This window comes from Mytilus edulis, chromosome 14 (genome assembly GCF_963676685.1).
Source record: "Mytilus edulis chromosome 14, xbMytEdul2.2, whole genome shotgun sequence".
NCBI classification, from domain to species: Eukaryota; Metazoa; Mollusca; class Bivalvia; order Mytilida; family Mytilidae; genus Mytilus; species Mytilus edulis.
Genome location: NC_092357.1, coordinates 113,499 through 185,587, shown reverse-complemented (window position 1 = coordinate 185,587; position 72,089 = coordinate 113,499). Strand labels below are relative to the sequence as shown.

Below are 72,089 nucleotides of genomic sequence, written 5' to 3'. Positions count from 1 at the left end.
ATTTTGATTAACCTAGCTTGATTATAGAGAGTGTAGAGTATAGTATAGTTGTGAGGTTATACACACAGTTTAACATTACTTGCATTAACACTTAGCTTTATCACATCAGATTAGACTTTACTTGATTTGACATTGCATACCGGAAGTGTAGTTGATTCTTGGTATTTCTGATTAGGACTTGTGTCTGAGGTATATTTGACTTAGTTGGAGTTATTGCCCTTAGTTCTTTGATTGTTTACTTGATATTTACTGTGGTTGAAGTCAGTCTTGACTTGTTGCATTAGTCATTTGTTAGTCATTCTTCTTGACAGCAGTTTAGGTATTTGCATTTAGTGATTGATAGTTATTACTTGACTTTGAATACTGTACAGTTACATTTGTAATTGATACAGAAGGGGAGATAATTTGAACTTAATTTTTTTTTGGAAATATTTTATTTGACTTGAATATTATTAGTGACTCTTAGTCATTAATATTTTTGAAAGTTTTTGGCATATACAGCGTGTACTTTGTATCATATCGGAATTTTTATCGTGTATTATTTCTACTATGGAGCCCACTGAGTACCAACCTGATACCCAGCAACAGTATGGTTCATCACGTAGACGACGTCGACGACGCCGGAACCGCAGACAAAAACCCTACTGGGACAACGACTACTACCAACCAGTACAACCTGCATATCCACCTACTCCGACTTCAACATTTCAACCTAGAGAACCTATCATCTGTTACCGATGTGGTCAAGCCGGTCATTTTGCCTTTGCATGCTGCGTCAGATTAGACCATTCCAGACAAGCATACAGCTACCAGCAGATCAACATGGAAGACAGAGCCTTTGCTTACCAACAGCAACCACGCAAAGATACAACAGGTCTTATAGGCAGCACCAGCGAAGTAACTGTCAAGATTAATGGTATGAACGTAACAGCTTTACTGGATACTGGTTCAACAGTCAGCACAGTTAGTGAAGCCTTCTACAGAAAGTATCTTGCTGAACAACCCATAGAGACATTGAACAGAATCCTGAACATTGAGTGTGCTGATGGTCAGAGTATGCCGTATCTTGGATACATTACAGCAGACTTAGAGTTGCCAGGTACATCATCAGATAGACAACAGCCATGCATACTTCTAGTAGTACCAGACAGCACTTACAACAACATTGTACCACTACTCCTTGGAACGAATGTCCTCAACACAGCTATGGATGATGTTAAAGCCCGTTTTGGAAACAGATTTCTCCAAGATGCAGATTTGTTTACACCATGGTACATCACTTTCCGCTGCTTATCATTACGAGAGAAAGAATTGCAGAAGAGAAGTAACAGACTGGCAATCATCAAATGTGCAGAAGGCAAGACAGTACACATTCAACCCAACAAAGATGTAGTACTTCAAGGTTACATGGACCATGAGATACCATACCATCCTGTCTGTTGTTTGCTACAACCCACAGAAAGAGCTGCCATACCAACCGATTTAGACATTGCTCCATCATTAGTCTCCTACAGCTACAAAGATAATCGACTAGTTCCAGTACACATCAGCAACGTCACTACTAGAACTATCACTGTTTCACCAAACGCCATCTTGTGTGAAGTACAGCCAGTTGCAGTTACTGACATTGAAACACCTGATGCCAACAACCATGATGTACTGTATGATGTGAGTCTACCAACAGATCTACTAGACGATGAACAACTAGAACAAGGAAAGCAACTACTTCGTCAGTTTATAGATGTCTTTAGTACTTCAGACACAGATATTGGTCACACAGATAGAGTTCACCACAGAATAGACTTGAAGGATGAAAGGCCATTTAAACAACGACATCGACGCATCCCACCTGCAATGTTTGAAGAAGTTCGCACCCACCTTCAACAACTTCTGGCAGCTGGTATCATCCGTCGATCACATTCTCCATGGTCATCAAATGTAGTCCTATGTAGAAAGAAAGATGGGAAGCTAAGAATGTGCATCGACTATAGGCAATTAAACAACCAGACTTTTCGGGACTCATACGCACTTCCAAGAAGCGAGGAGATCTTAGATGCACTTGGTGGAAACAGCTTTTATACTGTACTGGATATGAAGTCTGGATATCACCAGGTAGAGCTTGAAGAATCACACAAACAGAGAACAGCCTTCACAGTAGGACCGCTTGGATTCTATGAGTTCAATCGCCTTCCATTTGGACTTGTCAACAGCCCAGCAACATACCAGAGATTGATGGAAGATATCCTAGACGACCTTCATCTCAACATCTGCTTCATATACTTAGATGACCTCATTATATTTTCTAACAGCTATGAAGAACATCTAGAACGTCTCGAGAGAGTCCTACAGAGATTAAGAGAAAGTGGTTTGAAGTTATCACCCAAGAAATGCGCCTTCTTCCAAGAGAAAGTGAAGTATATTGGCCACATTGTCTCCAAGCATGGTATTGAGCCTGATCCAGCCAAGTTAGAGAAAGTAAAGAATTGGCCAAAACCAACATCACCAGAAGAGGTTAGACAGTTTCTCGGCTTTGTTGGTTATTATAGAAAGTTTGTGAAAGATTTCAGCAAGATCGCCAGGCCATTAACAGATTTAATGCCAGCGCCACACAAGTCTAAGAGATGCAAGACCAACTATAAGCAACCATCAAACTGGATATGGGGTGAACAACAAGACAAAGCATTTAACAACTTGAAGTCACAGCTACAGAAGCCACCAGTACTTGGTTTTCCACGCTATAACCAACCTTTTGAGCTGCATACAGATGCTTCCATGCTAGGACTTGGTGCTGTACTATACCAAGAACAAGACAGCAAGAAAAGAGTCATAGCTTATGCCAGTCGTGGACTTAGTAAAGCAGAACGGAACTACCCTGTACACAAGCTTGAGTTCCTTGCATTGAAATGGGCTGTCACTGAGAAGTTTAAAGACCACCTCTACATGAACAAGTTCACTGTGCTAACAGACAACAACCCGTTGACATACGTCCTTACAACGGCCAAGTTAGATGCTACTGGACATAGATGGATTGCAGCCTTATCAGCATATGACTTCAACATCGTCTACAGACCAGGTAAAGCCAACGCTGATGCTGATGGTTTGTCAAGGTTACCAGGACTGCTCGGAAAGACCAACACTTCCAGCATGTGTACTGAATCCGTGAAAGCCATCTGTAACTTGCAGCACGTTCAGCCATACCTGCAATGCTTGTCAATGTCAACGACAACAGCTGATGAGCCATCATTACCACCAAAGTCTATGGTCAACATCAAAACAGCACAGAAGAACGACAAGATAATGAAAGAATGGTTATACTGGGTTCAAGAACATAGAAAGCCAGCCAAACATCAGATAGAAAGAACACCATGGAATATCTGGTTTATCAACAACTTTGACAAGCTTATACTTGAAGATGGCATACTGTACAGAGAAATCAAGATTGACCAAGAGCCAGTGAAACAGCAAGTCTTACCAGAATCCTGTATTACCACAGTCCTTACAGCACTGCATGATGATATGGGACACCAGGGCCGTGACAAGACACTTTCACTAGTCAGAGATCGCTTTGTATGGTATGGTATGACCAGAGATGTTGAAAATTGGATAAGCCATTGCAACAGATGTATACGACGCAAGACACCAGCCAACGAGAAAGCACCACTCATCAACATAGAGTCTTCTCAACCGTTGGAACTTGTATGCATGGACTACCTGTCATTAGAGAAATCCAAAGGCGGCTTTGAAAATGTACTCGTTATCACCGACCATTTTACCAGATATGCCTTAGCTGTTCCAACTAAAAACCAGACTGCGAAAACAACAGCAGAAGCCTTCTTCAACCATTTTGTTGTTCACTATGGTTTGCCGGAGAGAATCCACTCTGACCAAGGCGCTAACTTTATGTCCAACATCATCAAAGAGTTATGTCACATTACTGGAATGGAGAAGTCGAGAACCACGCCATATCATCCTATGGGGAATGGCTTGACAGAACGCTTCAACAGAACACTGCTCAGTATGCTTGGTACCCTTGAAACAACACAGAAGAAGGATTGGAAGTCGCACATCGCTGGACTCGTTCATGCATACAATTGTACTCGACAGACAACAACTGGCTTTTCTCCATACTACTTGATGTTTGGAAGACCACCAAGATTACCAGTGGACATTGCCTTTGGTTTGGACATAAACTGCAAGAAAGAACCAGCAACGAAGTATGTTGATGCCATGAAACAGCGACTTAAGAAGGCTTACGAGTTAGCAACAAGATCAGCAAGAACAGCACAAGAAAGACAGAAGTCAGGGTATGACAAGAAAGTTAGAGGAGCCATTCTGCAACCCGGCGACAGAGTACTTGTCAGAAGAGTAGCCTTCGACGGTAAACACAAGATTGCAGACAAGTGGGAAGAAGACCCGTACCTAGTTGTTTCACAGCCAAACAACGACATCCCAGTGTACGTGGTTCAGAGAGAAAATGGAGAGGGAAAGAAGAGAACACTACACCGAAACCTTCTACTCCCGATTGGATTTCTGCCGAGTGATGAAGAAAAGAGAAAAGATCCTGCACCTGTAGCCAGGCGTAAAGTGAGACAGCCTACCAGGAAAGAACCGACAAAGTCTGAAAGCATTGAGCAGATTGATGAGACGGAATCAGATGAAGAGTCGGAGCAGGATTACTATGTAATTGTGTCTGAGATGAGCCCACAGAGCAACAGTGACAATGATGCTACAAGTGTGGAAGTGGACCAGACAACAGGGACTCTCAATGCTACTGGTGACGGCCATGCTAGTGTTGAGGGAGGACAGGGCTCTGGTTTTGGAGGGGACGCTCTTCCTGCAGTTGAGATTGATACTGGAGAACCAACCCCTGTAGTTGACGATGGTAATGGTACAGCGACGGGCCATGCGGATGAAGATGACACTTCAGATATGGTAGATGGCAGTGCGCTGACCGACACGTCACTTGGACCGGCAGATGTACCCACAGAATGCTATTTTTATATGGACGAATTGAATACAATTGTCATGCGATTAGTATTTTATATAATTACGAAGAGTCCGTTCTTATTATTGTATTTTGGTTTTCAGGACTCTGATGTAGACTATTTACTTTGTGCCAAGTTCCTTATTTACTAGAGAACTCACTCCACAAGTGGTAAGCGCATAATTTGTAGTTTTTGTATTACTTTATACTATAGAAATGATAGTTATTCATGGATTATTTCCATTGGCGATTTGCGCGTTTTTAGCAAATCAGTGGTAGAATTTATATGTTGGTATTCAGACATAGTAAATACTTTTTGAATGTTGTAATATTTAATAAGTTTAATTGTAAACTTTCATATACTTGCGAGAAGTAATTTTAAGATACATTTAATTCTATTTGGTTGTAAACGCATTGAAACTGGTTACCGTTATAATTAAATGTCGGTCAGAGAAACCGGTTTGTTAAAGTACATGTGACATGTGATGTACATTTCACTACACGATTGAATGAATGAACATTCCATAGTAAATGTGTATCTACTGTTTATAGTAACACCATTATATTAGAAATTGTGTAAACTGTATTAAAATTGTTTGTGATATAATATGTGTATAATAATATATTATATATGTTACATGAACTATTATTAATGTTTATAATCTTGTTATTTCAGAGTTTTTATTCTCTGGTAATAAAACTATCCGAACCCAGAAAGTCTTTCGTTTATTTCATCTATACCGGAAGTGACCTCTTTCACATTTGGCGCCCACGAAGTATTATGGAATGATGTGGCACAGAGAGATCCGTCAGAAGTCCGATGTTCCAGAATTATTGTCTTTCTACCCGTAGATGTTGATGTTTACCATTAGTGATGTCACGCAATATTTTCCAGATCACGTGCACGTGTTGATGTTTATCTCCGTTAGCCATGTGGATGTCCACGTGTATTTGTTTACATACATGTATACCGTATAACCGACTTAGAAGATTGTTGTACCGGAAGTTACTTTATTGTAACTTAGACTTTTAGTTTTGAAAACTTGACATTTGCTTTTGATTATTGTACATTGTGTTTGTGCATTGATTATTTGTGTTGGAAAATATTCTTATTTATAAGGTAGGCAGTTTTACTTTATATATATTGTAGCTTGTATACAGCATAGTTTGCTTTCAACACTTAGTTTTTTTCACACATTTATACACAAACCTGATTGAAAAAGACACTTTGATTTTTTTTCCATTTATTTCTAGGGTATAGTGTTATACTGTCACTGACTTAGTCTATGATTGATTGAAACACCATGTTTAGTGTGAACTCGTAGTGGTGCATCAATACCTACACTCAGTATACATTGTCTTTAAAAAAAAAAAAATTGGTGCATCAGTACTTGGTCATAAGCACTTGACGTTTTGACTTTGTCATTTCATTTATTTTTTTATTTTTTTTCATACACACTTGCATATACACAGTGACAGTTAGGTTACAGTGAGAGTTAGTTTGTACTGCTAGTAAAACCATATGTGACTTATACAGATTAAAGTAAACACAGAAAGCAACACTATCGTATACAGTTATAGTATATAGTACTTATACATTATGATGTGACACATAAACACATAATGTTCTGAAATTGGTATTCATCTAGATCGTAGAGTATTTATATATTATTGGGTATTTTAGACTTGATTATACATATTTGTTACTGAGTATAACTGAAAGAGACTTAGCAAATCTTAAAAAAGATTTTTAAAACTGGTATTTTTGTTCTGCCAGTGGTATACTTGAGTATACAGTTGTATTTTATTGTTTGATAATTTGTTTACATAATGTTTATCTGATATTAAGTATTAACTAGAGTTAGTTAATAGAACTGTATTTGATTATATATATAGTGTGGTGTATTGATTATTGATTTCTTATAAAGAGTTTGATTATAAGATTGATTTTGATTATACTAATTATAGTGTGGTGGTATAAGACCTATAAGTTAATAAATACATAGGCATTATAAATACATGTAGTTGAACATATATTTTTTTCGAAACATATTTTGATTAACCTAGCTTGATTATAGAGAGTGTAGAGTATAGTATAGTTGTGAGGTTATACACACAGTTTAACATTACTTGCATTAACACTTAGCTTTATCACATCAGATTAGACTTTACTTGATTTGACATTGCATACCGGAAGTGTAGTTGATTCTTGGTATTTCTGATTAGGACTTGTGTCTGAGGTATATTTGACTTAGTTGGAGTTATTGCCCTTAGTTCTTTGATTGTTTACTTGATATTTACTGTGGTTGAAGTCAGTCTTGACTTGTTGCATTAGTCATTTGTTAGTCATTCTTCTTGACAGCAGTTTAGGTATTTGCATTTAGTGATTGATAGTTATTACTTGACTTTGAATACTGTACAGTTACATTTGTAATTGATACAGAAGGGGAGATAATTTGAACTTAATTTTTTTTTGGAAATATTTTATTTGACTTGAATATTATTAGTGACTCTTAGTCATTAATATTTTTGAAAGTTTTTGGCATATACAGCGTGTACTTTGTATCATATCGGAATTTTTATCGTGTATTATTTCTACTATGGAGCCCACTGAGTACCAACCTGATACCCAGCAACAGTATGGTTCATCACGTAGACGACGTCGACGACGCCGGAACCGCAGACAAAAACCCTACTGGGACAACGACTACTACCAACCAGTACAACCTGCATATCCACCTACTCCGACTTCAACATTTCAACCTAGAGAACCTATCATCTGTTACCGATGTGGTCAAGCCGGTCATTTTGCCTTTGCATGCTGCGTCAGATTAGACCATTCCAGACAAGCATACAGCTACCAGCAGATCAACATGGAAGACAGAGCCTTTGCTTACCAACAGCAACCACGCAAAGATACAACAGGTCTTATAGGCAGCACCAGCGAAGTAACTGTCAAGATTAATGGTATGAACGTAACAGCTTTACTGGATACTGGTTCAACAGTCAGCACAGTTAGTGAAGCCTTCTACAGAAAGTATCTTGCTGAACAACCCATAGAGACATTGAACAGAATCCTGAACATTGAGTGTGCTGATGGTCAGAGTATGCCGTATCTTGGATACATTACAGCAGACTTAGAGTTGCCAGGTACATCATCAGATAGACAACAGCCATGCATACTTCTAGTAGTACCAGACAGCACTTACAACAACATTGTACCACTACTCCTTGGAACGAATGTCCTCAACACAGCTATGGATGATGTTAAAGCCCGTTTTGGAAACAGATTTCTCCAAGATGCAGATTTGTTTACACCATGGTACATCACTTTCCGCTGCTTATCATTACGAGAGAAAGAATTGCAGAAGAGAAGTAACAGACTGGCAATCATCAAATGTGCAGAAGGCAAGACAGTACACATTCAACCCAACAAAGATGTAGTACTTCAAGGTTACATGGACCATGAGATACCATACCATCCTGTCTGTTGTTTGCTACAACCCACAGAAAGAGCTGCCATACCAACCGATTTAGACATTGCTCCATCATTAGTCTCCTACAGCTACAAAGATAATCGACTAGTTCCAGTACACATCAGCAACGTCACTACTAGAACTATCACTGTTTCACCAAACGCCATCTTGTGTGAAGTACAGCCAGTTGCAGTTACTGACATTGAAACACCTGATGCCAACAACCATGATGTACTGTATGATGTGAGTCTACCAACAGATCTACTAGACGATGAACAACTAGAACAAGGAAAGCAACTACTTCGTCAGTTTATAGATGTCTTTAGTACTTCAGACACAGATATTGGTCACACAGATAGAGTTCACCACAGAATAGACTTGAAGGATGAAAGGCCATTTAAACAACGACATCGACGCATCCCACCTGCAATGTTTGAAGAAGTTCGCACCCACCTTCAACAACTTCTGGCAGCTGGTATCATCCGTCGATCACATTCTCCATGGTCATCAAATGTAGTCCTATGTAGAAAGAAAGATGGGAAGCTAAGAATGTGCATCGACTATAGGCAATTAAACAACCAGACTTTTCGGGACTCATACGCACTTCCAAGAAGCGAGGAGATCTTAGATGCACTTGGTGGAAACAGCTTTTATACTGTACTGGATATGAAGTCTGGATATCACCAGGTAGAGCTTGAAGAATCACACAAACAGAGAACAGCCTTCACAGTAGGACCGCTTGGATTCTATGAGTTCAATCGCCTTCCATTTGGACTTGTCAACAGCCCAGCAACATACCAGAGATTGATGGAAGATATCCTAGACGACCTTCATCTCAACATCTGCTTCATATACTTAGATGACCTCATTATATTTTCTAACAGCTATGAAGAACATCTAGAACGTCTCGAGAGAGTCCTACAGAGATTAAGAGAAAGTGGTTTGAAGTTATCACCCAAGAAATGCGCCTTCTTCCAAGAGAAAGTGAAGTATATTGGCCACATTGTCTCCAAGCATGGTATTGAGCCTGATCCAGCCAAGTTAGAGAAAGTAAAGAATTGGCCAAAACCAACATCACCAGAAGAGGTTAGACAGTTTCTCGGCTTTGTTGGTTATTATAGAAAGTTTGTGAAAGATTTCAGCAAGATCGCCAGGCCATTAACAGATTTAATGCCAGCGCCACACAAGTCTAAGAGATGCAAGACCAACTATAAGCAACCATCAAACTGGATATGGGGTGAACAACAAGACAAAGCATTTAACAACTTGAAGTCACAGCTACAGAAGCCACCAGTACTTGGTTTTCCACGCTATAACCAACCTTTTGAGCTGCATACAGATGCTTCCATGCTAGGACTTGGTGCTGTACTATACCAAGAACAAGACAGCAAGAAAAGAGTCATAGCTTATGCCAGTCGTGGACTTAGTAAAGCAGAACGGAACTACCCTGTACACAAGCTTGAGTTCCTTGCATTGAAATGGGCTGTCACTGAGAAGTTTAAAGACCACCTCTACATGAACAAGTTCACTGTGCTAACAGACAACAACCCGTTGACATACGTCCTTACAACGGCCAAGTTAGATGCTACTGGACATAGATGGATTGCAGCCTTATCAGCATATGACTTCAACATCGTCTACAGACCAGGTAAAGCCAACGCTGATGCTGATGGTTTGTCAAGGTTACCAGGACTGCTCGGAAAGACCAACACTTCCAGCATGTGTACTGAATCCGTGAAAGCCATCTGTAACTTGCAGCACGTTCAGCCATACCTGCAATGCTTGTCAATGTCAACGACAACAGCTGATGAGCCATCATTACCACCAAAGTCTATGGTCAACATCAAAACAGCACAGAAGAACGACAAGATAATGAAAGAATGGTTATACTGGGTTCAAGAACATAGAAAGCCAGCCAAACATCAGATAGAAAGAACACCATGGAATATCTGGTTTATCAACAACTTTGACAAGCTTATACTTGAAGATGGCATACTGTACAGAGAAATCAAGATTGACCAAGAGCCAGTGAAACAGCAAGTCTTACCAGAATCCTGTATTACCACAGTCCTTACAGCACTGCATGATGATATGGGACACCAGGGCCGTGACAAGACACTTTCACTAGTCAGAGATCGCTTTGTATGGTATGGTATGACCAGAGATGTTGAAAATTGGATAAGCCATTGCAACAGATGTATACGACGCAAGACACCAGCCAACGAGAAAGCACCACTCATCAACATAGAGTCTTCTCAACCGTTGGAACTTGTATGCATGGACTACCTGTCATTAGAGAAATCCAAAGGCGGCTTTGAAAATGTACTCGTTATCACCGACCATTTTACCAGATATGCCTTAGCTGTTCCAACTAAAAACCAGACTGCGAAAACAACAGCAGAAGCCTTCTTCAACCATTTTGTTGTTCACTATGGTTTGCCGGAGAGAATCCACTCTGACCAAGGCGCTAACTTTATGTCCAACATCATCAAAGAGTTATGTCACATTACTGGAATGGAGAAGTCGAGAACCACGCCATATCATCCTATGGGGAATGGCTTGACAGAACGCTTCAACAGAACACTGCTCAGTATGCTTGGTACCCTTGAAACAACACAGAAGAAGGATTGGAAGTCGCACATCGCTGGACTCGTTCATGCATACAATTGTACTCGACAGACAACAACTGGCTTTTCTCCATACTACTTGATGTTTGGAAGACCACCAAGATTACCAGTGGACATTGCCTTTGGTTTGGACATAAACTGCAAGAAAGAACCAGCAACGAAGTATGTTGATGCCATGAAACAGCGACTTAAGAAGGCTTACGAGTTAGCAACAAGATCAGCAAGAACAGCACAAGAAAGACAGAAGTCAGGGTATGACAAGAAAGTTAGAGGAGCCATTCTGCAACCCGGCGACAGAGTACTTGTAAGAAGAGTAGCCTTCGACGGTAAACACAAGATTGCAGACAAGTGGGAAGAAGACCCGTACCTAGTTGTTTCACAGCCAAACAACGACATCCCAGTGTACGTGGTTCAGAGAGAAAATGGAGAGGGAAAGAAGAGAACACTACACCGAAACCTTCTACTCCCGATTGGATTTCTGCCGAGTGATGAAGAAAAGAGAAAAGATCCTGCACCTGTAGCCAGGCGTAAAGTGAGACAGCCTACCAGGAAAGAACCGACAAAGTCTGAAAGCATTGAGCAGATTGATGAGACGGAATCAGATGAAGAGTCGGAGCAGGATTACTATGTAATTGTGTCTGAGATGAGCCCACAGAGCAACAGTGACAATGATGCTACAAGTGTGGAAGTGGACCAGACAACAGGGACTCTCAATGCTACTGGTGACGGCCATGCTAGTGTTGAGGGAGGACAGGGCTCTGGTTTTGGAGGGGACGCTCTTCCTGCAGTTGAGATTGATACTGGAGAACCAACCCCTGTAGTTGACGATGGTAATGGTACAGCGACGGGCCATGCGGATGAAGATGACACTTCAGATATGGTAGATGGCAGTGCGCTGACCGACACGTCACTTGGACCGGCAGATGTACCCACAGAAGCTCAGACAGAACAACCAACACCAACACCACCACCACAGAGACAACGACAGCGTCGTATATTGCCGACACCACCACGACATTCACCAGATTCACCAGTTACTCGACCCCAGAGAGAACGCAAACCACCAGCTTATCTCAAGGACTACGTCACCACGTCCAAACAGGCCATAACACAGCCAGACTGGTTGAGGAGAGTAAACTGGTTGCTACATCAAGCAGAGAATGGTATATTCAAAGGACAAGAGATAGAGCTTTCCAGAACCATTATGAAGATTATGGAGAGTGACCTTTAGTGTTCCATCATGTCGAGGACGCCATGCTTTCTGGAGAGGGGAAGACAGTTCTAATGACATGGAAGTCATTTTTTTAACAGAGGGGAGGATGTAGCAGAGTGATTTTTCATGCTTCATAAATTATGTAATTTGCACTTTTGAAATCATTGATTTATATTAAAAATCTACTTATCAAATTCTTATTGGGTCTTTAGTTTAATTATTTCACTCTTGCAAAGTATTTTTTACTAAAGGATATTTATCCTTTATGACTTGATTTAGTATATGATTTACGTATTGAGTAATGTTACTCATACATATTCATGGGGGTTGAAATTGAACTCTTGTTTTGATTGGTTCTTAGTTATTGGCGGTTAAATTGAGTTTTCCTTTGTGTACCTTGGGGAGAATTCACCTGGACACTGGTCAGTGAAAGACGTCCATTATTTACTCAGACTATTATAGCAGAAACCCATATTTACAGATTGTATTTATTATATTCAGCTTGACAGTTTTCTAGACATGACTAGTAAGTTGCACTTTCTTCTTTATTAACATTTTGACACGAATTAATAGATTTGGTTAACTTTCCTATTTTCGAGTAAATACTCTTCAGATTGCATGTTTATAACATCGGAATGAAAGATTTGAATGAGCGTATTTTTGGTAAAGAAGCTAGGTCATATTTTTATAAAGTAATGTAATATTTGCCGCTGATCATAGCGTAATTATGCAATGTATAGAGATATCGTAATAACAGTATTTTACGAATACTGCATGTAGAAAAATAGCGGCATGTATGATAAGTTACAGTATATTGTAAAAAGAAGAACGAGTTACATGTCCGCATAATGCTATTTTTATATGGACGAATTGAATACAATTGTCATGCGATTAGTATTTTATATAATTACGAAGAGTCCGTTCTTATTATTGTATTTTGGTTTTCAGGACTCTGATGTAGACTATTTACTTTGTGCCAAGTTCCTTATTTACTAGAGAACTCACTCCACAAGTGGTAAGCGCATAATTTGTAGTTTTTGTATTACTTTATACTATAGAAATGATAGTTATTCATGGATTATTTCCATTGGCGATTTGCGCGTTTTTAGCAAATCAGTGGTAGAATTTATATGTTGGTATTCAGACATAGTAAATACTTTTTGAATGTTGTAATATTTAATAAGTTTAATTGTAAACTTTCATATACTTGCGAGAAGTAATTTTAAGATACATTTAATTCTATTTGGTTGTAAACGCATTGAAACTGGTTACCGTTATAATTAAATGTCGGTCAGAGAAACCGGTTTGTTAAAGTACATGTGACATGTGATGTACATTTCACTACACGATTGAATGAATGAACATTCCATAGTAAATGTGTATCTACTGTTTATAGTAACACCATTATATTAGAAATTGTGTAAACTGTATTAAAATTGTCTGTGATATAATATGTGTATAATAATATATTATATATGTTACATGAACTATCATTAATGTTTATAATCTTGTTATTTCAGAGTTTTTATTCTCTGGTAATAAAACTATCCGAACCCAGAAAGTCTTTCGTTTATTTCATCTATACCGGAAGTGACCCCTTTCACACTTATTTCCATAGGGATTATTTGGAACCATCTCCAGGATAATGTAAGATAAACCAACTTATGGTTTTGGTAAAACAATGACATTTTGTATAGTTGAAAAAAGCATACATATCCCATTTCCATGGAGATTACTGGTATATTTGTCCATCCTCCTTATGGTGGTTCATCAAAATGTTTGCATAGATTACGTTTTAAAGTTTGTATTTGGGTATATTTAAAGGTACCACATGAACAAATGTATCTACCCCAAAAACAGGAGAAAATTTACCAATGAACCTGTTTTTGAATAATTGTCCCTGAAAAATCTATTATGACCAACACGGGTGACGCCCCTGTTTTGAAATTTGTCTTGAATATTGTTGGACTTGGGTTTAAAATGAGGAAAACAAGATGAGTCTAATCTGAAAGTTTCTGAAAAATCCATTAACCTGTTGAAGTTATTGTCCCTGAAATAACCGTTTTCCAATTTTATCTTTTTTCTTTTGTTTTTTTCTTCTGAAAACATATAATTTTGACAACCTATCTGGGAGTTGTTGCCCCTGAAATGTCAATTGTTTTGGTTTTTTTTTCTGTGGTAATCTAGTTAACTTAAGGAACTAGGCTGAGTGTGAACAGCAAAACATAAGTGCATGTGATATTTGTAACTATCCAAGAGGTCTCATTCCACTTTAAATACCAGGTAAGCATCTCGTTTGTACTTTTCAACAATAGCTGCTGACTAAATCTAGACTTTTTTTTTAATACTTCATACTGTATTTTTGTTTAAGTACTTTTACTTCGGTTTGACTAAATCCGCACTATTTTTCTGTAACCACATGATGCCGGATCTGTCTGCTGTGCTCATCTGTCCTGGTACACTGATCATTTTCGTTTGACTCAGTTCATCTAACCTTGACTTCGATCAGTGTCATGGTTTAATCTTGTTTATGGAGACAGTTTCTCATGAACTATAATTAATTTGTCATCTATATTTGGTTTATAGAATTATTTTAAGGTGTACAAGTGTGGACACAGATCAGTGTGGAAAATATCTTTGGATTTAGACAGTGTTTTCTGACAAAAAGAATTATCTGGTTATTCCCCATGTGGTTATATGTTAAGATGTTGTGCCCAGTGACCGCCAACGGCTGAACCTGTACCAAACACTGAAAATAGCAGAGTCTTTTTATTAGTATTAAGTTTTAATGTTCAATATATATAGAAAGATGTGGTATGAGTGCCAATGAGACAACTCCATCCAAGTCAGAATTTGTTAAAGTAAACCATTATAGGTCAATCAAGACTGTCATGGAGGAGACTACTTTAAATCAGTCCTGACCACTCTAGATTTTATTTAGCTGGACATTTCTTTTAATATGAAATCTACATATTGGTCAACGTACTGCGAATGCTTCCTGTATATGATATTTACATTCCTGTAAATGAATTTTGTACATGTGCAACGTTACATTGGAGGATTTCCTTTCAACATTTCAACTTTGAAATAACTTCTTTTATTTAAGAATTGAATTATTCTTTTTATAACTTCATTGGGGTGTAAAAGCGTTGACAGAAGTACATTTTGTATGAAGCTCTTTTACAACCCTATGAAGTTACAAAAAGAAGTATTCAATACTTATAGACTAATTACATTTTTTTTAGCTATGATCATGAGAACACGATTTGTATTATTGTTTTATTTAATTCACCTGTGCACTTTATTGTGGGTCCACATGTTATCATGAATGAAAAGTTTTATTGAGCAATGCAATTGCTTACGGAATAACATGTGATGTGCAGTTACCCAATGAGAATAAAGTATCATAATGAAACATACATCTAATGTAATTATATGTGAATAAATCGACATTTTAAAAAATAATCTGTTAGCTGAGTGTGCTCCAACTCTGGATAATTTACCTAAAGAGGCAAAAGATTAGAAGGATTGCCAAATAATTCCACTAAATATAGTTCCAAAATTTGATTTTAGATAGCAGCAAAAACTCAATATAAGAAAAGGACCACATTAGAAACATTTCTGCCTGATGTACATGTAATTGAAGTATGCAAGATGGTGTCCGAGAACCTGCATGCATTTGGGAACAGTATAAAGTTAATATATATGTTCCTGCATGCATGTAACATTTGTGTGGTTCTATCTATGTTCATTTGAGGTGGTCATTTCCTACTTAGGTTTGTCCTCATAGAAATGAAAAATTGTTCAGGATCTTCCCAGTATCATTAATAAAATATTTTGTTTATAATTAATGTGGAAATTTAAGATATATGGTTTTAAGCGACGATAATATACCAGATAAAGCAGAGTCCAATACTCATGCTGATCAATCCTATAAACTGATTAAAATTCTTTTAGATATATGAACAGGATTGAAGGACAAACGGATTAAAAAAATGTTTATACTTACTAACATTAACGGTATTTATAAGTAAAGGACCATTTACACTAAGGACTCATCAGAAGGCAGCACATATGTTTAAAAAATGTTAACAAAACCACCTAGCATCATAATTTTAGTAGCACAAGTATCATTGCATGGTATGCTTTTTATTTGGCTTCTGGACAAAAAATATATCGTTCAAGTGTAAATAAAATGCTGTAATCACCCCATAAATACTTACATTGAATGGATGGTAAAACTTCTCACAAGTGCTATCTTTCTTTCGGCAGAAGATCACGTGCAGATGTGAGTTTCTGTTAAATCTTTACTTCACAAAGAATGCATTTGCATACCAATGAACTGAGTTCAAAGCAAAGCATTTACACTTGGACAAAGCTCAATCCTGTGATAAACTTTGTAATAAATGACTGTCAATAATGTTCACCCTTCATAACCACCACAAAACATTGATCAGAAGTCCTGAAAGAGACATATTCTTTTTTATTTATATGTACGTTTTCATATCTCTGTTAAAACATAAAAAGTTGTGGTAAAAACATTCATTTTCTAGCTAGTATTTCATGCATACTTCACTCAGATGCTTTATATCGGCGAGGCCAGTGGCCCACAGTGAGGGGGAGGACAGGGGTAAGGGAGACAGGGAGAAAGGGGGTTGGAGAAAGGAGAGGAAGGCTGGGAGAAAGGAGAAAAAAGTTGGAGAAAGGAGAAAAAATAAAATATCTCTCCTTTTAAATTTTTTTCTAATATTTCAAGAAAAAATATCTCAAAAGGAGATGTTTTATTCTAATGGGAGAAAGGAGAACGGGGGTAGGAGAAAGGAGAAGAGGGGTGGGAGAAGGGAGAAGGGTACCCCCCTGTCCTCCCCCTCCACAGTAGTTCAACCAATCTGAGTTGGAGCAATACTTGGGATGAATACTTTATAAGCAGAAGATGAATAGACCACTTTCGAGTTTATCCGTCACCGGAAAAAACTCGTCAATTATACGCGCCTTTATGACGTCATTTACCAGATAGAGGGGGTCGCCTGTATCCCTGCACTATTAACGTTCTTCAAGCGTCTTGTTGATCGTCATTGTGCAGGATAAACTAGAAATAATTGTTGTTCTGTAGGTACTTAATGACAATTCCCTAATGACATCAATGCTGACTGTCAATTTTGAGAATTCAATTTGTCGTATAATTCGTACAATATAGAATTATAGTTTTCCAACCACTCGCTCATTATTGGAATGGAAGTGACGACGCCCCTAAACGCACAAATGACGTTCACTAAAACCAGAGTTTTTGACGGAAATGCATCGAACTCGAAAGTTGTCTATTGGATCGGGGTTCTTTGAATTCACATTATTTGTACAACTCTCTCTACTGATGGCATATTTTGGAATTTCTGTCACCTAAATGGTTCGCGAAAAACATATTTTTGATTTATAGTAATAATAATAGCAACTAGTCTTTCTGACAGGGTTTATCTGACTTTGACCCACCAGTAAATATTAAGATATATAAGAAGATGTGGAGTGAATAACCAATGAGACAACTATCCATACCGGCCAAAGAAAATAGCGGGTGTACAGGCCAATTGAGCATATCCACCAAAACCACAGCGAATGTGAGCTATAAAAGGCTCCGGTATGACAAAATATCAATTGTTCTGAAACTAAACCACCTGCCTGATTATACTACAACAATGTACATCAAACAAATAAAACAGACAGCCGCGAAACACGACCAGTGACCTGCAGGTTTCTGAGTTTAATAGGACAAGCACATATAGAATGTTGCGGGACTCATGTTGATGAGCCCTCAACCCTCCCTTAGCCTACTGCATGGTGCAATGGTGCATCAAAGCAAATTGTACAAACTGTAAAAAGAGCTGGCTTCAGGCTTTTTAAATTAGATTGGTACTAACTTACTAAGCCAACAAGCAGATCACAAAAAAACAAGATTCAAAGCTTTGGCCTACTGTCACGGTACTTGGTTACTAAGAAGTAGTTCAAAGCCAAATTTCAACTACTAGTAATAGATACACCATACATATTAACTTAAGAATAAGATGTGATGATTGTCAATGAGACAAGTATCCATCGCAATTCAAATGAAGGGGTGTAAGTAATTAGAGGCAGAGACATATACACATGTATACCGCACAGCCTTCAACAATGAGAAAAACCCATACTGTATAAAATTCACTTATAAAATATAAGACGATACAATATAAGCATGGCAATTCTACAGCATTCATACAGCACGAACAACAATCTCTGCAATCAACATGTTCACCCTGATTTAAACGTCAATTCGTAAATTTGGTACACACCAATCGGATATACATGTAACTTGTAATGACAGGAAAGCCATTAACGTGTGTAATGCTAAATATATGTATATAAACGAGACGTATGACTGGATACAAAACTTAATTTCATTGTGTAGTTGACTATCAAAACCCTAGAACTGATGAAGACAATAAACAAGGAACTTTCAGCATCTTCGCTAACCAACTGGCAAGGGATCCGGTCCCTTCCTCGTAATCCTTCATATCCAGAAATCAACGCCACTTTGCTTATTTGAATATTATACTAAAGAAATCGGATACGGGTCACGGAAATTACATTAAAATGATAGGGAATTTTGAAAAATGTGTGTTTTAATTTTAATTTAAGTGATAGACAGGTTGCCGGGGCAGAAAATGAATATACACAACAATATACACCATTTAAACGAAACATAATGACTGTTGTTGCAAAAATACAGGTTCCTGAGCTATTTTAAAAATCGAAGCGAGAGGCTTATAACATTGCAGTATAAAATACAGGCTAAAATGGCTGAAACGTCAAATTTGCAAACTTCGTGTTGAAAATTGGCTTACAAGGTCATTACAAAAACAGGTTGCCGGGGTGAAATTTGAAACTTGAATTTCCAAAGAATAAGCAAGTCCAAACCTTGTATGTGAAGTCGTTGAACTATAGGTTCCCACGTAAAATTAAAATGTCACTATTTCAAGAAGAATAAACTCACGAAAGCACGAAAAATTCACTAAATTCGCGTTCATTGTTTTGATTTTGACCGCCTGACAACTTTACGGAAACATCAAAGTGATTGTAAATAAGGACTCTGTGACGGGCAACTTATAATATCCGTGTTTTAAAGATTTTAATGATATCAAGCCAGTCCAGTTCAAACTACTATCACGTGGTACAATTCTCATTTACATATTATGAATATTAATTAGCAAAACCACTACTAATTTCTGGCTATGTGGCCAGCGAAGATGACTTTCACAAAATAGATAGTATAGAAAAAATAGACTCTCATATATATGATTTAACACTGCTTTTTAGTATTTCCCGACATAATCCAAAATTATATGTTATTCCATTTTTTATCAGATTTCCACAGGTACAGCCACACTTCGTATATATTTGTAACTATTAAAGTGATTTGGGGCAACGGAGTCCCTTACTTTTATCTGTGATCATCTGTGAAACTAGTATCCTAAATATAAAATGTCACTTCGAGACTTTGGAAAATTAACATTACTTTTGCTTGACACTTTCAGCATTTGGCTTCCTACTCCACACACACCTTTTAGTCTTCATGTATGCCTCTGCAGGAGTAACGTCCTTCAGTTTCACCGAACTGATCCGTTTGTGGTGACATGGAATTGTTTGATATCGCCAGTCATTTATGGTCAACATGCTTTTATTCTTATGGTGTAAACAAGTATCACTCCACTGCGGGGGAATTAATTTTATTAGATTAACAATTTATTTGATACTGACGCAGAAGTATAGATAGATAGATATATAACGATAAAAAAGGACTGGTTTCACCTTTAAAATTCAGTTGCTGGTTAAACCCAAATAGAGATCTTCTACTCCGAGGTTGTGTCTGGTGGAGGAGGGTAAATCTCGACATCCCGACTCAACGATAAAATCGTCGGATACGGATGTTCGTGATAACGACATGTCCCTAAAATAGCCTACACAGTGGCGGATCCAGGGGGGGTGTTCCAGGGGTTGGAATACCCTTTTTTTAAGGATCAATGCATTTGAATGGGGACATGTGTTTGGACCCCCCTTTTATCTTAGGTTGGGAACCCCCTCTCCCTTTTTAAAATGGCTGGATCCGCCTCTGCTATAACAGACATCAGGGGCGAATCAAGGACTTTTGAAAGAGTTCGTAATTCCATAAAACGGATTATTTACCGCCGATCGAATCGATACGAAAAATCTTGGACGATTTATGCTAAAACATCATATAAATCGTCAAAACATTATGAAATAACTTTTCGGTGATCGAAGAGGGGGTGTACGCCCTTTACGTTCCTGGATTCGCCACTGATTATTAGAGCCGAGCGCACCTGGCCGTGCTGATTTCGAACTCGCAACCTTAGTGATGCCTGTACATTAAGAAATCGTTTATACTTTACGCGCATTCCAGGATTGCTAACTGTATACACAAGATTCCCAACGATTACGGACATCAGATCATTGAAAAGACAAAATATACCATAATCTCCATGAATTCCTTCGCTAAAGACAGATTAAACTATAACAAACAACATTGATCCAGATGTTTATTTACCGAGACAATCAGAACCACTTCAATCTGTTTGAATACACGTCTATGAAATTATTGGGAAATCCAGCGGTTTAAGCCAAGAGTAAAGACAAAACATATGATTCTGATCTCCTCTTGTATTTTTGTGCATCTGATAAGTTAAGCCCTTTTCAACTGATTTGTATGGTTCGTTCTTATGTTGCACTGTTATACCACTGACCCAGCCAGGTTTAGGGGAGTTGGGGTGGGATCCCGCTAACATGTTTAACCCCGCCACATTATGTATGTATGTGCCTGTCCCAAGTCAGGAGCCTGTAATTCTGTAAATTGTTGTTTTTTTATGTGTTACATATTTGATTTTTGTTCATTTTTATACGACCGCAAAAAAATTGTTGGGATTGTATATTGGTATTATGTTGTTGTCTGCGTCGTCCGAAGACACAATTGGTTTCCAGACAATAACTTTAGTTTAAGTCAATTGATCTCTATGAAATTTTAGAAGAAGGTTCAATACCACAAAAGGAAGGTTGGGATTGATTTTGAAGACGATGGTCCCAACAGTTTAGGAATTAGGGGCCCAAAAGGGGCCAACACAAGGATTTTTCCACCTTCAGGATAATTACTTGTGTAAAAGTATTTCAATTGCTCTGAAATTGTACCACAATATTTAAGTTCACAAGTAGAAGGTTTGGATTCATTTTGGGGGTTATGGTGCCAACAGTTTAGAAATTAAGGACCAAAAAGGGACCAAAAACAAGTATTTTTGTAGTTTCTGGACAATAACTTGTGCGTAAGTTTATAGATCTCTCTGACATTGTACCACAAGGTTCCATATCATAAAAAGAAGGCTTAGTTTGTGGGTAATTGACCAATACATAAAATTGAGAAAGGAAATGGTGAATATGTCAAAGCGACAACCACCCGACCATAGAGCAAACAACAGCCGAAGGCAACCAATGGGTCTTCAATGTAGCGAGAATTCCCGCACCCGTAGGTGTCCTTCAGCTGGCCCCTAAAATATGCATAATAGTACAGTGATAATGGACGTCATACTAAACTCCGAATTATACACAAGAAACTAAAATTTAAAATCATACAAGACTAACAAAGGCCAGAGGCTCCTGACTTGGGACAGGCGCAAAATTGCGGCGGGGTTAAACATGTTTATGAGATCTCAACCCTCCCCCTATACCTCTAGCCAATGTAGAAAAGTAAAAGAATAACAATACGCACATTAAAATTCAGTTCAAGAGAAGTCCGAGTCTGATGTCAAAAGATGTAACAAAAGAAAATAAATAAAATGACAATAATACATAAATAACAACAGACTACTAGCAGTTAACTGACATGCCAGCTCCAGACCTCAATTAAACTGATTGAAAGATTATGTCTTCATCATATGAATATCAGGTACAATCCCTCCCGTTAGGGGTTTAGTATCATACTATCATAAAATATATGAGAAGAACATAACCCGTGTCATGCCAACAACTGTTTTTTTTAGAAATAAATGTGTTTAGTTCCGATGCAAAGACCCTATCAGTGAATCAATGTTAAAGCCAAAATATGCAATCTTTAATGACCTGACAACAGTATCGTAACTATATTATGCAGGTATTAGGGGCCAAAAACAAACATTTTCTAGTTTCGAGACAATAACTTGTGTTTAAGAGTATGGATCTCTCTGAAATTGTATTGCAAGATTCCATACTACAAAGTAAAGGCTGGGATTCAGTGTGGGGATTAATTCTCCAGGGGAGGTTAAAAGTTTGGGGGGGGGGGGGGTATAATTTTTTTAAGGGGTTCACATTTTTTTTGGATTTTTTTGAAAATTTCAAATTTTGAAATCTTTAATTGCACAGTATAGATTTGTAAGATCTTGACATTTGTTATGTGTCAGAAACCTATACTATGTCAAATATTTGATCACAATCCAAATTCAGACAGTATCAAGCCTGAATATTGTGTTCAAATTTGCCCCAACTGTTCAGGTTTCATAAGGCCGTTAGTTTTCTCGTTTAAATTGTTTTACATTTTCGTTTCGGGACCTTTTATAGCTGACTATGCGGTATGGGCTTTGTTCATTGTTGAAGGCCTACGGTGACTTATAGTTGTTAATTTCTGTGTCATTTTGGTCTCTTGTGGAGAGTTGAATCATTGGCAATCATACCACATCTTCTTTTTTTATAATTGGTTTTATGATACTGATGTAAAACAAGTGGACTCGTTGAACGAGGCACAAGAGTAATTCTTGAAAGTGTTGTTTGTCACTTGTGTGCCTGAGAAAGTCCATTTAAAAATAACAACACAATTTGACCTTACCCTCCTTTTTTTTGGACGATCAATGCATTTGAATTGGGACATGTGTTTAGAACTCCCCCTTTATCCTGGGTTGGGAAACCCTCTCTTTAAAATGGCTGGATCCGCCCTCGCGACCTGAGATCTTCTCGGTTGTTTTTCTGTATGGTTCATGTTGCTCAGTGTCTCTTTTTTGTGGGCTGTTGTTCGACTTTTGCGATTTCATCTTTTGTTTGAAACTTCGCTTCACTTGTTACTTGATGGTTATTTTCACGCCCCAGATATACTTAACTTCCAAAATGGAAAGAGACAGCAACATTACCAAGCCCGCCCCCATACACCAAAGAAATAATTAATTCCAAACAAAACAAAAATGTGGATTATTATAACAAATAATACCGCTAACTTGAAAAATTAATTATTAGAAAGATCTTACTCGTATTCTTGTCAAAACTAAGTTTTTTGTTGTTTTTTTTGTTGTTTTTTTTGGTTGTTTTTTTTTTGGGGGGGGGAGGGTCTTCCTGATGTTCTGTTCTTTACTATACTGATTAGATTATGATTATCGTTCTTGCATCTTTCCAGCATTTAAAAAAAGAAATAAGTAATAAGAGTCAGTCAATTTCTTATGGTTACTCCGATCCTCAGGCGCGGATCCAGAGGGGGGGGGGTTCCGGGGGTTGGAACCCCCTTTTTTTGGACGATCAATGTATTTGAATGGGAACATGTGATTGGAACCCCCCCCCCCCCCCTTTTGTCCTGGGTTAGGAACCCCCCCTTTTTAAAATGGCTGGATCCGCCCCTGATCCTTTTAAAACAGGGAACTAGAAAATCGGATTATATGCAGTTTCTGAGTTATCAAACAAAGTTCAAGGTCATTGGCGATTCAGGCAACCCATTTCTTTTTATCCGCTAACAGGTTGAAATTAACATTTTGATTATTATTTTTATTTATCATGATTGTTTTTTGAATTTTTTTAAGGGGATTCCGAATTTGAACTCTGTTAATTGTGTATATATATTGTGAAGTATACACTTTACGGTCCAAAACTCAAATTTTTGGTCATGTGATCTCGGGGTATAAAAGAGATTTCGCGCCGGAAATCTTTGCAAATTAAAATAGGTAATTAAAGTGATAAGGGTCATTTTCAAAAAATGTCGAATTTTGAAATTGAAAAAATTATTAAAAGTTACTTATTCAAACAACCCTCTACATAAGCAAATCATAACAAACAGTACTTTAAGAACAACATATTAAAAGATGCAATCTTAATGATGTCATACAAGAATATGTTATAACATTTTTTGATCGGTGGTACATTATTTTGTCTATCCTGTTACCATTTTCAAAAGAAATTTTGGGTTATTAAGAAAAGGTTAAGATAAAATGTTAATCTTGTTTTACGTAGACAATTAGATGGTTTTCAAGAGAATAAACTTCTATATATATTCATTCTGTAATATAATAGATAATTTGCCAATTTTCCAGGTTGTACTGAAAAATGCCTCTAAAAATTGGTTTTCAAAGGTTGTAAAAATTAGCACCAGTAATGCAAGTCTAAGATAACAATTTATATTGTTCGGCATTTTTTCACCCTTTCAAATAAACCCAACATCAAGTAAATCCCTCATAAGTTAGTTTACTTTTCTCTATAATTCATTGGTAACAGGAACGTACGTTTCTGATATATTACTATATAAAAGTCTATCCTGTTACCTTTTTGTCTATCCTGTTACCGATATCAGTATTGCACCTGCGAATGCTTAATTGGGAAGATTAAGACGTTATAACCTGAAGATGACTTCAAACAACGAAATATTTCATTCGTTTTGCACCTATATGTTAAGATAAAAAAATTAACGACGTTTTTGTCTACAATTGTCTATGCTGTTACTGTAACCATAGCAACCATAGTAACAGGATAGACATAACAGGATAGACAAATTTCTTCGTTTTTGATTGCTGTTGTGAAATAACTACTCCCTTTGGAGAAGTGATTATGTTTTTCTATTGTGAATTTGGTTTCCAACACGTTATTGCACTTTTTACAAATATACTGTTGGTGTATTTAATCAAAATTGGTGGTAACAGCATAGACATAAAAAAAAGTACGCTATATTTTTTTCATTAAATGTCTTGAAATTTCTTTTCTCTACACTGTCGTTCAAGAAACGAGGCGTTTTAAATGTAAAGATTACTTTGCACTTTTGAAATCAACACTGACTGATTCAATATTCATAGGGAGATTAATTTCACAGCTGATTTAAGTAGCGGTAACAGGAAAGACATGAACCTCCTGTACGCAGATTCAATTTAGTTTGTAGATAATATGTTACATACAGTGATATAGAAGCTACGAATTTTCGTTAGAATAATATTTAACGTTCTTAAAAAGTCCCTTTTGTAGATATCAAGGCGATCAGAAAATCGCAAAAAAATCATTTGAAATGTGTTTTTCTGACACTGTACGCAGACAAATACCCCCAAAAATGGGTCTTAAATGCAGTTTAATCTTATCAAAATAGATGTAAGGTGTGTTTATTATTAATGTTCTGAATCACAAATCCGACAAGCTTTCATTTAAACCATTACAACTGAAATTTCCATTAGAAATAAAAAAGTTAGCATGGGTGTACTGAAAATTCGACATTTTTTGAAAACGACCCATAACATGTTTATTTTCTGTTGTTGATTTTTATGTTCGCGATTTCGTAAAACTGATGTAGATTCAAAAATGAACAAGAATATGGTTGATGTGTACATGTTTTGTTAAAAGATGCAACTACAGAGATGTGGACATCTCCATGATTTTGGACTGCTGACAACTTGATCATTTCATGAGTATAGCTCTATATTGTTTTAAATACCATACAGAGGATTTTTTTTGTATGAAAATCAATAATGGAAAAACACAAAAATAACAAGGAAAAGCAAAGTATGCAGTCAAAATATTTTGATGTTTAATACATGTAACAATTTGGCACAAATTTGCTAAATTTTTATCTCGAGCAACACTTAGTTTTCATATTTATGTTGCTCAAGACCTGTCTTTTTGTTTCCCTCCTCTGTGGTATTTAAAATTTTACTGAGAGTTGTGAAACTTATTTTTATGCAATTTTTTATTAATTTTCAAAATTTAATGAACAGTTAGGCAGCAACCATTTGATTGTCTGTGGATTTTTTTTCTGGACAAACTTTGTTTTTCGCCTCTGGCGACAAGTCGACAACAATTTTTCTCTTTCAATTATAGCATTACATATAGTGGCAGCTAAGGGCAAAACAAACAATTTTTTTTTCTCGGGTCAACAACAAATTATTTTTTTCTCCAAAACCTGAAACAAACTTTTTTTTTCAAAAAAATCCATAGCCCCCCCAGAAAATCAAATGGTTGCTGCCTTAGTTTACTTTTAATTTGTTTTGTGCAATTAAAGATTGAAAAATGCAATTTGGAGATAAATATTTTTCTATAATTTCTGGCTTCACAACCCTCAGCAATGATTAAAATATATTATTTGATAAGTTTTTCTTTAGGACTGATCAAATATTGAGCATATTCAGATTTTGTACAAAGAATTCCTTAAAAAAAAATGAAATATACACCTATATAAAATTGTTGAGAGATATATATGAGATAACTGTCATGATCGTAAAACAAATTAGGTTGAAGATAAAGGGAGAATTAAAACTCAATAAGTTGAAGAGGGACGGATAAAATAATGTCAAAATCACCAACCACTAGCCGAAGAGAGACTTGACAAATTATATGCAAAGTCAATGACCACAAGTCGAAGATGATCAGACAAAATAATGGCAAATTCACAGAAATATTAAATCAATACATAACAAAACTTAAATCTATGCAAAACAAACCTCTTTAAAACACAGTTAAATGTAATATACATGTACATACAAGCAAAACACTTCTATTTTACAGTGTTAAATGCATCTAATTTTTGCTGTGTTTATAATCATTTGTAGTAATGAATATTTATACCAAAATGCAAATACTACTGGCTGGAGATGTTTCAAGCTGTTGTAGAAAGTTTGGAGATTACTGACAAACTACAATATTTAAGAATTGAAGGCTTCTTTTTGTAACTTCATTGGGGTGTTAAAGCTTTGACCAAAGTACATTCTGTTTCCGCGCTAATCATAAAAATTCTAAAAATGTGCGCATGTTCAACGCTTTTACAACCCTATGAAGTTACAAAAAGAAGCATTCAATACTTATAATTACATTTTTTAGCTATGATCATGAAAACACAAATTTTATAATTGTTTTACTTAATTCACCTATGGACTTTATTGTGGGACCACGTGTTATCATGAATGAAAAGTTTTATTGAGTAATGCAATTGCTAAAGGAATAACATGTGATGTGCAGTTAGCCAATCATAACAAAGTATTATAATGAAACATACATCTAATGTAATTATATATGTACATTTTTACCCATATGGGTTGAAGGCATACATAAATCAACATAATAATTTTACAATACATCATACAGAAAAAAAACATTATATACATATATGTATCTATCATGCAGTTGTTGAGTCCACCCTCCTCAGTGACCATGACTTTTTAACAAATGAAGCAGCATACTGGTGAATGGTAGCTGATGTACTTTTTATATAGTGTTGTCTGTCCTTGGACTACATGTTCATCAAATGCATCAGTTTTAGGAGGAGGAATATCTTATGCAAAAATTTCTAAAAATAAATATAAATAATTAGGGATAATTTTTCATTTAAATTCTTTATTTTGTGCTTGAAAATAAAAACAGAAATAGTAAAAATTGATAATTTTGAAATTTTTTACGTTCAAATTTTAATATTTATAACAATCTGCAATTGTTTACAAAAACGATGAATTTTCTAATTTTTGGTCATTAAATTGGTAATTAAATAGTTTTAAAATTTTATTTAACAGTCATTTCAGTAGATATGTAGACTTGGGTCAATTATTTGAATACATATTTTTATAGGTTTCTTTTTTTTTGTTGAGAAAATTACATTTTTTTTTTGTGTAAACAGAATTCCTTTTCTCCTTAAGTCTTCAGTTACTGTGGTTTTGGGTTACAAAACAGGATGAACTGCCATAGGATTGGTTGAATGCAGTGGTCAGGTGGTCATGTCTTTAGAAGCAATCCTTGAATTTAAATAATTTTTTGTTTCTTTTCAGTTTTGCTCTTTTTTTTGTCACATTTTTAAAAAAAAATCTATGTCTTTATTTTGGTTGGGTTGATTAATTAATTATCTTTTTTGGGTTGAGAAAATTCATATTTTTATCAACTTTTTAAAGGTGCGTGTTTAAATTTGTTATAAAAAAAGTAAAAACTTAACAATAAGTGGTTAGATTTAAGGATTGTTTCATATATTTTTTAGATGTGTATTTTTTCATGAACAAATTTTCACCATTGGTTTCAATTTTTGTTTTCAGCCCACATATAGAGAATACATAGCGAATAACATAGAGACATGGCAATGAACGCAGTAAACGACTTAGTAGCAGTTTTAGGAAACAGCCTACCTCCAGTTGCTCCACGGTAAGTTATATTATTTTACAATCTCTAATTTCATAGAAAAATGTAACCTCAATGAATTAGTAAACAAGCAAAAAGTGGTACTGACCAGTAGATTATTGCACATTCTTGTGAAAAAGATGAAATGGTGCTACATTGTATGTAACAAGTACACACCCGTGATATCGCGGGTCCGTGACTGAATTAAAGTATATAACTATGCCTAAGCCTTATTTTAGTAATTGGTATTGTCATCCGATAAAGTCATGTCGATTATAAGATACACATTTTTCTCTGCTTTCAAATCTTTCTGTTTGAACCTGTCGCCGACCTGGAACTTATCAATTATTGGAAATATTAATTATTTGGAAAACAAAAGGTCCAGGCTATCCAGGAATGGGGTATTTTTTAATCAACAGCATTGTCCTATATTAGTTATCTTACAAAGTCTTGCTGATTGCTGAATAAAGCTACAATAGGGAACAATTTGACAATGATTGAATTTAGTAGTGTCAGCCCTTTGATTATATGACCCGTGTATATAGCAAAATCCTAAATACACCGTTTGGTGGTGCGCCTGTCAAATGCGGAACGTACAGATAAGGTAATATCTAACAGGTGAATATACTATTGGTATCGGTATCGGATTAGACCCGGAACTTGTTAATTATTGGCAATATTAATTATGTGGAAAACAAAAGGGTCTGGAGTGGTGTAATTTTTAATCTACACCATTGTCCTATATTAGTTATATAGAGTTGAATTCTTTGATTTGTCGTTTTTACCCGATGACGGCTGACAAATTGGACCTCGTAATTTTAGTATTATAGATAATTATATAAAAAAAAAGATGTGGTATGATTGCCAATGAGACAACTATCCACAAAAGACCAAAATGACACACACATTAACAACTATATAGGTAACCGTACGGCCTTCTACAATGAGCAAAGCCCATACGGTCTCTTGATACATAGTTCAAGGGTGCAAAATAAACTCCCTACAGAAACACACAAAACTTATATTGGTATTTTGCACCCATGGTCATTCTCAGTTTAATTTCTGTGTTTTAAAGTTTTTAAAACTTTAATAGTTTTTATAAACTATACTGGATTTCAACCAAACTTTGACAGAAGCTTGTTTATGATCATAAGATAGTATCCAGATGTAAATTTTATAAAAACAAAATACCATTTTTTCCCTATTTTACTTATAAATGGACTTAGATTTTATGCTAGGAAACAACACATTCACTCTGTGTTTAAAGTTATTAAAATTTTAATAACTTTCTTATACTATTTTGGATTTGTACCAAACTTGAACAGAAGCTTGTTTATGATCAAAAGCTATTATCTAGAAGGAAATTTTGTTAAAATTTTGTACCTGTTTATTTGTATTTTACTTATAAATGGACTTCGTTTTTCATCAAGTTAACATTACATATGTACAGTCTACAGTTAAAGTTTTTAAAACATATATAAGATTCATAAACATATAAAAAGTGTGGGCACTGCATATTGATAATTGCCAAGACATATACCTGTATAAGAAAGTTTACATGAATTCATTTCTTTTTTCATCTCAGTTTCACCTTAATTAAAAAGTGTTGGTTATAACAGTTGTTAGAAATCAAATCCAGTCAAGATGATCAAGGGACCTAGACTCAAAGTGAACAAAAAAAATTATTTCGGATTAGGTTATCTAATGTTCTTTTTTTTGGTGTTATTTTAAAAAGTGCTCTTTTCTTAGTTTTAAGTTTAAACATATTTACTTACATTTGATTGGAAAACAAGTTGTTGCAACTTATATTAATCCCTTTCCACACTTTAGACACTCTTGGATGTTTATAAAATATGTACATGATTGGGTGTTTATGAAAAAAATCCACCTCAAAATTAATAAATCTAGCTATTTTACAATTGTTAAGACTTCTGAACTTCTGACAAATTCACCCAACCCCATCAAAAAAAGCATTTATGATTAATATGTCAACAGTATTGAGTGAGAGAGAAAAAAAGGTTTTAACATGTTTTCACTATCAAACTTTTTCTTTGATGTAGATTTTATTTTAAGGAGAAATATAGGTTACAATTCCACAGTTAAAGTGGAAAAAAATCAAATGTTTAACAAATTGTTTTAAAAGATTTAAAGGAATTTCAGACATAAATTTGTTATTTTGCTTAAGGACTAAAAAATAAAGGGGACTTAATTTGCAAGTTTCATTTTTTGTCTCCCCCTTAAACAAAATATTGCTTCAACAATTCATTTAATTTTAAACAAAATAGAGTGGACCGAAATAAAAAAGTTGTCATGGATCTATTCAAGTCTATAATTTAACAGCGTTGGCTAATTTTACGACTTGTAAACCAATATAAAAGTTTGAATGTTTCATGTGTTATTATCTCCTTACACTTGTCAATGTTAAACAAATAATATCTGACATGGAAATATAATGACTTATTAAAGTCAATAATTAGTTTTCAAAATCGGCTAACTTCATGACCCATGTATACACAGTACATGTACATGTATATAAAAAGCTCAGAAAGAACTGCATAAAATTGTGACAACTTTTGTCTTCTAAAAAGGATTTAATATTAAAGTACAAAAATGGACAGTCGGTATTCGAATTCGTCAAAATTATCTCCCCATTATGCCAGCTAATTTTTACAATCATCAAACTGGAAGCCATTGTATGGATAAATGGCTGCTAGTTTAGCTCATGAAAACTGATAAAACATTTTCCACATACATGTAGCACCATTATGATCCTAATATATTAATATATGCCAGTTGTATTTTAAATGTATCCATTAGCTATTGAGCATCATTTCTGCATTTAGTCAACTTAGGACTATTGTCCGAAGGGCCAAGTGAGCTTTTCTCATCACTTGGCATCTGTCGTCTGGTCCGTCGTCATCGTTAACTTTTCACATTTTGAACTTCTTCTAGATAACCGCTCAATGGAATGGCACCAAATATGGCATGAATGTTCCTTATGAGGGGTCAACCATGTGTTGTTACTTTGTAGCCGATCCATCATCCAAGATGGCCGCCAACGGGGGACTTAGTTTAACAAAGGACCCCATGGGAAATACATACAAATATCTTCTTTTAGAGAACTACTGAATGGAATGAAACCAAACATGACATGAATGTTCTTTATGAGATGCTGACCAAGTTTTGTTACTTTGTAGCCGATCCATTATCCAAGAGGGCCGCCAGTAGGGGACTTAATTAAATATAGGACCCTATGGAAAAAAAATATTAAATCAAAATTGGCCTCAAACATCATTATAATAAGTTTCTGTTACAATTTTTCCATTTTTCCATATTATTTCAAAATCCCAAGTAGAATCAGGTGAACGACACAGTCTCCTGAGAGCCTCTAGTTTTAATAGCTTGCCATTCGCTGGAAATATTTTCCTCATGCAAAGTGACCTTAGCTTGAACCTGCTCGTAAACATCTAGTGATCGCAATAAGCATGGATCTGTCACTGAAATAAGCTATTATATGATTGTACATGTTAAACATGTGCTCAATACCCATGCTTTTTTGTTGATTGTTGACAAATGGGTGTCAATCGTGAAACTGCGACTTCACAACACGAACTTGACATAAAAGATATATCTAACGTAAGCAAAACCGTGTCCAAAATTTGTAAAGAACACGCCGGACAGAAGTTGCTCATTTTTTGTGTTAATCACGATAAAATATTGTGTCCTGCTTGTTTATCTGAATCACATAAAGAGTGTGCTATCAATCATATAGAGAAAGCTGCCAAGGGAATCAAAGATGGTTCAGCTTTACATGATCTGCAAGAAAGAATACACAACCAGAAAAGTATCATAGAAAAAGTGAAAGAGGAATATAATGATCTGTCCAGCAAGATAAACCACGACAATGAGCAGCAACATGAACGACTAAAACAATTACGTTAAACCATTGAAGACCGTTTGAATCGACTAGAGAAAAATATAGATACTCATTATAACCAAGGCGTTGAGAAAATAGCAAGCAACATAGAACAGTTGACGTCTCTAGCACAAACAACCCAAGTAGAAGAGAGCGAAGTAAACTTATTCCATCTCGTGAAACACCTCGATACCAGTCATTTGTCAGATGAGGAAAATCTTCAGGGTTTTGAGAATGATATCAGAACTATGTCAGTTCACGTTATTCCTGAAAATTTCACTGAGTGAGAATGTTGAAACAATGTTAAGTACCTTTGGTCAAGATACTCAGACGATATTGTCAAAAAGCCAGCCACGTGGTAATAACTTGAAGGTTACGCAATCACAGTTGTGCATACATTCAGAGAAAACACTTTTCCATAATCAATCAAGCATAATTTACGCAGATAAGTTCTACAAATTTTATGCATGCTGCTTCAACGAAAATGACAAGGTTGTTGTAATTGAAGAGCATATGATTGGCTTTATAAACGGCCGGACACTATATTTGAGAATAATTAATCTGAAGGATGGCAAGAGTCGCTCTTTCAAACTTGAAGATAAACATTATAGTATACGTAAAGATACTATTGGTGCGTTTGACCGAAACAACATTTTGCTGGTTGAACATACATGTATCTGTTTGTGTTGTTGACCTGGAATTAGAAAATATTTACCGTATAATAAAAATACAAGGCGGAATATCAAATTGTACAAGGGTAACTTGTATCGAAAGCCAGATTTTAGTGTTTTGTGATTCAAAAAGTATTTTATGGATAGATTATAATTGGAGGAGTACAAAGAAGGTCACATTTGAAGATGACGTTTATGATCTAGATATATATGACAAAAAAATATACTGCACGTTCAAGTACTTCCACGAAATCAAATACACAACGTTCACTAATGCTACTCAAACTTGCTACACCTGCGAAAAAAACTGTAAAATTGCAGCAGGAGATAATATGATATTTCTCATGGATAATGAAAGAAACATCATCTATAGAATAGATCTCGCGACCAAACAACGTTCCACGTTCCACAAGGACGAGATCACTAACCCAACATATATACATTTTATTAATAAGACTAAATAACTAGCAGTTACATTTGATGAAGGGAACAGTTTAAAAATATTTAGTGCATAGATGTTATATGCAAATAACACAATTGATGCAGAAAATTGTGGGAGATATATTAACATTGAATTGTTGTGTTTTAGAAATGTAATGGTAGCGATTTAAAACAATAAACGTTGTGGAATATAAACTGGTGTGATTCTTGATTCTTTCGTCCGTCTTTTTTGAAACCGTCATAAAACTTAATACCATATGTAAAATTGAGAATGGAAATGGGGAAAATGTCAAAGAGACAACAATCCGACAAAAGAGCAGGCAACAGCAGAAGCCACCATATGCACACGGAAGTGGTCCTCATCTGGTCCCTAAATAAAATATGTACGAGTTCAAATAAAATGGACGTCACACTGAACACTAAAGCAAAATAACTGAACTAAAATAAAAAATAAAAGGCTCTTGACCTGAGACAGGCACCAAAATGCGGCGGGGTTAAACATGTTTTGTGAGATCTCAACCCTCCCCTATATCTCTAGACAATGCAAAATAAAAATACAGATAGTAATATGCACAGTAAATTTCAGTTTTAAAGAAGTCCGAGTCCGATGTTGGAAAAGATTACAAAAGAAACTATGCAAAATGACAATTATACATAAATAAACAAAGGACCTCTCGCATTTACTGACATGCGAGCACAAGACCTCAATAAAAAAAAGACGTAATATACCATTAAGTTGAAACTGGACATTTAAAAATGTTAATAGATATCACAGAACTGGTTAACTGAATTATTTAAAGCTTTATGATCCCGCTGTATATCAACATTCAGCAAGGGCATAACAAAATGTAAGCATGCTATACTATTTTGGTATGTTTTCAAATATAGAGTTCATCTATCTCTTGCGTACTGAGTATATACTAATTACGGGATATAATTAAAGTGAGTAATTATATGCCTCGTTCTCATGTACATTTAACTCGAATTGAATGCGAATCGAAATCGCTAATCCCGTTTACACACTCTTCTTTTTTAATTCGAATTATCCAATTCGCATTAGAAATACGCTTTTGTTAATAAGAATTAAATGTTAACGTCGTTTGGATAGTAAAGTGAATTTGACGCGTATTGCAATTCGAATTAGAATTGACGTTAGGACGTAAAACGTTTCGAATGCGAATTAAACTAATTTGAATTAGTTAATGCGAATCGAATTCGAAATACGTGTGAACTCAGCATTAGTTAACTGTTCTACTTGTATTACCTTTTGGTACGTCATGATAAAAATGCGACCATGTCTGATAACGCCACATTGAAAAAAAAACCACATCTGTCATACAAGTGAGATGTTTAGCTATTCTAGCTATAACACCAGGTTAAATCAACAAATTTCTACATAAGATATTCCTGTACTAAGTTAGGAATATATCAGTTGTTATTCCTTCGTTTGATGTGTTTGAGCTTTTGGTTTTGCAATATGATTACTCGTTATATAGATGCCAGAATTACAATGATTGCATACCAGACAAGCAATTCGTCTGCGAGAGATTCCGCAGTGATGCTAAAATAAAACAACTTAAACAGGCCAAATAAAGTACGAACTGGAAGAGCTAGTATTCCGACTGGTTCTACCAATTGCAAATACAGCTAAAGTAAGCTATGCCTATTCCATTCAAAGAAAGGTAACTCTATATAATCTGCAGATAACTACATTGCATTTGACTGTGTAAATCAGCCGTGTAAATCTGGCTAAAAGTGGCTCAAGTATATAATATTATCATCCTTTGACAATGTAGTACCTGGTACCAACGGTGTAGTTTACTAAGTATGCAAGTATCATTCATATGCCTCCCCAAATTTATTTCTTCGCGCTTTATATATCAAATGATAGAATTACACAGCAAAACAAATGTGTAATACATTTTATGAAAAAGCAGTTGAGTTGAAAAATTAAAAAAGATAGGTACGATAACCAATATACATACCGAAGCCAGTTGTTCATTCGTTCTCGTTTGTTTTTGTGGTTCATATGTGATTCTTCTTTTTATATAGATTAGACCGTCGGTGTGTCCTGATTGAATGGTTTCATTTTTTATTCATAGTTTGGGACCACATTGCTTAATGTTCGCTGTGAGCGAAGGCTCCGTTTTGAAGGTCGTACTTTGACATTTTATGTTTTACTTTTTACCTTTATAGCTTGCTGTTCCGTTAAACAATCGTAATACACCGAATGCTACCCTAATACGTGGTGTAACCGTTCCAGTACGGCGTAGTTATCCAGAAGTACCGTAGAAATCCTTTGGGACTACGAATAAGAACGGATTAATACGGTTTTAATAGGGACTCAATCGAATCAGTACTTTCTAATACTGTTTAATAAGGATATACTACGTTGTGTGCTCCGTGGTCAAATTGTGCCTATGTTCAAAACTTGAATTGTCACGTAAATACAAATAATACTGCGCATGACTAAGGCTACGATGCGGAAATCCACAGACCAATACAGATTGCCACGAATGTCGCCGGATCGTATCCGTAGCCAATCCGACGTCAAGTCCGTAAATGTTTGACCTAATGCATCAGCAACTAACCATCAAAGCAGTATACTACTCAAGTTTCATACTTCCTGTTTCCCGACCTCATTTTGTTTTCGTATATATATTCATACATGAAGTTTTTGTGGCAGAACTCTAATAGTAAGTAACAAGCTTTACAGATGTTGTACCTGTCAGTTTCTTTCTTACTTCTTGTCTGCCAACTGAACAAAGTAAAATAACAAAAATATTCCAAACTCAAAGTGAAAATCAAAACAAAAAGTCGTTTATAAAATTAAAAGCACAAACAAATCGATGGAATGAAAACCAACTGATATCACTTTGTATGTATGGAACAATATATTTTGCAAAAATGTATACATGTAATAACCATGAACTGTAAAACTAACAAACTATCTATAAATATGAATTCACTGAATAAATTCCCTGGTTATCCAGTGACTAATACACAGGGATATTCGGCCAACTGCTGTAGGTAGGTCGAGTAATTTGTCACAACAGCAAAGAAAAGTGCAATAAAGATATTATTTAAAAAAAACCTAAAAAAACCCAACATAAATAAGTATAATTGTCACATAAAATATTCATATAATACAACACAAAAGATACACATACGAATGATCTAAATAAAGCGGCCTTAAAAAGGGTACTGTGGAAAGACGTGCTATTTTAGATCTAAGTACTCATGGAGGTGGAGGTGTCAATGGTGGTATAAACAAGGATTTATATTTAGGTGAAGAAGTTCATTTAAAGTATCCAAACGTTGATACTTTGGTTGAAATAATTAAAAGCAAGGATCCTGGTTGCCTTTGTTTCAAACGGGATTTGAGTCGTTCTTACCGCCAAATGAATATAGATCCACACGATGTTCATTTAGTAGGTTTCCGCCGGAGAGATCATTTGTATTTTGACCATGTGTTATCTAGGGGTCTATATTCAGCAGCGCAAATTTGCCAACGTTTCACCAATGCAGTCGCATTTATATATAGGTTAAAGGGTTTTGACATTATCAACTATTTTGACAATTTCGCGGGTGCAGAAACGTCTAAAAACGCCTTTAAACTTCCCTTCCGGAGCACCTAAGATCACCCCTATTTTTTTGGTGGGGTTCGTGTTGTTTATTCTTTAGTTTTCTATGTTGTGTCATGTGTGCTGTTGTTTTTTTTGTTGTCTTTTTTCATTTTTAGCCATGGCGTTGTCAGTTTGTTTTATATTTATGAGTTTGACTGTCCCTTTGGTATCATTCGTCCCTCTTTTAAAGCTTTTAAGGATCTGGAAAGTTTATTTCTGTCTTGTGGTATAGAGGAATCTACCCATAAGGCCTTCTCACCATCCCATAGAATGGAATTTTTAGGTATTTTGTGCGTTACAGTCAAGTTAACTTCAAAAATCCTTGACGATAAATTCATCGGTTTACCTGATAATATTGGTGATTTAGATATCAAAGATAACCTTGTGTATTGCACCTTCAACGACGTAAACTATGTGACCTATACAACCTTTTCTGGTGTGACTAATACATGTTTTACCAGTCTGGACTTGCGAGAAAGGTGTAAAATTGCAGTAGCAGATTTTATAATATTTTTGTTAGAAAAGGATGGAAATTCCGTCTACAAGGTAGATGTTTACACCAAACAACGTTCTGTATTTCCTAAGGACGAGATCACTAACCCAACACATATGAGTTTAAATAAAAAGACAAAACAACTCGCAGTGACGTATGATGAAGGAAAATGTTTACAAATCTTCAGAACATGTATTTGATGTGGCAGTACTTGTTGTTGGAGTTTACTTGAAACTCGTGTTTTAGAAATATCTTTGCAAAAAACATGAAGTTTACTTTTGGATGTTAGTTGTTTTCTATGCTTGAAATCGTCTCATTTAAAACGCTTTACTGCTTAAGCGGTTGATCATTCAGTTCTTTTTAATTTTTATTTGCCTTTAAGTGAGGGTTGAAAAGTGGTGATCGTACTTTGAGGGAGGCATTTATATCTTGGATTTCCTGAAATTGTTTCGATTATTTATTTATTGTATTTATTTAATGTAAATCTTTATCTTGATTGACGTGGTCTTCAGTAGGCGGGTTTGTAGCTCCAGCATTCCATTTGGTTTTTGAATAGTGTGGAATTACGACGTTTGTTAATGTTGAATTTGGATATTGCTGATTAGGTATTTGAACTGTTTAATGTTCTTCGAATATATTAATAGTTGCAGTGGAATGTTGGCTTGCTAAGGATATAGTATGGTCTTTATTTTATTGAAGCCAGGTCGCATTATCAAAGCCAGATGTATAACTGTATGTTTCCTAATTCTTTTATTTTGTGTTTGATGTTTCTCTCAAGTCAGTGAAGGGATTTTTTAAATAACAATAAACTGTGTTTTCTGGTTGTAAATGCAGGTGTTTCCAGAAGCGCCGTTCGTTACACCAAATGGTCGAAATCCATTGGTCTTCTCGTAACAATAGGTTTATTCAATTTACAGTTGTTTTATAAATAGAAACTATAAAGTATAACAATAGAACTGGGGTGTAAATTCCATTCTTAACAATTTCAGAAAATAACAACATTTGCGGTGCTGTTTTTGATTTGCCACTTGCATATCTTATTCGCTGATAATTGAACCTCTTTAATTATTACATCCCAGCTCCTTTGTTCTAACAGGGGTGATCTGAGCCGGATCGCCCCTACCATATCACCCCAGTTTGAGTTTCTTTGTTATGCATGCTTTCCCTTGTTCTGTAACATTTTGGTGGGAATGTCAAATCCACTATAAAACTTATAATTAATTATACGGAAAAGACTATCAATCAAAATTCACGTAGAAAAAATCCAGTGTATATGCAGGGATTCGAACTCAAGACCTTTAGCATATCAAGCCACGACACATACCACTACACCAGGACGACTGGATAGGAACCAACAGTAATTCAACATACTTAAAAGAAGCAAGATTTTTTTTAAGTGGGGCGAGTTGGCAGAGGTTTAAACTTTTTTTGTTAATAAGTGAGTTGTCATACTGGTTATTTAATTTGATTTTACACTTTTTCAAAATTTGGGCGAGTCGGTAAACAAGAGTGTGGCGATCTTTTTATGAATTGGCGATTTAGTGTGGGCCGATTGGCAAGTGGGGCGAGTTGATATTGTTTGATATCTACTCATCGTGTTCGGGGGTCTTAAAGGGCATACATCATATAGCACATATAATATATAAAGTATATTATAACGGTTGTGTGGCGTTCTAAAAGAGGGACGAAAGATACCAAAGGGACAGTCAAACTCATAAATCTAAAATAAACTGACAACGCCATGGCTAAAAATAAAAAAAGACAAACAGAAAAACAATAGTACACACGACACAACATAGAAAACTAAAGAATAAACAACACGAACCCCACCAAAAACTAGGGGTGATCTCAGGTGCTCCGGAAGGGTAAGCAGATCCTGCTCCACATGTGGCACCCGTCGTGTTGCTTATGTGATTACAAATCCGGTAAATAGTCTAATTCGGTAGGTCATATTCATGAAAGGGAAGGGGATCTAAACTAGATTTTATTAATTGTAAATGGTTTTCGTCTAATCTAAACAGCTACGATGTAAAATAGTTATCCCAATAGGACTTGGTGTGTCAGTGATAGATCACCCTCTGACCTCCGGTCATCGGGGTGATCTTAAACTGACAAAGCGCGTCTTTGTGGGATAACTATTAAAATCAAATCAAATAATTGACAATTGACTTTTTGGAGTCATTTAAAAGCATTTCAATAAAATCTGCACACATATCGTGTTATGTATTTTACCTGTAGTGAGGTTCTTTTAATCGATATTCGTATTTTTGGTTAATGAACAAGGTAAGATGTTTTAACCTAAGCAAATTGATTGTTTAATATATTAATGATAAATATTAAAAGCTCGAATGTAAGAAAACAACAATTTAAGCGACGCTATTCCTTTGCTTTTTATGTTTTCTGCTGTGCAAATACTGAGTTTGTGTCTTGGAAAGTACCCTTTATTCTGTCGTTTCTACTAAACCAAATATATACATGTCTTATGTCTATCTCTAGATGCGCCTTCCGTCTTAAGGTAACACTACGACTATAGACATTATATTTTTATAAAGCGGATGTGGTCGAGTAGTTTAGAGCGCTGGACAGGAGGATAAGCGAATGATGCTGTTGTGTATTAAGATATAAGTTCGAATCCCGCTGATGAACGGACAAAAATTTGTCAGCAGAAAAATATAATTCTAACACTGTTGGGTGTAATTTTCAGTATTATATTCCAGATACAACCGTCGATTAACATGCACGACAAATGCTTCTATGCTAATACCACCGCCTTCTCGTATTTATCACAAATATTCCTTTTCACCATGCCTATCAGGGGTTGGAACAATATTGTCATTCGTGGGTTCCAAACCTACGGAGAAAAAGCTGAGTCATCATCTAACAGTAGCAGAAAATCCCTACACCTCCATCTATTACTCCAACACATCCCCCACTACATGAGTGTAATGTTGTTATCCTTTATTAAATTAATATTATAAGATAATAAGGCTCTATAAATTTGTGAAATCACAGTTCCTTTCTGATCTTTTCCTGCTTCCGTAAATATACTTTCTTGTTATTTTTATGGTTAATCTTATTCCTATAACCAAGTGTCATTCATGTCAAAGGTCCAGGGTATTATCTGACCACTCCGTCTTCCTACACCTAAAACAACAAAAGACATGATATACCCAGTAGTGTTGAAAGATGCCTTAAACAATCCGCATGAAAATAAATCTAATTTTATGCATTGCATTTTCAGTAACGGCAGATAACCATATTTGTGCCGGTTGTCTCAGAGGTGATGAAGAAGAGATTGCTGTCTCTTGGTGTAATGATTGTGAGGAACCTGTTTGTCGACCTTGTGATAAAGCTCATAGGAGATTTGCTGTACCTCATGACGTCATTGATATAAAAGATATATCCAACGTTAGCAAAACCATAACCAAGATTTGCAGAGAACATACTGGACAGAAATTAATCTTTTTTTGCGTCATTCACGATACAATTGTTTGTCATGTCTGTAAATCTGAATCACACAAAGAGTGTGATATTTACCATATAGAGAAAGCTGCCAAGGGAATCAAGGATAGCTCAGCAATACATGATCTGAAACAACGAATACACAACCAGAAAGAAACCATAGAAAAGGTGAAGGAGGAATACCATGAGCTGTCCAGCAAGATAGATCAGGATAAGGAGCAGCAACAAGAACGACTAAAACAATTACGTTCAGCCATTGAAGACCGTTTGAATCGACTGGAGAAAAATATAGATAACCATTACAACTAAGGCGGTGAAAAAGTATCAAGCAACACAGAACATTTGAAGTCTCTAGCACAAACAACCAATACTAACCTGCAAGATATTGAAAAAGCAGAAACAGAAGAGAGCGAAGTAAACTTATTCCATCTCGTGAAACGTCTCGATACCAGTCATTTGTCAGATGAAAAAAATCTCGAGTTTTTAGAGAATGATATGAGCAATATGGCGTTACAGTTTTTCCTGAGAATTTCATTGAAAAAATTGACGCAATGTTGACTGAATTTGGTCTGGATGCTCAAACGACGTCGTTAAAAATCCAAAATAGTTGGAGTAAGACCAGGCAGTCACAGTTACGCGTGGAGTTAGATGAACAACAAAGTCTTAAAAAAACAGGAATTTATCATGCAGGAAAGTCTTCGAAATTTTATGCATGTTGCTTCAGGGAAGACAACAAGGTTGGAATAATCGAAAAACAATCAGTTCGTGAGGAGCATCCTAGTCCTTTTACTACTATAACTATATACTTGCGAATCATTAACCTGAAGGATTGCAAGTCACACGCTTTCCAACTTGACCGTAAATACAATAATATATGTAAAGATACTATTTGCTGGTTCGATCGAAACAACATATTAATTGTTCAAGATGATAGTGTTCATGTTATTGACCTGAAATTAGAGAATATTTATCGTACACTTAAAGTAATCAAGTATACTGGTTGTTCATCACCATGGCCAGTATCCTGCAACTGGATAACGTGTATCGAAAGTCAGATTCTGGTATTTTGTAATTATACTTGGGTTTCTTGGATAGATTACAATGGAAAAAGTGTGAAAAGGGTTGAATTTAAAGAGGATGTTTATGATCTAGATGTATTTGATAATAAGATATACTGTACGTTAAGTAACTTACACGAAATCAAATGCACAACGTTTGCTAATTCTACTCAAACATGCTACACCAGCTTAGATCTGAGAAAAAGCTGTAGAATTGCAGCAGGAGATAATTTGATATTCCTCATGGAGAAGGAAAGAAACACCGTCTTTAGAATAGATCTCACGACCAAACAACGTTCTACGTTCCATAAGGATGAGATCACCAACCCAACACATATCAATTTCAATGATAAGACTAAAGAACTAGCAGTGACATTTGACGAAGGGAACAGTTTGAAAATCTTTAGTGTATAGATGTAATATGGAAATAACGTAACTGATGCAGACAATTGTGGGAGTTGGTTGTAACATTGTTGTGTTTAGAAATGTCGTGGATTTAAAACACAAACCGTTGTGGAATATAAGCTTTTTTTATTCTTGAAACCGTCATAAAACTTTACTTCTATATGTAAGATTGAGAATTGAAATGGGGAATATATCAAAGAGACAACAATCCGACAAAAGAGCAGCCAACAGCAAAAGGTCACCAAATGCACACGGAAGTGGTCCTCATCTGGCCCCTAAAAAAATGTGTTTGAATTCAATTAAAATGGACGTCTCCGAAGGTATCACCAGCCTAGTAGTCAACACCTCGGTGTTGATATGAATATCAATAATGTTGTAATTTCTATAAATTTTCTGTTCACAAAACGTTGAATTTTTCGAAAAACTAAGGATATTCTTATCCCAGGCATATATTGCCTTAGACGTATTTCATTTGGCACAACTTTTTGGATTTTTTGTATCCTCAATGCTCTTCAACTTTGTACTTGTTTGGCTTTATACATAATTTGATATGAGCGTCACTGATTTGTCTTATGTAGACGAAACGTGATGTGTACGGATTAACAATTTAGTCTTAGATGCATGATTCTTTTATTAGTTGTTAGTGGCTTTGAACTGGCTGTCTGATAACTGCGAGTACTCTCAGATCTGTTTGTTGTATCTTTTTGTGTCGGGATGTATAAATACCCGGCCACGTTCACTTGTATGTTTGTCCATCTGATGAGGTAAGCCTTTTTCAACAGATTTTTATAGTTCGTTCTTATGTTGTACTGTTATACCACTGTCTCAGGTTATGGGGAGGGTTGGGATCCCGCTAACATGTTTAACACCGCCACATTATTTATGTATTTGCCTGTTCCAAGTCAGGAGCCTGTTTTTCAGTGGTTGTCGTTTGTTCATGTTACATATTTGTTTTTCGTTCATTTTTTTTTAAATACATATGGAAAAAAGTATTGCAACACCTTGATTTTTTAATACTTGAAAAATAAGTCTCTTATTTTGGATGGAATATGATAAAATATGTGTAAAATAATATTAAAACGTAGTTAATGATAACATTGGCTTTATAACGATCAAAAAATGTATGAAAAAAAAAAGTTTTATCTAACCAATTTTTTTATAACAAAATGATATGTTTTTTGTCCAAAGAAAATGCATTTTAAAACTTTTACTGTAGTCAAACTTTATAATGTCAGACATTTCAAAATTAATCTTTAGATGATTGTTCACATCATGGTTGATCGTTATACGCCAAAGAATTAGTACTTTGTGCGCAGTCTCCTTTAAAACTTATAACCGCATGTTAACGTCTTCTGATTCCTGCCATAAGTCGACTAATTTGTTGCTAAGCTAGGAGAAACCGATCTTGACGAAGGCTATTATTTATTTCATGATTTGTTTGAACTGGGGTGTCCTTTCATGCACTTAATGCCCAAAAGTGTCCCAAATATGCTCGATATGGTTCAAATTCGGGCTACGATTGGGCCAAGGAAGATGAACCGAATTTCATTGGAACACTAGTTCTTCCTCCACGACGCTAATTTACAACTTTGGCGAGCTCTGCACTATATTGGATACGGGTATCTGTGTGTCTGTTCGTAGTCAAAGGTCCCTAAAATGGTATTATCGCGCGATAACCAGTAGCGATGAGCCGATCTCGAACAGTTCTTGTTTAAAGGCTCCTGTATGGTCATCATTCTCTTTTTAGGATTGTTATGTTTGCAATGGGTTTCCTTCTGACCAACCTTCATCATGCTTTATTTTCCCTAGAAAAGTTATATGGGGTCTTTTGGACCTCGAAAGGTCTTTAACATCGTTTCATGCCTGATTTTTATTCTCAAAACGACTTATAGTGGAATGGTGATGACCAAAAATACGTGCAATTATCACAGCGCCATACCTGCTTCCCTCATGCTGGATATCTGCCATCTTGCTGCAGTTATGAGTTGTGGATGACCAATTGCAAGGTGTCAATAACATAAATTAATAAACTTGGTTATTTTAAGTGTTGAAAACAAGGAGGATGAAAACATCTGTTTAAGTGTTTACGAGTACAGTAGCTGCATGTGCAGATAAAAACTGATAGAGTCGATATTTATTGATTAAACGCATGTGATATTTAAATAATGTTTAACTAGTTCTATTTCAACAAATTATTTAACAAATTTTTTTTTTTTTAATTTGAATTTGAATTTGCTGTTGCAATTCTTTTTTCCATGTGTATATTAATAAGGCCGTTAGTTTTCTTGTTTGAATTGTTTAACATTGTCTTATCGGGGCCTTTTATAGCTGACTATTCTGTATGGAATTTGCTCATTGTTGAAGGCCGTACAGTGACCTATAGTTGTTAATATCTGTGTCATTTTGGTATCTTGTGGACAGTTGTTTCATTGGCCATCATACCACATTTTCTTTTGTATAAGTTATAATCCTGGTACCTTTGATAACTATTTACACCACTGGGTCAATGAGACTGCTGGTGGACGTTCCGTCCGAAGGGGTATCACCAGCCCAGTAGTCAACACTTCGGTGTTGACATGAATATCAATAATGTGGTATTTTATTTTTTATAAATTTCCTGTTTACAAAACTTTGAATTTTTCGAAAAAATAAGGATATTCTTATCCCAGGTATAGATTACCTTAGACGTATTTTGCACAACTTTTTGGATTTTTGGATCATCAATGCTTTTCATCTTTGTACTTGATTGGCTTTATAAATACCTTGTTTTTTTAACCGTCACTGATGAGTCGTATGTAGATGAAGCGCGCTTCTGGCGTACTAAATTATAATCCAGGTACCTTTGATAACTATAAATACCAAAACATATGACTGAGCTAAAATTTAAAAAAAACCCGCAAGACTAACAAAGGCAAGAGGCTCCTGACTTGCGACAAACGCAAAAAATGCGGCGGGGTTAAACATGTTTTGTGAGATCTCAACCCTCTCCTATACCTCTAATCAATGCAGAATAATGATACATATAGCAATATGCCTAAGGGTACGATGAGGAAATCCACGGACCACTACAGATTGCCACGAATGTCGCCGCATCGTATCCGTAGCTAATCCGACGTCAATCCGCAAATATTTGACCTAATGCATCAGCAACTATTCATCAAAGCAGTATACTACTCAAGTTTCCTACTTCCTGTTTCCAGACCTCATTTTGTTTTCGTACATATATTCATACATGAAGTGTTTGTGGCAGAAATCTAATAGTAAGTAACAAGCTTTAGATGTTGTACCTGTCAGTTCATTTTGTTTTCGTCAGTCATTTTGTTTTCGTACATACATGAAGTGTGTGTGGCAGAAATCTAACTGAACAAAGTAAAATAACAAAAATATTCCAAACTCAAAGTGAAAATAAAAAAATCGTTTATAAAATTAAAAGCACAAACAAATCAAAGGAATGAAAACAAACTGATACCACTTTGTTGTGTGTGGGTTCTACTCATTGTTGAATTCGTACAGTGACATTTAGTTAATGATATCGGTTTAATTTGGTCTCTTCTGGATAGTTATCTCATTGGCATACCACATCTCCCTATTTTTATATTTTTTTATATTTTGTAAACTAGTTGCGATTATTTTGACAGAATGATGAGTTTGAAACCTGTAAATCTCCCGCAGTTGATATGTACATGTATACATGTGCAAACAGAATTAATTGAGTTGTGCATTGTTTTGTTATTACATTTTTTGTAACTTAAGATCGACAATACGGATGTCAAACACATCAATCCGATTAAATACAGATCCTCTGTGAAATACGTTTCGTTCTACGGTTTGTTGTAAAGTCCTGTCGGTATCCTCTAGTTTTGTCGGATTAATACACACCTGTAAAAATTTGAAGGCTAACATTGCATTGGCTGGTGTGATAATTACCAGAACAGAAAATAAAACGCAGTGTTTTCAGATCCTCGTAAGCAAAGCTTGCGCCACATTATTTATGTATGTGCCTGTCCCAAGTCAGGAGCCTGTAATTCAGTGGTTGTCGTTTGTTTATGTGTTACATATTTGTTTTTCGTTCATTTTATTTTCATAAATAAGGCCGTTAGTTTTCTCGTTTAAATTGTTTAACATTGTCTTATCGGGGCCTTTTATAGCTGACTATGCGGTATGGGCTTTGCTCATTGTTAAAGGTCGTACGGTGACCTTTAGTTGTTAATGTTTGTGTCATTTGGATCTTTTGTGAATAGTTGTCTCATTGGTAATCATACCACATCTTCTTTTTTATAATTGAACTGTAAATGAGTCTGTATTTTAATCAGGTTGAAAATATATCCTCATCAATTCAAGAGAAGAGGGACGAAAGATACCAAAGGAACAGTCAAACTCATTACATTGGCGTATTCAACTGGTGCCGGATTACAAGTTAGTTCAATTACAAATATTTTATAGTGTTGTATCTCCACATTTCCATTGGCGTATTCAAATGGTGCTGGATTACAAGTTAGTTCAATTACAAATATTTTATAGTGTTGGGCCTAAATTAAAATATTGTTTGTTTGCCCTTTTCCGACCCTATGTTTTGAAACAGGGTAGGTAGGTAGGTAAAATATTTTATTTTTTTCCCCAAAAAAATAACTTGGCTCGGTTTATAGTCATGGGTAGGCAGGTAGGTAAAATATTTTATTTTATAGATACAAAATCTGCATAATGTCATTTTTTTGTCCGTTTGTTTTTGCAAATAAGTTTTCCGCTGGGACTATTAGTTTTGAAAAAAATATATATAAGAGATAACTTTGTACTGGTAAGATAATGTCCGGGCAGACATAAATTACTAGTAGAAAAAGTCCCTAGAGTGTTACAAATTTCGTGTGTGCCTTTTTTTCCAATAAAAATGCTATAAGACTTAAAACTCAATTGTCACGTATTTTGCATCACATTTATAAATGATCTGTATGGAAAACTTGGCGATTTTACTGTCAGATATTCTCCACTTTACAGGGTTTTGTCACTTTTGGTTCATGTCAGATATAAATAATTTAGCGGCATCGTTAACATAATCATTCTGATATGCGGATCACAAAAGGCCATCCCTACGTAGAATACAACGTCCGTTTACAAATTAGTTTGTACACACTTAATTTCTTTAAAAATGGTTATTTATGACATTCGGAATAGTATCCGCTTTTTTTAGCTTGTTGTCAAAGATAATGTCCAAGACGAATAACCAAGAAGTTGGTTATTGACTTCGGAAGAAATGACATTACGATAATATTATTGAAAAGCCCGAGTGTACCGATTGTTGTTTAAAGCTATTTATATATTTTTGTGACGAAATACAATTCACGGAAAACACCGTACAGCATGGCTGACATGGACATGGAGGCGAAGGAATAAACCAGCACATCCAACCTTGGTAAGATGTTATAACAACACACCCTGTAACATAAATTGCAATGCAGCCAAGTAGTTATATACTTTCATGCATGTCCGTGCAACGAAAACGAGTTTATAATTATACAATAAATGTCAATTGTTATGTTGACTGGGACCACTCGAACAGTCGTATACGTTATAAATACATTTTGGGTTGATGTTTAGTATCGTTTACTTTATAAATATTTGAAGGAAAACTGCTAAGACGCCGAAATATCACCTTCATCCAAGATATGTTTGTTGTATCTATCTAAATCTTGATATGTGTAAACATGGTAAAGACAAAGAGGGGATGAGAGATACACAATGATGTACACTTTCAAAGAAAAACAAAGTGTATCTCTGAGGTGTATCTAAAAGATGCTAGAAGATTTTATACTAAATGGTCAAAATGATTTGTATATTAGATTTTCTGCAAAAGACAGTTTAACAATATATTTAGCATCAATGAAGAGAGGTGTCAATGAGGCAGCTACCAGTGAATCCAATGCCATAAAATACCAGAAGAAGTCTCGACATCTTCATTATTAACAGTTTATCATGTAGACTAAAACAAAAAGTGAAGATAAAATTGCCAATAGCTCAATATTACACAAATAAGGAGATGTAGTATGAATACCAACTATCCACTCAAGTTCAAATGAATTGGATGTGAGTAATTATAGGCAACTGTATGGCCTTCAAAAAAGAGAAAAAATCCATTCTTGGTTTGAATAGAGAAAACAAACAGGGTATGTGTCAAAGAGACACTGGGCAACCCGACCAAAAAGCAATAAACAGTTTAATGCCACCAATGGGTCGGGTCTTCAACGCAGCAAGATAATATTGCACCCTAAAGCGGGATTCAGCTTGCCCCAGGACAATAATTTATACAATATATTTCTATGATGGGTTTTTTTAAACAATTTGTTTTTCATATATATGCTATGCTGGTGACTAAAAATTAATCTGATTTTAATATTTACTTTCTTTTGTAGACAAACCAATGATGATTTATGGACACAGATTTTATGTGTAAAATGTGAAGAATTAAAAAACATGTAATATTCAGGATTTTCATTGTATCATAAACAATCATGCTTCAATTTTATAAGAACAAAGTTCAAACTGAAAGATTTTTTTTAATTACTGAAGCATCAATCAGTATAAATAGATCACAGTACCAAACATGTTGGATATACATTATTTTGACAGGCGCCACAAAGCGAAAAAAAAACCCAACAGACATATATTGATTAAATGAAACAAATATCAAGAAACACATTATTGTCAGATATGGTAGGGAAGTTAGATTTGTATTAACAAATTTAAAATCGTATGAACAATTAAACAGTTAGTTTTTATGGTTGAAATGTATCTCATTTTCATGTCGAGCCCTTTTATAGTTGACTACTATATGGTAGGGAGTTTTCTTAATATTGAAGGCCATGCAGTGATCACATTTGCGTATATCCATGTCATTTGAACTCTACTGGGTTGTTGCCTCGTTAGCAATCATACCAATTTCCTTATTTTTTTTGTTCTTGTGAATTTGTCCTTTATTGTAGGCTAATGCATGATGGAAATTATAAGAGTTGGAGAAGAAGAATACACTTTTGAGTCAGTATCTTTTTTACATGTAACTATGCAGTATGAGATAAATCCCATTCCATCTTTTCCATGTACATGATTCAAACATGCATTCAAAGAGTATTGGGTTTCATGACTGACTGGTTAAGTTCTATATTTTTCCATGGACACGGGCTACACTGGCAAAGTGGTTTTGTATGAAGGTTGGTTCCTAAATATTGTCTTCCTAAAAGGATTAGGCGATTATTGGTGTAACAGCTAAAAACATTCAGACTATTCTGTCGTTTGCAGTTTTAAGATCAATTAATTTTGTAAATGAAAATGGAATTGGCTCATTGTGTGATTTCGCTGATCTGCCAGTTATACTTGTTAAGGAAGTTTTTCTACATACGCAATCTTATAGTATTTGTATGAGATGTTTTTCTTTACATAGACGTAACTTGATGTGTGTGTTTTGTAAGGTGAGTGCATCAGATTTATAAAAAAAAAGGACATTATAAGTTATGACAGGAATTTACAGAAATGAGAATAATGAGACAAAACAAGGAAAATGGATAAAAAATAAAGAATAGAGACTAACGGTGACACAATATACTGATGGTTGGTTCCTTGACGTCCAGTGACAATTATTTCATGCATGTTCAGGACAATGTGATACAATACAGAGAGAGAATAATAGTATTTTATAGTATGAAGATAAGTGAATAAAGTGGATAGGTGTGCAATAATATAAAATAGTTTAATCTTTGGTTGCTTTTTTATTGTCTTGTGGTAAATAATGGTAATGTTCAGAATGAAAAGAAATTAACAATAATTATAAAAAGGAGGTCCTAATTTACAGCCCGTTGAACTATTGAAGCAGAAATATAGATTTAAGTACAGAGAGCGTGGTAACCTCTATACACAGTGGCAAATCCAGAACTTGTTATTAGGGAGGGGAACTACAATCACTCGTGCTACAGTGTTTCCCTACATAATCAACCACATTTTTCCTACGAAAAAAATGGGGTGGATCCCTCTATGACGAGTGATGTAATATTCAGTTACACAGGGCCGTAACTAGGCCTCAGAATAAAACGAGGAGGGCGTTTGGGTGCCGCCGTCTGCGGTACCCTGGTAATGGGGAAACCAGGGGTGACACAACCAGCCAAAACTGGAAAAGTAGTTAATGATGAAGTCGAAGATAAAAACCATGACAAAAAAGAGTAAAACTTATATAAAGTACTTTTAATCAACGAAAACAATATCCGAAATCTGAATATATTTAAGTACGGCCAATTAAAGCTTAATTTTGACTCTTAGATCTTTATTACATGTTAATAAATCACTCAGTTTCAGACACAGGCACTTGTCGCAGAAAAAAAATTTCCTATATACATTTTTGTACCTTAAAATATAACACATTTAAGGCCTGTGGTTTCAGACAAGAACTTCGAGAACAAGAATACGTGGGAAATATTTTTTAAGCAGTTTTATTTATTTGACGTTTGTATTAAAATTTCCCATCAGCAAGTTGGCCAACATAAAGTGAGCTACAAGTACATAAACTACACTGTTTTCTGCTGTTGTTTTTTTAAATCATGTTGGGGATAACGGAAGTGCTATTTATAGGTATGTTCTATATTTAATTATTTGTTACGCCCCCTATAAATATTTGACCAGTCCGGTTAATCACCCCAGACGCTATATTTAAATATGCGTCTGGGTAATCGAGACTTATCATGATTTCAGAAAGCGTTCAACATCGATTTCAAACAAATGCTTTGAAACTTCAAATGCAAGTGTTCATGTCAAACGCTCAGGTGATACCAAACGGACTGGACCTTATACGTAAAGATAAAACCCGAGGATTCCGGTAAAAAAGTTTTGAGCGGGAAATACAAATATAAGATTTTTGGTAGGAACGAAAAAATAAAATAAAATAAAATCTTGCTGGTAAATACAAATAAAAGATTTTCAGGCGGAACGAATTGATAGGGTCGGTCGGTAAAGGGCAAACAAACAATATTTTAATTTAAGCCTTGTATCTCCACATTTCCATTGGCGTATTCAAATGGTGCTGGATTACAATTTAGTTCAATTACAAATATTTTATAGTGGTGTATCTACACATTTCCATTGGTGTATTCAACTGGTGCCGGATTACAAGTTAGTTCAGATACAAATATTTTATAGAGTTGTATCTCCACATTTACATTGACCAGGCAGAAGCTAGCGAACAATATCTAGCGAACAAGAACAATAAGCCAGCGAACAAAAAGGCGATATATCGAGAAACCAAAAAACAGAATAAGACAACAACGGCCGTTAAATAAAAAAATATTCCAAAAGGCAGAAAATCAGTTACTGTAAATTCAGAAATTAATGCGAGGTTTTTATTATTGCGAAAAATGCGACTGAGTTGTAAACGCAGTAATCTAAACTCGCATTTTGAAATATTTCATATGAATTAAACAGGATTTTTCTCAAAATCGTAAAAATCAAAATCGCATTTAAGTCTAAAATGACAAAATCGCAATAATAAATGCACGCAATAATTTCTGAATTTACAGTAAAATATAGCAATTTTAACTCAATTTTGAAATGGTTTTCATCCAATCTATTGATTTAACAAGTCGCATAACTTGTTAGGCTACTATTCAGTACCACAATAACTCTGCATCTATCAACGGATTATTTGTAGGTGTAGGGCCACCTATGCACCCTCTTCAATTTAGAACGTATGTAAAAGTAGTCCTACCCTGTAAAATATAGCACCTTTTATGTCATTGTTTAATCTAGAGCTCAAAATTTGAAAAAAATGTCAAAAAATTAGGGGGGTCGGCCTATTCCAGGGCTTCTAGAGAAAAATAATGAGGGGTGTCACGGTGTATGACTATAAAGGTCTTGTAGAGGAGAAACAGACGCTTCTTTTGCGCTAGGTATCGAAGGGCGCTATGTTCAAAAATCTGAAAATAGAGCTCAAAATTTGAAAAAAATGTCAAAAAATTAGGGGGGTCGGCCTATTCTAGGACTTCTAGAGAAAAATAATGAGGGGTGTCACGGGGTATGACTATATAGGTCTTGTAGAGGATAAACAGGCGCATCTTTTGCACTAGGTATCGAACGGGGCTATGTTCAAAAATCTGAAACTAAAGCTCAAAATTTGAAAAAAATGTCCAAAAATGGGGGTAGGGTCGGCCTATTCCAGGAGTTCTAGGGGAAAATAATGAGGGGTGTCACGGGGTATGACTATATAGGTCTTGTAGAGGAGAAACAGGCGCGTCTGTTGCACTAGGTATCGAAGGGCGCTATGTTCAAAAATCTGAAACTAGAGCTCAAAATTTGAAAAAAATGTCCAAAAAATGGGGGTAGGGTCGGCCTATTCTAGGAGTTCTAGGGAAAAATAATGAGGGGTGTCACGGGGTATGACTATGTAGGTCTTGTAAAAAAGAAACAGGCGCTTCTTTTGCACTAGGTATCGAAGGGCGCTATGTTCGAGAATCTGAAACTAGAGCTCAAAATTCGAAAAAAATGTTCAAAAAATGGGGGTAGGGTAGGCCTATTCCAGGAGTTCTAGAGAAAAATAATATGGGGTGTCACGGGATATGACTATAAAGGTCTTGTAGAGGAGAAACAGGCGCTTCTTTTGCGCTAGGTATCGAAGGGTGCTATGTTCAAAAATCTGAAACTAGAGCTCAAAATTTGAAAAAAATGTCAAAAAATTAGGGGGGTCGGCCTATTCTAGGACTTCTAGAGAAAAATAATGAGAGGTGTCACGGGGTATGACTATATAGGTCTTGTAGAAGATAAACAGGCGCTTCTTTTGCACTAGGTATCGAAGGGTGCTATGTTCAAAAATCTGAAACTAGAGCTCAAAATTCCCCAAAAATGTCAAAAAAATGGGGGTAGGGACCTATATAGTCATACCCCGTGACACCCCTCATTATTTTGCTCTAGAAGCCCTGGAATAGGCCGACCCCCTAATTTTTTGACATTTTTTTCAAATTTTGAGCTCTAGATTAAACAATGACATAAAAGGTGCTATATTTTACAGGGTAGGACTACTTTTACATACGTTCTAAATTAAAGAGGGTGCATAGGTGGCCCTACACCTACAAATAATCCGTTGATAGATGCAGAGTTATTGTGGTACTGAATAGTAGCCTAACAAGTTATGCGACTTGTTAAATCAATAGATTGGATGAAAACCATTTCAAAATTGAGTTAAAATTGCTATATTTTAACTGATTTTCTGCCTTTTGGAAATTTTTTTATTTAACGGCCGTTGTTGTCTTATTCTGTTTTTTGGTTTCTCGATATATCGCCTTATTGTTCGCTGGCTTATTGTTCGCTAGCTATTGTTCGCTAGCTTCTGCCTGGTTTTCCATTGGCGTATTCAACTGGTGCTGGATTACAAGTTAGTTCAGATACAAATATTTTATAGTGGTGTATCTCCACATTTACATTGGCGTATTCACTCGGTGCCGGATTACAAGTTAGTTCAGATACAAATATTTTATAGTGGTGTATCTCCACATTTACATTGGCGTATTCAACTGGTGCTGGATTACAAGTTAGTTCAGATACAAATATTTTATAGTGGTGTATCTACACATTTCCATTGGTGTATTCACTCGGTGCCGGATTACAAGTTAGTTCAGATACAAATATTTTATAGCGTTGTATCTACTCATTTCCATTGGTGTATTCATCTGGTGCCGAATTACAAGTTAGTTCAATTACAAATGTTTTATAGTGTTGTATCTACACATTTCCATTGGTGTATTCACTCGGTGCCGGATTACAAGTTAGTTCAGATACAAATATTTCATAGTGGTGTATCTCCACATTTACATTGGCGTATTCACCCGGTGTCGGATTACAAGTTAGTTAAGATACCCATTTTTTATAGTGGTGTATCTCCACATTTCCATTGGCGTGTTCAACCGGTGTCGGATTACAAGTTAGTTCAGATACAAATATTTTATAGTGTTGTATCTTCACATTTCCATTGGTGTATTCACCCGGTGCCGGATTACAAGTTAGTTCAGATACAAATATTGTATAGTGTTGTATCTCCACATTTCCATTGGTGTTTTCACCCAGTGCCGGATTACAAGTTAGTTCAGATACCCATATATTATTGTGGTGTATCTCCACATTTCCATTGGCGTATTCAACTGGTGCCGGATTACAAGTTAGTTCAAATACCCATATTTTATAGTGGTGTATCTCCACATTTACATTGGCGTATTCAACTGGTGCCGGATTACAAGTTAGTTCAGATACAAATATTTTATAGTGTTGTATCTACACATTTACATTGGCGTATTCAACTGGTGCCGGATTACAAGTTAGTTCAGATACCCATATTTTATAGTGGTGTATACGTATCTCCACATTTAAATTGGAGTATTCACCCGGTGCCGGATTACAAGTTAGTTCATGAACCTTCAAATATTATTCTAAGGGAAGCCATAAATCTGTCTCATTCGATGGACAAACATAACCAGGAATCTTGGATAGGAAGTATTAAACATATATTTAAATTTCTAGACTTAGAATATCTATTTGTTAACCAGTCAAACTTTAAACAAAACCATATTCTAAAAAAGGTAAAAACATCTTTAACTATTAAATTTAAAGAAAGCTGGTTAGCTATTTTATAAAGCAATTCTTGGAAGTGTACTAATTTACAATCTGGCAATAAATTAAGAACTTACAGAAAATTTAAAAATATTTTTATGTTTGAACCATATTTAAAAATGAATTAAAAAAAAGACAGGCAAATAATCACAAGATTTAGAACTAGCTGTCATGATCTTGAAATCGAAAGAGGGAGGTATTTTGGGATTAAAGCTGAAGACAGAAAGTGTAAACTATGTAAGAACGCAGTTGAAGATGAACTACATTTTCTTTTAAAATGTCCTGTTCTAAAAGATACTCGATCTCAACATCTATCTAATTTAAATTCCAAATTCAAAAATTTTTCAAGATTATCTGATGAAATGAAATTTGTTTGGATTCTTTCATCTGAAGATTTGTTTGTAACTTCAAACTTATCTAATTTATTGCACTCCCTTTTTGAAGAACGAAAGAAAATTATAGAAAATATTGTTGTTTAAAAAAAAAAAAAAAGAAATAAATAGAAGAAAAATATAGATAGATATATAATTATAGGAAATAAAATTGATCAGGAGTTGTCTCCCATAGACCTAGTACTATAAAGAATTATGTTATTTCTCCAGGTCACAGTGGCACCCATAACAACTATGTTTTGTCAATAACTTGGTTTATATCAGGTTAATTAGTGTAAATGTGTATTCATGTGTTGTTTTTGTTTTTTGTTGTCTAAATGTACTTTAATCATTCTAATCATTTTCTGTGCTTTATTTTGTAATTCATTCATTTGATTGTATAGCTCAAATTTTGGGCACCATGATTGGTTAATAAAAAATTATCTTATCTTATCTTATACAAATATTTTATAGCGTTGTATCTGCACATTTCCATTGGTGTATTCACCCGGTGCCGGATCACAAGTTAGTTCAGATACAAATATTCTATAGCGTTGTATCTACCCATTTCCATTGGTGTATTCACTCGGTGCCGGCTTACAAGTTAGTTCAGATACAAATATTTTATAGCGTTGTATCTCCACATTCCCATTGGTGTATTCAACCGGTGCCGGATTACAAGGTAGTTCAGATACAAATATTTTATGGCGTTGTATCTACACATTTCCATTGGTGTATTCACTCGGTGCCGGATTACAAGTTAGTTCAGATACAAATATTTTATAGTGGTGTATCTCCACATTTCCATTGGCGTATTCAACCGGTGCCGGATTACAAGTTAGTTCAGATACAAATGTTTTATAGCGTTGTATCTCCACATTTCCATTGGTGTTTTCACCCGGTGCCGGATTACAAGTTAGTTCAGATACAAATATTTTCTAGAGTTGTATCTCCACATTTACATTGGCGTATTCAAATAGCGCAGGATTACAAGTTAGTTCAGATACAAATATTGTTTAGTGTTAAATCTCCACATTTTCATTGGTGTATTCACCTGGTGCCGGATTAAAAGTTAGTTCAGATACAAATATTTTATAGTGTTGTATTTCCACCATTTCTCGAGTACTTTTGTTGTAAAATAATTGTTATCAAATTGTTCTTAGTAGTACTATATAAAATGTATAAATCGAAGCGTTTTTCTAGATTTACCTTCATTAGGGACACGTGAACTAGAAACATCTTGGATTATAGCTCTTGATCTTTTACATGAGCTTTGGATTTCAAATATTTTGGCCACGAGCATCACTGAAGAGACATGTTTTGTCGAAATGCGCATCTGGTGCCAGAAAATTGGTACAGTTAATTTTATTAAAATCCCTCGCACTCAAACCGAACCCGCTTACGCGAGATTGTAACCATTGAGGCGACCTCGTACCTTGAACTTTGAAACAAATACAGAAGATATTTAAAATTAATATATATATATATCTGAATTTCTTTATCTTGACGTAAATCATCTTGAAGACTCTATCGACGGAATTATTTGTATTGTACACGTATTATATTGCTATGTGCAAAATAAAATCACGGCAGGAGACATTGGATTAGAAAAACCGATCAAATAAACTCATTACATATAGGCCAGGATTCTGTACAATGTGGGTACGCCAGAAAAGCTGTTCGTTTTCGAGAGATTCACCAATGACGCTCAAGTAAAAAAATAATAAACAGGCCAAATAAAGTACGAATAAGATATGAATAATTTTGAAGAGCATTTAGGACCAAAAATTGCGACAGGTTCTACCAAAAGATAATTAAAGTTATATATTCCTATCCATTCAAAGAGGGTAACTGTAAAATGTACAGATGATTAACTTGAGGCTTGGTATTTTACCGTGTACATCGGGATGTAGCGGCTATGTAGTACTACGTAGATTTATGACGATCGAAAGAGTAGCTAGCCTAGCTGCTATCAATATCTATGTAAAAGCTAGGCTGGATACACGTTCAATAGAGATTTTGGTTTCCTGTGTTGAGTTCAATATCGTAGCGGCTACGTAGTGCTACGTAGATTTTGACTATTGAAAGTGTAGCTATATACTAGTTGTTACATATATATTATTGAACTCAACCTTTTAAATTCTTTTACACAAATAGTATTAATTTTTGGGCCCTTTATAACTTGCTATTCGTTGGGAGTTTAATGCTGTACTTTGCTTGATTTGAAAATTGTCTCAATGACATGCATACCAAATCTTCCTATTTATATATATTTTTATGTTTAAAAACTAATCTAATATATCATTAAACCATGTTAAGCATATTTCAACTAATGTTATTTACCGAAAGAAACTATTTATCAAATGTGTTGCTTTTGTTTTCAATTTCAATTCACAAAGAGTTTTGTTTTTAGGAAAGAAATGGTGTCTTAAGAGGCATAAATCGAGAACGGTCAAAGTGACCGGTGCTTTGCTTTTGCGCCAATTGGTATTTCATTTGCGCCAAAAAAATCTTTCATTTGCGCCACAAACAATATTTCATTTGCGCCAAAATAAAACCTTTTAATTGCGCCAATATTACAGGTAAATAGTATAAAACATATATATTTAATATTACACACTTTTAAATTATTCTCCTGTTGTATGTCTAAATCGAAAATGTCCATATTGACACCTCGAACATGTGAACACTTTATATATTTATAAACCTTAGTGACTCTCAGCTTCTGAAATGAGTGCGGCATTGAACTCACCCCAATTATAAACTTAGTGACTCTCGGCTTCAGAAATGATTGTGGCATTGAACTCACCCCATTATCCAGAGAAATACTGTAGAGACAAACCTTTTAGAGCAATGCATATTTATCCACTATTGCTTACCTGAATTACCTGTAAAATGGTGCAAATGAAGTTTTTATTTTTTGGCGCAAATGAAATATTACCTTGTGGCGCAAATGAAAGATTATAATTTTCAAAAATCGGCGCAAATGAAATGCGCCCAAAGTGACTACATATTTTAACTTGGTCTGTGATTTGTGGTAATCAGCATGATGTGTACGTTTAATAACATTCTAACTTTGGTCTGTGATTTTTGGTAATAAGCATTTTGTGTACGTTTAGTAACATTTGGTTGAGTGAAACTAAAGTTACAGAGAAAGGAAACCAATTTTAGGACATACGTACAGACGGACGGACAAAGGTAAATAACACTTAATTAATGTCGGGGCACACGCTACAGTATTGATCCCACGGTGGTTGATTTTATAAAATTGTACATGCTAGCAATTATCAACTGGCTAATTCAAATGTGTAATAAAATATTAAGCTTCATATTTTTGTGGGATCGAAACACTTAAAATCTATTGTTAAACGGACATTTCTAGATTTTGGACAGACACGCTATCAAAAGATAACCGCATGCGGATTATTTTAAAAGATTTGGAATACATTCTCTACTAAAGTTTGCACTTAATTTGTGTAAAAATTCTTTGGAAATAAATCATGTTTAATAATTTTCATGATTTTACAACAATAAAAAAAACGGCAATTTTTACTTTATTAATACTTATTTAATTCAAATGAAAATCATAAGGGGTGTCTTCATAAAAATTGGACAAAAATAATCTTCATACAGTTTTAAATCGAATGTCATTAAAAAGGAGGGGTTCAATGGGTACTCATGTACTCAAACATTAAATATACCAATAATCCGTCTGAAAAAAATATTTGATCTCAACCTATTGTTCTTAGTTTTTACACAATTTTCGTAAAATTAAGGTACGTGTATAGAATAAATATTTATTTACACAATTGCCTACAACAATATGTACCAGTAATCAGTATTATAGATAAATGTTAATCTCCAGTAATTTGTAATTACATAATCTTTGTTAATTTAGGGTATATTGATAAGTATTTTAGACAATGGCCTAAACAATGCCCCAATAATCCGTAAGTAAAACTGTTATACTTTATAGATAAGTAAAACTGTTATACTTAGATAATATGAAGACAATCTCTCTAATCTACGACACCGTCATCACGATAACATACTGTCACCCTCGATAAAACATTGTCACCTTATGATAAAGTTGTCAAAGGGAAAGGCAACCACCTACGGCCGTCATTGATTTTATGTTCGTATATTTTCTACCTGTATTTTGTACACATTTGTCATACCTTACTTGTTGATGAACATTCGAAAAAAAGATGGAGGATTTATGAAAAGTGTAAAACTTTTGAAAAGAAAGTTTAATTCATAAAAAAAGGATAAACAAGTGAAGAAGAAAAGTCGCCAGCCATGGGAGAGTAAGTACATTAGTTGTTTATTAATAGTTTTACGGGAAAGAGTAAAACAACGGCAGAATGATGAATTTATAATATTACATGTATATATCAAAACGAAATTGTTTTTAATCGGTGAGAATTTGATACTTGACGTGCTTGTTGACCATAAAGTGTTTACAGTTAATGTTTACATTCTGCGGATTACATGACTGACTGACTTTCTTTTGTTTGATAAAAATATTATCATGTAGAAACATCTAGGGGGATATAGCAGGGTGGTACACAAGTTATAGACGATAATGTATGTTTGTAGTACAGCGAAAATCCCCTCTCTCCTTGATGGATCCCACATTGTACCCTATCCCCCTAAAACACAAAACAAACTTGCTGAAATGTTTTAGGACTACCAGTGGCGTAGCTAGGCCATTTTTACGTGTACGCCCGAACCTCGATGAGGGTCCTGAAGGAAAAAAAGAATCGTACAATAACAATATGTCATCCGACCTCCATCGGGGTGACATAACTAATTTCAACTGATCTATAGATTGTTATCCCTCATATCCAAATCCAATTTATCATAAATAAATCGAAATATTTATACTTTTTCGTGTTTGGTTTCAATCAGATATTATAAAAATTTGATTAATGGTTTCATTTGTGCAGTACAGTGGCAAATTCAAAAGGGACACATAATTTAAAGAATAAGCATATTGCTTACTAAATAGATAAGAATGACCAAAGCATGACAGAACAAAGAAATATAGAAATGATCGATGACCCCCCCCCCCCAAATCCAGACCCTCGGATATCAATGTGACAGATGGTTCCGTTTAGTTAATCTAGCTGTTTTTGTCTTCAAAATGAATATTTTATTTGTGTACAAAGTGTTGTTAATATATGTAATGAACAATATATATATACCATGCCCTCTCAGCCGAAGTCGTAATCTAATTTCAATGAAAGAAGTACTCGAGCCTACCTGTGCAATATGTTATCAAACGGTGGCCAGATCGTCTGATTTAACTGACACAAAAATACGACCGCCTGATGGTATAAATCTAAAAAATGAAAGAACAAAATGTTGCTTCAAAAATTAACCATGAAAAAAATTCGAGAAAGTTTAATTTAATTCGACGAACGTTTAAAAAAAGTAATTGATACGTAACAAATTTTAACTTTAACCTGTAAATGCAAAAATAAATTCCATTTATTCATTAAATACGGGAAAAGTCATCATATATAATTTCGTCACTTTGCTTTCCATACTCGTTTGACCATAATTAAAACAGTTTTTGTCCAGATACCGTAAAATTTTACGAAGGTTTGACAAAGTTATTGATACTTTTAAACGTTAACCGCGTAATGAACCTACATGTACATAGTTATATTATTAGCACCGCCGACGAAAGTTTGAACCGAAATGTCTCTTTCGTGACATAAATATCAATGACTCGAAAAAAAATTCAAACCAGATATCGAATCTTAGCACATAATGGATTGCTTTAAAAAAAAAAGAAGAAGGAAAGTGAATTAGAATGCATGGTAGATTAAGACTTTGACAGAAAATATACAAATATATAATATGATACTAATTTTCGTCACTTTTATTCGCAATTACAAGCCATTGAAGAAAGACGTAGAAGGTTGATGTACTGTTAACCAATTCATTTTTATTTAGATGAAAATATTTTTTTTTTACCAAATTCAAGTGTACGCCCGGGCGTTTTGACGTAAACGTAGCTACGCGCATGACTACAACTGACTAAGTCACTTTAAATACTTTTCTTATTTTTTGTTCACTCCAATGATGATGATGTTTTTTCCCCCACATTACTTAGGAAATGCAAAACCGATTGTATAGGCGGATCCAGGGGGCCCTGGGGGGCCCGGCCCCCCCCCTTTTCGTGGGAAAAATTTGGTTGATTACATAGGGAATCACTGAAGCATGACTGGAGTGGCCCCCCTTAGGTCAGTCAGAGGGCCCCCCTTATGAAAAGTTCTGGATCCGCCACTGGATTGTTTGTTTTCCATATAACCACCGGGTCTGTTTCCATCCTCCAGGTCATATTTTTTTTTAAACAGTAGAAGTTAAGAGCTGGAATCTTTTTTAAGATAATTAATATAAATGTTGCTTTCAATGTTTGATATTCTCTGTTTATATTTCTCCTTTATCGAAACGAAATAAATTTATATAAACCAACCATCTAATATTCAATGCGAAAAGCCTTTTAACTTTTGAAAAACGTATCAGCCATTTTACTTTCAAAGCTAAATTTGTTAATGACAGACTTTTCCAGTGTATAAGGTAACAAATTAAGATTGAAATCTTAAAAAAAAACCACGAAAAAAATCAGATTGGTGACGGTGGGGACTTGAATTTTGAAACTCACAGCATTGGAAAGATATGTGTCCTCCGTTTGTGAAACCTCCTTTAGTTAAGTTTGATTTTTAAGTTTACATAATATTATGCATTCTGGAGTCTTTGAAATAAAGAGAACTGAAAAATATTTCTTATTTTATTATTTATCAGTCACCATTAAACCTACTTTGAATTCAGATTATTAGTGTTTTGTTGCACGTAAAACAAACCCATTACAGTGTATCTAACATTATTTATTATGTATTTAATTTAATAAATGTCAGACTAGACTGAACACTCACGTATTTAATGTGACATAACCTATTTGTACTTCAGTAGAGTTGAACGTTCTGATTTTAACTCTAAATAAATCGGAACAGCAAATGGAATGTAAAACAACATTATATATGTATTTAACCTAAAGCAAAATGACAGTCATTTGTTACATAACCTTATCATATATGACATATTTGTAACCAGACCATGGGATTTATACAATTTTGGTAAAATGTGTGTGGGAAGGGGCGTTCACGGGACTCAGTATTTAGAAAGTTTTACCTTTTGGAATAGTATTAAAGTGAGGGTCTGAGTAGGGTTTGCAGAAAAGAGAATAATGGTCCCAAAACAATTTGATAAAAGGGCTAAAACTAAAGAAATCCTGAGTATAAAGGGGTCCTCAAATATATAGAAATATATAATAATAAAATTATAGCCCCACCCAAGAACAAATAATTAATCCATAAAATGAAGAATCCCGATCTTGGCCAGGTAAAAACTCTTTAAAACAGGCCCTTGATCCGTGATAAATATTTAGTGATAACATAATTCAAAAACAGAGTACCGGCTGTCAACAAAAGAGATTACATGTCATCAAAGAGAATTCCAGTAGATAGTGCCTGTCAGAACTTATATTGTTTTATACACAGTCGCAACATTTACTTTTTATTTATACATGTATTTAAGTAAATTTGTTTCAAACCATTCGTTTCAAAAAGTTTTCAATCGGAACTTAAATTCATAGTGTCACATTCTAATGACTTGAAGGTTCTAACAATATTGTGATCTATTTCTAAACACACCAGCAAATTATTACCATAAACTGCAATTTTGACAGATTTTGTCAAATTCACAGTATTTATCTCTTGAAATAATGTACAAACATATACAATCAGAACATTCAAAAATCTAAATTATACCTTCCAAGAGGTAAGGCCAATTTTCATGAATTTATTCCTATCTAAGGCCATTTTTAAAAAGGTTTTCATTCAATCACCAAAATTCATAGTATCATATCCCAATGTGTGCAAGATCGTAACAATAGTATGGTTTATTTCTTAACAGATCAGCAAATTATATAAACGCCTGATAGATCAAAACCACAATTAAAACAGATTTGTGCAATTTAGTATATATTAGTATTTTTCGACCTATCTAATGTTCATTTTATTATAATTACATTAGATGTATGTTTCATTATAATATTTTATTCTGATTTGCTAACTGCACATCACGTGTTATTCCGTAAGCAGTTGTAATGCTCAATACAACTTTTCACTCATGATAGCACGTGCTCCAACAATAAAGTGCACAGGTGAATTAAATAATAAAATATATAAAATTCGTGTTTTCATGATCATAGCTAAAAAATGTAATTATAAGTATTGAATGCTTCTTTTTGTAACTTTATAGGGTTGTAAAAGCGTTGACCGTGCGTACATTTTTAGAATGAAGCGCTTCCGCGCTTCATACAAAATGTACTTCGGTCAACGCTTTTACACCCCAATAAATTTACAAAAAGAAGCATTCAATTCTTAAATAAATAAATTCGTCCAACCTCTCTGTCGACCTTTCCTTTATCTCTGGGTAAATTGGCCATACCCTTTGATTTTGTCGACCTTACAAAAAGCTCTGGGTAAATTGCCCCTACTCTTTGATGTTGTCGACCTTACAATAAGCTCTGGGTAAATTGGCCCTATGATTTTGTCCCGTCCCCTTTTATTGTGTCGACCATTCCATTATCTCTGTTTTTAAAAAAGTGAAGGTCATACAAATCTCTTTTGATTGTGTACACCTTTCCATTATCTCTGGGTCAATTGACCCTAACGACCTTTGATTGTGTCGACTTTTTCGTTTATAGGTTTGAGTTAATTGCACTGCCTCTTTGATTTTGTCGACCTGTCCATTATCTCTGGGTAAATTCGTCATATAACACCTTTTATATAGTCGATCTTTAAATTTGCCCTTTGGTTTTTTAGACCTTTCCATAAGCTCTATTTTAATTAGCACTACCCTCTTGAAACTTGTCTACCTTTCCATGAGCTCTGAGTTAATTGGCCCTATCCCCTTTTCATTTGGCCTGTGTTGATTGCACCCCCTTTTTAATATGTTGTCAACCTTTCCATTAGCTTGGTTAATATTTAACTTTTTTTAAATCATTTTTGTTGTTGTTTTAAGCAGGTAAAATTTGTTTTGCCTTAATTTGATCAATATTGTTTCATTACGATTGTCTCTTCTTTGGTATACTTATGATATCTTACAAAATGAAGAAGTATATAAATAAAGTCCCGCAGTCCCCTATTGTACTTTACACAAAAATGAAGTTCAATGGAAAGATGGACAACTGTAATAAACTTAAATATGAGATAAAACATTTAACACCAAGTTGTAATATCCTATAGTGAAGAAGAGCGCCTCAATAACAAAGCTTCTCCTTTAATCTTTGTGCAAAACAGAACACACCACGTATAAAAAAGTTACTTAATACATGCGTCAAATGTGAATTAAAGTTACTAATAATACACGCGTGAAATGTGAATCTTGAATTTTAGTGATATATATATGAAACAAAAATAATATATTTTTTTTTCATATATATATCACTAAAATTCAAACAACTGTGATTAAACTGACTTTTTCTGTTCGTTTGTATTTTCTCCACCGCATATTTAATACGCTTATTAATTACCCTTTTTTTACCTTTTTTTTTTAGGATAGAAAACTTCAAAAAACAGGGGACCAGGATATTTAAAGTTGGTATCACAGATGACTCCAGTATACATTTATTGAATAGGTTATACTGTGTAGTATTCCTCATCATTCTAGCCATGCTGGTCAGTAGTAAACAATATGTCGGAAATCCGATACAATGTTGGTGTCCAGCCATGTTTACGGGCGCGCATGTCAAATACACCAATAACTATTGCTGGGTTTCAAACACGTATTACGTAGACTTTGAAAGTAGTCTTCCGCTAGAAAAAGAAATCCGAGTTAATAAAGAGATTGAGTACTATCAGTGGGTACCCTTAATCCTAGTCTTTCAAGCTCTTTTATTCTATCTGCCAAGAATGTTTTGGAAGAGATTTGGAGGTTATACGTTATTGAATATTAAGAAGATGTTAAATATGGCCGCCAGCGCCGGATATCTGACAGGAGACGAAAGAGACAAAGCATTGGACGACATTGTAGCCTATCTTCACAAGTATATAAAGATCAGAAATACTATTTCATCGCCACATCATAAAATGGAAATTGCAAAAGAAAAAATGTCGCGACTTGGACTTCACTATGGTAACTACCTGGTATTTTTGTTTATGGTGACGTCATTCTTATACATAATGACGGCCGCAGTACAGATTATAATGGTTGATATATTTCTTGGAAACGATTTTAAAAATCTTGGATTTGAATTTTTATCAATGATTTTCAAGGGACAGAAATTTGAAGACTACGGCCGTTTTCCACGTGTTACTTTCTGTGATTTAGATGTCCGACAGATGACCAATGTCCAGACATGGACAGTACAATGCTCCCTACCAATTAATCTCTTTAACGAGAAACTTTTCTTTTGTAACTGGTTGATGTTAGTCTCCATGGTAATTATAAATTCAGTAAACTTTTTGTACAATCTAATTTCCATATTTTTACCTTTTCGGACTGATAATTACGTCACTAAGTTCATGGAAATGGAAGGTGTCCGCGCTGGTCGAATTAATGAGAAACAATCACCGCGCTATGGAGAAGTTAAAAAAGAATTTGTGCGGGAATATCTTCGCCATGATGGTGTGTTTCTTATTTGGTTTCTTAGCAACAAGACGAATCAAGTTATAGCATCAGAAATTGTCAGCAAACTTTGGCAGCGTTATACAAAGGAAGGACTTGTTGAGGCCAAGCTACACGCCGATGATGACGAATATCTGAGTCCTACTGCTGCTTCAAATGCATGAATTCCATAGAACTTTTGTAGGGGGCGCTGTTTACATAGCCTCAAATCCATAGACACCAACCATTTAACTTCTGTAGGGGGCGCTGCTTCTATAGTCTCAAATCCAAAGCCACCGACTATTCTTTTTGTGTAGGAGGCGCAGCTTCAAGTGCAGGATATCCATAGCACCCACCGTTTTATTTTTGTAATGGGTCTGGTGTTATATAACGAATTCATTGACTTTAGATTTTTTTTTTAAATATTTAAAAAAAAAATTAAAAAAAATTGTATCCTTTGATAATTTCGTAAAACAAAACATACCGACAATGAATTGAACAAACAGAACATATTCCTGTGTGTTAGTTAAAAATAATTTTTGAAAGTACATGTAACAAGTCATCATCAACGTTTTTTTATGATTTACTTCTTAAAAATGGAATTTAGAATTCAATTACAAGGGATGGCTGTAATATTTTAGCTAGGTTTTGAATACAGAAAAAAATGTTTTCTCGAGAAAATTTCCATGCAACCCACACAAGATAAATGGTTGGTACCTTTGTAAGGTTGTCTTGGTGATTTGTAGGAGGTTTTAATACTTGTATTAAGTTAAGTTTTATTTAAACTTTTATACATTGCACATTGTTTGTGCAGTATACTTTTATATGCTTTGTAGTTTTGATTTATGCATATGCCAGGTCAATGCATTTTGTATATAGATAGTTAGAACATGTGTTATTTAATAAAGAATTAAATTAAGAAAAATAAAAAGACGGCAGGTCTTCAATGATCGGTTTATCATTAGATTTATTTTACGAAACCCTTTATTTTTATTAGCTAAACCACTGCAGATGTAAAATGGGGACGTGTTTGAATGATAGTTCTGTACAGCTTCGTTCTTAATGTGTAACTATTAAATCTAAAGATATTTGTGGGTTCTACTTGATGTAAAATGGGCACGTGTTTGAATGATAGTTCTGTACAGCTTCATTCTTAATGTGTAACTATTAAATCTAAAGATATTTGTGGGTTCTACTTGATGTAAAATGGGCACGTGTTTGAATGATAGTTCTGTACAGCTCCATTCTTACTGTGTAACTATTAAATCTAAAGATATTTGTGGGTTCGACTTGATCACTTAGTTCTGTATAGAGCTTGTTCCAATTGTTTGGTTTTGCCGAAAAAAAAAGGCAGAATATTTATTTTTTTAGACATTTTGTTTTTATGAAATTTCAGATGGTTTATGGATAAATTATTGTTTCTTTTAACATAGTCTATTTTCAAATTCAAATATTTTGATTTCATCAGGATCGAGAAACAATGTTTTCTTTGTTCGCTCTTTAGACCAAATAAATTCATAGCACACCAAACCTATTTTTTTTAAATTTTACGATCGTCAGGAAGCTCTGAGGTGGATTATGGGAAAAGGTGGCATGTAAAACCCCCTTATTATGGAGCTACATATTTACCTTTTCTTCTCCTAACGTCGTCTAGTTTGGGGGCCCCTGGTTTCAAAATTCCGTAATTGCTTCTGAGGCTGCCTTGCTTTTACTGAATATCTTTACATGTATCAATTATTGTTTTATTGCTTTAATTTCTATCAAATTATTCTTGTTTTAAAACATTCCCGTATCTATAATGTATAATAGACATTTATTTACTCAGCATCAATTGTGAATTGATGCCATGAGAATTAGTGACGTTGTCCAATTAAAATGACCGTTATAAGCAATGTTGCATTAGAATGTATAATAGACATTTTACTTTGAGAACATTGTGTCTATGGTGCTACTAAAAGACACAATTTCTGGCCAGTTTATATTGTTAGAAGTTTTTTTATTGGTTGACACACACTTATATAGGTCAAGAGGCAGATTTAGGGGATGGAAGGGTGCTCGGGCTACTCTTTTTGGGGAAAATAGGGAATCACTGAATCATGACTGGAGCGGGTCCCCTCTTAGGCAGGCAGTGGCCCCTTCTTACAACATGTTCTAGATCTGCCACTGAGGTCCGGAAATATCCATATAGATTTGTTTTGCCTTGTTATAGGGATACAGACATTTTGGAAATTATAAGGCTAAAACTATCATTGGCATTTTATATTAGATCTGGTCTAATTATATTTTTTTACACCGTCCAAGACATCCCTCGCAGATAATTGCTTTACCGAAAGGTCTAAATGAACATTTATTACTGTTTGTATATACATGTATTGTTATACATCAAAATATATCTTATGATTAGTTAGTTAGCAAATTATTTTATATAGATTGGCCTTGATGATATGTTTTCCTTTAAATAATTTAAAAGGTGCTAAGAATATTTTGCTTTGTTTTTTAAGACCAGTATCATTTTGTTTTCACTTTTTTAAAAGAGAAAGTCATGTAATGCATTGTCATCGGAATAACAATTGAAATCCTTTATTTCGTGTGAGTCGAAGCTTTTTTGCATATTTTCGACAAAGAATGGTCCATTTTCATATCTGTAATTTTTCTCTTTGAAAAATTCTCTATCTTTTATAGTTTTTTGTCAGCACCCTATTATTTTCTATTCTTTACATTTTAGCACCCCATTGTTCTATTCCATTATTTAGCACCACATTTTTCTTTATTATTTTTTTTGGTCTGTTTTTCTTTATAGTTTAATTTTTAAAATATTTGTCTCCATTCTATCTTTTTGGTGTTTTTTTTGTTGTAATATTTGGTCCATTATTGTCTACCCAGAACATTACAACATAAAGTGTTATCTTTCACCAGTATTATTTCTGAGACGTTAATGTAACTTAAGTATTGAATCTACATGTTATCTTTCACCAGTATGATTTCTGAGACGTTAATGTAACTTAAGTTCTATTTTTTTTTAGACCTTCTCTTTACATTTTTAGGTCATATATACAAGTATACAGCCAATCGATTAGTGTAAAGTAACAACGTATATATACAACTGGGCAAATTTCACCACCCCTTATTTAGGGTAATCCTAAAGAAAGGACAAAAACCTATTCACGATATTTTACTAGTTCTTAATTTAAGCGCTCATGCTGTTCAGTTGTACAATAAAAGGAGATTTTGTATGATTGCATAAACATTGTTGAAGACAATAATATAAGAGTACAAATGACCAAAATGACATGGCCTTATGTTACTATAGATCACAGTACGACCTTCATTAATGAACAAAATGCATACCGCATTTTACAGTTATAAAAGGACCCAAAAGCTATTTTGGTAATAACATGACAAGCTGTTTTTATTTTTCTGAGTAGACTACTAGTGTTTTAAACTATATGCAACAAACCTGTTTCGCCTGTTTATTCTTTGTAGTTCAAAGCGCTTCAAACATTTGATCATCATTTTAGAAAGTGACATTGGTAACTTATTTAATCCTAGTTTTTAGTGCAGGGCATTCATTACGTATATATATTATACTTATTATTGAATAGCATTTTAATGCAGGGCATTCATATATTTATATTTCTACCAGTAACTGAAGACAATGTTACATAGTAAATGTAAACACTTTTGGAGAAATAAATATTTTTACAGTTTCTGACTTCTTATATTATTGATGTATTTAGAATGACTCCCGAGTGATACGAAGGTGTATATTAAGCGTAGCAAGGTTCCTAATGTTTTTGAGTTTGATTTATGAACAGTATAAGGATTTGTATCATTTCTTTTTGAAGTTATCTGTTTAGATTTAACCAAAGTGATACGAAGTTCTGGTTACAGTTTTACATTTCAAGTATCGCGTTCCCACTGTTTCTTGGTGCGACTATAGAAGGAATGAATATTTTGGATGTTTCTGACTTACTTATTTTCTTATTTAAAATAGATATTTATGAGACCTTATGATGCGAATATCTGGTTGCAGTGTTGTTAGTTTCGCGTAGGGACGTTCCAGGGGCGGATCCAGCAACAAAAAAGGAGGAGGGGATTTCAACCATATGTCCCCATTTAAATGCATTGTCTGTTCATAAAAAAAAGGGGGAGGGGTTAAAACGCCGTATCAACTCTATCTCTGATACTGACAACTATATAAGTTAAATAGAATCCTTGAATATGGTGTAAATGTCCGTATGTCAGTTTTCTTCTGACGCTGATCTCATTGTCGTGGTTCTTTGGACACATTTAAGATTATGTCAGTTGGTCTATTTCTCCGATATTATAAGCAATAGGTCAGCTATATTTGGTGTATGGAATGAATATAAGGTGTACATATAAACTAGAGGATGCAGTATGTTTACCAATTAGAAAACTCTTCATCCAAGTTATAGTGTATAAAAAGTTTCAATTATTAGTCTAAGTGCGGTCTTCACGGAGCGTTGGTTCTCACCGAACAACAAGCTTTAAAGCGACCCAAAATGACTAGTATAAACCAACTGAAAAAAAAAAAAACACGGTCCAATCCATATAAAAGAACAAGAAACATTAAATATTGTTGAACTACACTAACAAACGAAAATAACTGAACAACATACTTCTGACTTATGACAGGAATTTAGAAAGGCAGCGGATTTAAACGTTTTAACAAGCGCCAGCCTTCACCCTAACATAAGACAGTAGTGAACATTATAACACAAAGAAAACCTCTAAAATATAATTTGGAATGGTTGACTCGATCAAAAAGACATTTAAACAAAAACAAGTGAACATACACTGAACCAATATGTTTGATCTATGATAAAAAAAAAATGTTGGAACAAATTTATCGAGAACATATATAGGGCGTTAAAAACTCCAACGTGCAAGGTAAATTAACCTTTCACTCATTCTCATGGTTTATTGGTCAACAATAAGTTTTCATAATTTTATTAGTATTTAAGTTACTTTTAAGCAACATGTCAAATATATTTGGTGTATTGAATGTTGTAAGATGAACATGTCTGTCTAGCAGGGTTCTTTGACCTAACCTCATTTTGATGTGTTTTTTCCTTTGATTTTGCCATGTGATTAGGGACTTTCCGATTGAATTTTCCTCGGAGTTCAGTATTTTTTGTGATTTTACTTTTTTTCATGTTTCATTGGTAAATGATAAGTTTTTACTACTTTGTACTGATTACAAGTGTGTTAGTAAAGTGCTGATTACAAGTGTGTTTTTGTTAAGTACCGATTCTAAGTGTGTTAGTTGAGTGATGATTACTAGTGTGTTAGTCGAGTGATGTTACAAGTGTGTTAGTTGAGTCCTGATTAAAAGTGTACAAGTTAAGTGATGATTACAAGTGTATTATTTAAGTGCTGATTACAAGTATACAAGTTAAGTTCTGGTAACAAGTTTGTTAGCTCAGTGCCGATGACAAGTGTGTTAGTTATGTGCCGATAACAAGTGTGTTAGTTATTTTCTGATTACAAGTGTGTTAGTTAAGTGCCGATTACAAGTGTGTAAGTTATGTAGTGATTACAAGTGTGTAAGTATGGAGCTAATTACAAGTGTGTTAGTTATGTGTTATTTACAAGTGTGTTGATAAAGTGCTGATTACAAGTGTGTTAGTTA

At 34.8% G+C, this 72,089-nt stretch overlaps 3 protein-coding genes and 1 long non-coding RNA gene across 5 annotated transcripts; all 4 read left to right on the top strand.

Moving 5' to 3' along the window:
* Positions 1-40,063: 40,063 nt before the first annotated feature.
* Positions 40,064-42,901, top strand: LOC139502968 (uncharacterized). Its single transcript, XM_071292634.1, has 2 exons — positions 40,064-40,116; positions 41,075-42,901. Exon 2 carries the CDS (start codon positions 41,847-41,849, stop codon positions 42,765-42,767), a length of 921 nt encoding a protein of 306 aa, XP_071148735.1. The 5' UTR covers positions 40,064-40,116; positions 41,075-41,846; the 3' UTR covers positions 42,768-42,901.
* LOC139503295 (transcription intermediary factor 1-beta-like) lies at positions 40,638-41,604 on the top strand. Its single transcript, XM_071293056.1, has 2 exons — positions 40,638-40,716; positions 41,075-41,604. The coding sequence occupies exons 1-2, from the start codon at positions 40,638-40,640 to the stop codon at positions 41,602-41,604; spliced, it is 609 nt and encodes a 202-aa protein (XP_071149157.1).
* Positions 42,902-47,914: 5,013 nt separating the features above from the next.
* LOC139503785 (uncharacterized) lies at positions 47,915-49,233 on the top strand. The gene is made up of 2 exons (XR_011659192.1): positions 47,915-48,165; positions 49,163-49,233. It is a non-coding gene; the product is annotated as an uncharacterized lncRNA (long non-coding RNA).
* Positions 49,234-59,767: 10,534 nt separating this feature from the next.
* On the top strand, positions 59,768-70,145 carry LOC139503060 (innexin unc-9-like). 2 transcript variants are annotated; one of them, XR_011659016.1, is made up of 3 exons: positions 59,824-60,060; positions 65,388-69,397; positions 69,444-70,145. XR_011659016.1 is itself a non-coding variant. In XM_071292734.1 (2 exons), exons 1-2 carry the CDS (start codon positions 60,053-60,055, stop codon positions 66,619-66,621), a joined length of 1,242 nt encoding a protein of 413 aa, XP_071148835.1. In that variant the 5' UTR covers positions 59,768-60,052; the 3' UTR covers positions 66,622-70,145. The 2 variants fall into 2 exon arrangements, 1 of the variants encoding a protein (XP_071148835.1); XM_071292734.1 differs by having other exon boundaries at positions 59,768-60,060; positions 65,388-70,145.
* Positions 70,146-72,089: the final 1,944 nt, after the last annotated feature.

Coding starts and splice junctions, on each gene's coding strand:
- LOC139503295 (XM_071293056.1), top strand. CDS start 40,638: ATGCCTATCAGGGGTTGGAACAATATTGTCATTCGTGGGTTCCAAACC. Junction 40,717..41,074: donor AGCTGAGTCATCATCTAACA/GTAGCAGAAAAT, acceptor TTGCATTTTCAG/TAACGGCAGATAACCATATT.
- LOC139502968 (XM_071292634.1), top strand. CDS start 41,847: ATGTTGACTGAATTTGGTCTGGATGCTCAAACGACGTCGTTAAAAATC.